The following is a 64,365-nucleotide window of genomic DNA, read 5'->3' on the forward strand; positions in this document are numbered from 1 at the left end:
CCTTGGGATTCGTGTTAACGAGGGTTTACTGTATTAGCAATAGTAAAAAAAATAACTTACCCGTGTATGTCTTTTCTGTGTAAACCTTCCGAACGCGCAAGACATACTCAGCAATAAGCAAGGAAAATTTTTACTTGACGATGTGTATTTTTGTGCAAGAACTCGAAGCGTCAGAGCCACAGTTGATGGTTGTTTTTACCCAGGCCGTTGTGTACTAAGTCAGCAGCGTGACATTGGAATTAAAATAGTATTCCATAACATGCAAGAAACATTATTCAAGATCACGCCTTCTTTCAAATACCGTCTCAACAAGTCGTTGATACAATATGGACTTTAATGTTGAAAGAAGGGACTGACGTAGATAGAATATTCCGTTAGCCTGTCGTGAACAGAGAATTTTCACGTTAACGGAAACACACCGCTAAATATACAACCAGTACAGCAGTATAAACCACTTGCTAACTAATCAGGAAAGAGTTCGGACACGACAGATTTGGACATGACTAGGGGAACTATTCCTTTTTGGGGGGGAAAGATTTTATACCCATTCGATATATCTTCACACAAAAATGAGCGGGGGTCGTTTCTTTGATTGACTTGTTATGGATTTTTAGTTATGGTTATGTAGTTTTTCTACCTGCCTGTAGGTGATCGCAGCGATGGGATTTGAAATGAAACACCACCTCTTATGCCTTTAGAGTCGGTTTGGAAGGGGGAGGGGACGTGCTGTTCGCATTAATACAAGGTTAGTTAAGCAGACAAACTGTTAAGAATAAGGTTCAGTACACTAACAATGGTAGTGGCCTGAGCAGTTTTGTACGTTTTACGTTTGCAAACATGAAAGTGAGCCTTCAGTACCTAAAGTAAACATATATTGCTTAAATATGTCTGTATTATATTATTCCGCAAATTTTGTCTGACCAAAATAATTTTAGTAAATAATTCGGCATAAAGTGGGGGAGGGGAATGTTTTACTTTTGGGGGGAGTGCGTCATAGGCCTTGGGGGGGATGGGCACCCCTGACCAGGACCACCTTCGTAACCAGTGACATTTCGTAAACTCTAGTTGTAACCTACACCCAGCTTAAATTCAAGCTTAATTATGCGCAGAGAGGCTAATCGAGACTGTACCTACAGTTTAAAGTGGGCTCCCCCGCGTGCCTCCACAGGGTATCGAACCCGGTACCCCTTGATTAAAAGACGACGACGATACCAATACCCCATCGGAGAAGCCCGTAAAAGACGTCTGATTTGAAGCAATAAACTAATATACGCCCTACCGTTTTCAATAATGTCGGTTAGTGTTTGTACCTCAAGACAATCCTATTTAGTGATAGAAACAGCTCACCCGCCTCCACAAGAAGTAGTTTTTATTTTTGTATTTATTTATTTACTTAAAGTTTCAGATACAGTACTGAAAGACCATTTTATACTGAAACTGTAGCAACAAGAAAAAATAAAAATAACAACAACAAAACAAGACAATACAAGATGGCAGACGAAAAAAAAAGAAATTGTTACACGTCCATTCTTAGCGATTGTCGGAAACTCTGTTCTGACAAGAAAATATCAATATTTACATGCTGGTTATTATATAAGTGAGGGAGTAAAGAGATAAAGCTAGACAAAGTAAACAATTTTAAATTGAAAGAAGACAAATTTTGGAAAAAATCCATATCTGTTAGAATTTACTACAGGTGTACCTATACAAGAGCCACCTGAGATTTCTGGAAAGACTTCATATAATTCAAATGGTGAGATTGTGGATGTGGATGACGGGGCTCAGCTGGACATGGCATTCGAATGGGCGATTTTTTTCAAAATTTGTCTTCTTTCAATTTAAAATTGTTTACTTTGTCTAGCTTTATCTCTTTACTCCCTCAGAATTAAAGTTACCCAACTCAGAGCCCTCTGTAGCCTGTTAGAGGCATCGTAGAATTCTGAAATTTGGTGAATCCACTATGCAGACCATGGAGAAGAGGATGGCGATAAAAAATAGTTCAATTTTCCGCCACCAGGTTGAAATGTGGCGCTGTACTTCCTTGATGGGTTGTAATAATGTCGTAAACTGCTCCAATTGGTTATGGATTTGCCTTTACCTTACAATCTTGCAATAAACGAGAGATTATTTTCTCGCAACTTCCAGCCACTAACAAATGTATTTCTAATTAATAACTCAACTAAATCACTTAACTTGATTATTTGTACCCCAACTGCAAAATAAATAGTAGACAAATTGTCCATCACCATTTTCATTCAGTCCGTTTTCCACAATATGATGATCATGAATTGAAGTAAAAACGTCATTAGGCAGAGGACAACATCTGCTTTGTATCAACAGAAATTCATTCCTTAAAACAACACAGGGTGTGGAATAAAGAGTAATGAAAATAGTGATGGACAATTTGCCTACTGTTATCTTTGCCGTTGAGTTTACAACCAATCATGGAAGTACAGCGCTACATTTCAACTTGGTGGCGGAAAATTGAACTATTTTGTTTCTTATCGCCATCCTCTTCCCCCAGCATAGTGGATTCACCAAATTTCAGAGTTCTACGATGTCTCAAACAGGCTACAGAATGCTCTGAGTTGGGTAACTTTAATTCTGGCCACCCGGTAGAATGAAATGAGATCCTCTCTATGTACAGGGTGGCCACAAATAAAGTTGCGCCACTCGGAGCTCTCTGGGGGTCCTTTGAAGCAACGGAGTTCGCTGAAACTTAGTATAGAGGCTGTGGAGACCTTCGGGAAGAGAATGCTGACGAAGGAAATGGTTCAAGGTTTCACCGCCAGGTGCGAATGTGGTGTTGAAATCCGGTGCACAGTGAACAACATTCCGGGACACGCATCGTGCGACTATTGATCACACCGCCTTACGCTTCCAAAGAGTCATTTACGTTGACAATGCGCCACATTTCAACCTGGTGGTGAAAATTTGAATATTTTTTCCCCTCAGCTCTCGCTTCCCATTGGTCTCCATAGCCCCCACAACAAATTTCACTGAAATCCGTTGCTTCGCCTGGGCTCCAGAGGGCTCTGAGTATGGGAAATTTAATTCTTCTTCTTCTTCTCACCCCCCTTCTCTTCGTGCTGTTAGGCGACGGAGTCCTTGAGCCATCTGTTAAAACTCTTCCTATCTTGTGCCATTCTCTTAGAACTTCCAATAGTGCCTTCCCTATTTTAGTAACCATCCCTGACAGGTATTGTTCCCATTCTATCCGAAGTCTTCCTCTTCCTCTCCTTCCTTCTGGTCTCGCTTTTGGTCAAGTGGTGACCCAGGGTAAGGTGAAGTGAACATATAACCTCTCCCTTGCCTAGACTGCAGTGCATGTTCGACGAGAGAGAACATCCAGTGGCTTAGCGACCGCCCCCGCAACCCCCGCAATGCGGGGTGGGGGGGCGAGGTGTATGAGCCCGCATGTTCTCACTCTGTACATCTGAAAATTTATGTAATCCCAGAAATTCAACAGATAGTGTCCATAATTTTAAAAAGTGAATTTACAATTCATAAATCTGGTTCCCAGTAACATATCATGTGACGACGTCTGCGATAATAAGCAGTGGCGTATTGTCTCAGCCAGGGTGGCCTGGACAACTTGGCATAGGGGTCTCCTCCGAAGTGCAGAATTGACTTACTTGCTCACAGATGGCAATCGATAGGAAAATTCTCTCATCTCATACCTTTATAGCTACGCAGTTTGTCGTAATCGTAGTGTAGTGTAGTATAGTTATGAATCAGTTGCTCAACCAGTCTATGCCTTATTGTTACCCAATACCTAAACAAACAAACTTGATAATGCATGATCTTTTTTTCACCAGTAATATTAGTTTCACAAGTAATATTTAAAATGTAACTTCCCACAAAATATTTTCAAGGAGGCCCCAAGCCTCAATATGAAATCGAAATAAGATCTGAGATAAATTTCCCACATTGCCCACCCCTGTTATGTTTTACTTCAAAGGGGGCCCAAAAACTCATGAGTGGAGCCCAGGGGCAAATATCTCTTTGCCCTTAGGTCCAGGAGCCTTTATTCCGTCATGTTGGGTATACAGCGTATACAGTGCTCAAAGTGAAAATTCCTAGCTGCGAATTTTCTTGTTCGAGTTAGGGGATAGAAAGAAGGATCCTTATATGGATCAACTTGAAGGCAATGCAGTAGGTGGAGAAGGATGGTCATGCAAATTATTCTAGCTGGAGGAATGCATTATGATTTTTTCTTAGCTGGAATATAGCATTACCCTGAGTCCCTTACACTCCCTCCCCCCCCCCACTCACGCAAGCTCTTCGAGTACTGATGATCTGTTAACAAAATGATCCTTGTTTCATGAAAAGGGCCTTAAGAAATATCAGTGGTATATCGAAAAGAAATGGCATCGTTAAAGTTGTGAATAATAATATTGAGGCCCATACCAACATCAAAATTAAGCACCGTGCCCGTGCGGCAACAAACTTTTTTTTGTAGGGGGAGTCCAAACCAATTCATTTCATTGACTGACAAATTTTCAGTGAATAAAGTCCCATCGCCGCTTTATTATCTATCTCTCAAGACTGGTGTCCGCTGCTATTTCTTCGTAGCAATTGACCTTATGATGTTAGGTCACCATCGACAATCTAGAGGCCCGGTTCAACTCCCATAACTGAAATGATACGTTTACTGAAGAAGCATCCACCTCACAATCCAAAAAAGGAGTGTTTACTATCCTTTAAACAATTTCCCCAAGCAGTATTTTTTAAATATGTGTGTATAAAATGTAACCTATTTTTTTTAAGTTTTGACAAAATATACAAAGGATCACGAAATATTTAGCTGTGTGAAGCCTCCTCCTCCACCAAAAAGGAATCCTGGCAGTTCCGTAGCGTTCAAGTAAGAGAAAATATTTCTAATTTCTTCCAGATATTTATCAGATGTTCAGAGCACCTGATTTAGTTCCAAGAAACTAGTACTACACTGATATATAGGCTAAGTCGATGGCAAAAAATTGGAAGGCAGAGTATTTACGGCAAAGGAGAATTTCTGTTACAACTCGAGGAGGGGAAAAGCTAACAATTGTGCGTCCATTCCACTCTGGCATCATCTCGATGTATTTTCTTTTACCAAAGGGGCCTCCAATATTTTACTTGCAGGGGGGGCCCCAGAGAACTGCGCTATGCCACTGAACACATCCTTCTCGAGGTGACCATGATTTCGTTAAATACTGTGGATCTAGACTGGGAAGTCGATAAAAATCCCTGAATAGAGGCAGCAGTCTCTTCAGTACTGGCCTAGAGTCGAAGAGGACATCAGTCCAAAAAAGTCTAGAACCAAATAGTCACAGGCGGAGTTGGAGCAACAGAATGGCTGTGACACTGCGAGGGAGTAAACCCTCCAAACTGGCAGGCCAGAAAACCATAAGACGGCAGCCCCTTCATTCGGCTAAACTCACCGTAGCCCACGTAGATTCGAAATCCATTGTTATTCAGAGAAGACAAAAGGAAAGTTAATTCTATGCTTCTATGCACCATATTTGCACCTGGTGGTGAATATGTGAATACTTTTTCTCTCACGTCTCGTAGCCTTTATGCCAAGTTTCAAAGCATCGGGGGCTTTGAGTAGCGCATTTTTTAACTGTGGCCAGTTCCCCTTCAATAATAAGATGGTTTAGCCTCTGATGTCTAAGAATGTACCTGAGGAATATCTTTCCGTAAGTCAAATGCTTTTAAAAAAATTAGGTTACATTTTATACACACATATTTAAAAAATACTGCTTGGGGAAATTGTTTAAAGGATAGTAAACACTCCTTTTTTGGATTTTGAGGTGGATGCTTCTTCAGCAAACTTATCATTTCAGTTATGGGAGTTGAACCGGGCCTCTAGATTGTCGATGGTGACCTAACATCATAAGGTCAATTGCAATCTGCTACGAGGAAATAGCAGCGGATTCCAGTCTTGAGAGATAGATAATAAAGCGGCATTGGGACTTTATTCACTGAAAATTTTGTCAAATGAAATGAATTGAATTGGACCCCCCCTCCCTTACAAAAAAAAGTTTGCTGCCGCACGGGCACGGTGCTTAATTTTGATGTTGGTATGGGCCTCAATATTATTATTCACAGCTTTAACGATGCCATTTCTTTATTTTCTTCGATATAGGCCTACCACTGATATTTCTTAAGGCCCCCCTTCATGAAACAAGGACCATGAAGAAATCATATGTCACATTGAAACGTGAGGTTGGCGTGTGCCTTCTACTTCCATCCTGTGCTCCTACGCCCTACAGCGCGGTGGGTGTTAGGCGTCGGCGTCCTTGAGCCATCTGTTAAAACTCCAGACACTTGCAATGCAGAAAACGTAGAGAATTAACACTTTTTAAAAGAGACTGTAAGCACAGAAAGAGAGAGGGAGAAGTGAAAGTGAGAGAGCAACAAATGGATCAACTTGAAGGCAATGTAGATGGCAATCGATAGCAAAATGATCTCATCTCATACCTTTATAGCTACCCTGTGTTCGGAACGGCAAGCGCTCCGTCCCGCCGAATCTACACCAAATTTTACTGAAATCGGTTGCTTCGCCTGGGGGGGGGGTGCGGGGGGGCTGACAACTTGATATATGGGCCTCCTCCGAAGTGCAGTAGGTGGAGAAAGATGGTTATTCTAACAGGGAAAGGCATTATGATACATGGAGAATTTGATGCCGAACGTGCTGCTATTACATTAAATTGCAAGTTTAATATCATTTTGACCTCAGAAATGATGTCTGAACATGATAGTTGAATAATCAGTGCTGTAAGAGTAAGACTTTTGAAAAGACGATCGTCAACAACAGAAAAGATATCGGAACTCAAAGAAGCCTTAAAATTTGCACAGCACTTTTTTACACACTTGCAATTTTCACAATTTAAGTGATCTGTGGGGCGTTACCCCCACATCCCCTATACGCCTTCATGGCGTGGTGCTAAGCACAGGGGAGCACTTTACTTTTTTTTATCTATTGTTAGAATCCGGTCAAGAATAATGCATAATAATTCCGCGTGACTGAAACATTTATTTTTAAAGTTGTTTCTAATAACTTCCCTTTTCTTCACGTGATATCATACTTATCCACGTAGCTAGTAAATGTGGTCCTTTGTTATATATACACACATTTATCGTCAAGAATAGTTATTACAAAAAATATTTTTCTTCTGTTTCATGTCTCGCAACCTCTAGGGCTAGCTTATTTACAGGTATTATAAATCTAAAATTGTTGTTACAAAGAAAAAGAAGGACGAAAATACGAGGGGAGAATATCTGTTTACTACTATGAAAACATACGTTAATATTAAATTATCGGATAGAGCATAATGCCAGTCATAGTGTATAATAATATATATCATGCATTTACGCACTTAATACATTTTTTTTATAATGTTGGGAGTTTCTTCGATTCCTACCCGCCGTTGAATTACACATGCTCGCAACCAGATAAAAAGCAAAGCATAGTGAAAATATCTAAATTTTTGTATTATCGACCCATGGCAGCTAGAGACGACCCAAATGACGTCAGGTTTAGTGTTCTTTGTGCATAAACGTACTATATTTTGCTCGTTTTCGCAACCATTCCGTTGCGCTTTAATATATTAATTCTTAGGTTCAGGAGAATGTAATTTATCTTAAAGCTTTGTTAAACCCATTTTTATTAACGATTTACACGAGAAATTCTTACCTTCATTGAAAATAACGTTTGAATAGCCATCCCATCGAACTCCAATGTAAAGCTTAGGGCAACCAAATGACTAGGGGTGTGCGGAATCCCGAAAGGTTGGGACCGGGATCGGGATATAAATTTCCCATCCCGATCCCGACCTCGGAAAATGACTTCCCGACTTTTCGGGATCCCGAGCAGTTGGAAAATACCGAATGGTCATTTTAAAAGGTTGTTAATTCTCGACGTTTGCTGCATTTCAAGGGTCTGGAACTTATCGGAAATTGTTTGTTTTTATTCCAGAAATGCAAAAACAATCACTTGAGTTGAAAATGACGTGTAGAATTCGAGATTTTCAGAGCTTCGGGAAATTTCGAACATTTCCCGTCCCGAAAATTTCTCGACAAAGTCGGAAAATGGTGATTTTTCCCGTCCCGAATGTCGGATTTAAAAAAATTCCCGTCCGATACCGTCCCGACCAAAAAATTCTGTCCCGCACACCCCTTCAAATGACGAACGAAATCATTTAGTGACGCAACGGGGGTGCCGCCGCCACCAGAAAAGTTTGGCAATGAACAGAGTTGATTTCTCGACACGGGTACCCTTAATCGTCCTGCGGTGTACTATACAGCAAAAGGGAATGTAATAACTTCCTTCTTTGTCGTGAAGAAATTATGTCTAGCTACACAAAATACAAATGAGTATATGACTAAATAATAGAACCCATAAAATTGAATTGTGCATATGTGGGTGTTACATGACTGGGTATAGTGCAGTACGGGAAAAATTGTAACATCCACAGGGAAGCAGAAAGTTTACTTTTTACATCGTCACATGTAATCAGTGTGTATGCAATCAAAGAAGAAACAACAATTAATAGAACAACATGGTATATCATTCGAGATGTGATGAATCCTCGACGGGGAAGCAAAATTCAACTAATACTCCAGCGGCAAGTGATAATGAAGAAAACTGGGGTTACGACTTGTATCCTGAAAGAAAAGGAGGAAAGTATAAACCTGGTTTCTGGAAAACTGCATGGTTTGGTGAAGTTGAGTCCATTGATAAAATAAAGTGCGAGAAGAAGATATATTATTGCATAAAAAACAGTTAAGTAATAACGTTCATTCTTGAATTCTCAAGTAGGTGTTTTGACGTTGGTAGGTATCGAATAATAAATTAAGCCAATTGGCGGACATAACGTATTATCTTCAAAGGCACAACTTCGGGCATGACGACAGATTGCCCTCCCTCGAAAATTAAGTTGAGATTTGTATTCGATAGCTGTCGATGTTAAATTCTCCCAAGTTCTATGTGATTACTTCAAAATAATCAACGTACACAAGCATTGGTAAGAATTTACAATATAGAGAATGTCTCCAATTTCGATTACTACTACGATCTCGTCCCAACACCTCTCACTCGTTTATTTCGTCATTTGTAACATTCGTACTTACCTATTGTGCATTGCGAAACATTCTTTAAGGTGGGATTTCGCTTGGTAACACTTTACTATACCGGAGACGGATTTCTTTAAATTTACAGGAGAAAGTACGGTAACACTTTACTATACCGGAGACGGATTTCTTACGTCGGTGATTGATTTCTTCAAATTTACAGGAGAAAGTACTTACGCAAATCATTTTCTTTAGCGTTGTTGATGTTCGGGAATATAGTTTTGATCCATTTTAATGCGAATGCATGTGGTTTTCTACGAAAATCTATTTCCGACGCGCTATTGCTGCTGCCGCCATTTGCTTTCTGCACGAGAGCACAATACGCGCTATTGCTGCTGCTACAAGATGACATGTAGAGGATGCGTCGTGAAATTGTTGCCGGGTGTGAAGATGCCTTGGAATTTGAAATTCCGATGTTGTCCGTAGGAGTGCTTATGGAACCTAACCTAACCTAGTAGGCATTCCTCGTTCTCCTCGTGATCATTCGTGGGGCTATCGTATGTAAAAATAGACATTATTTTCGTTAGAAATCCATTATTTCACCTAAAGAAATGTTCCGCAATGCAGAATAGTACATTAGCAATGTAAAAAATTGCGAAATAAATCATTGGGAGCAATTTTACAATACCGGGAATTTCTCCATTTACTCACTAAATTAGGGCTCCTAATCACGAATCTGAAGTTAAAATTTGGCGCTCACGTGTCAAACTTGCAAAATAAGAGGGTCAGTCATCGCAACCGACAATGCACAATTGCTCATTATTTATCGCAAGATTTTCTGTTTCGAATACTTAAGGAACGAAATATATATATTCCTGATATTACTATGACCCTAAATTTTTTTTAACTAATATGTTTCCTAACCTAACCACGTGCCAATGGTTCGTGGGGCTAGCACCAATGGTCCGTGGGGCTAGCCATAATTCAGGAATTTCTATACGTGAGCGCCAAATTTTAAGTGCAGATTCGTGATTAGGAGACCCATATTAGTAAGTATCCGAAATTTCAAACAGATTGGAGAAATTCCCTGTATTGTTAAATTATACCAATCATTGATAGGTGTCTCCGGTATAGTAAAGTAGTACCGAAAGGACTTACGCAAATCATTTTCTGTAGCGTTGTTGATATTCGGGAATGTAGTTTTGATCCATTTTAATGCGAATGCATGTGGTTTTCTACGAAAATCTATTTCAGACGCGCTATTGCTGCTGCCGCCATTTGCTTTCTGCACGAGAGCACAATACGCTCTCGTATTGTCCGTATATGCTAAATTGAACGAAAGGAGTGCTAATGGAACCTAACCTAACCTAGTAGGCATACCTCGTCCCCGTGATGGTTCGTGGGGCTATCGTGAATGTTTGTGCTAACGTCAATGGTTTTTGGGGCTACCCGTGGATGGTTTGTTGGAAATAAGGAACAACAGTAAGTACTCGTTAATGTAAGACATAGACATTATTTTCGTTAGAAATTCATTATTTCACCTAAAGAAATGTTCCGCAATGCAGAATAGTACGTTAGCAATGTAAAAAATTGCGAAATAAAACATTGATAGGTGTCTCCGGTATAGTAAAGTAGTACCTTTCGCTTTTCTCATGAAGATAATTTCTATTTTTGACATTACAGGTAATTATTGTTCTTCCTTTTTTCTCTTCCGTAACACACAATATGGCGGGCACAGCTTGAGTTGCTTGTGGATCGTCAGTGGGTATGCAGTGTTTCCAACCTTCTTCACCAAAAAATACCTTAGCCCCATGAACCCTTCTCGGTAAATTTCTCGTATCGCACAAACGGATTTCTTCAAATTTACAGGAGAAATTACTTACCGAATGCAGTTTATTTATACTTTTGGAAGTTCGGGGAAGTGTTTTCTCGCATCGTTCATTGAATTTTGCCAGTAAATCATTTATTTTTCAATATAAATGTGGGTAACATTATAGTATAAGGGAAACAGATTTCTTCAAATTTACAGCAGAAAGTACTTACGGAAATCATTTTCTGTAGCGTTGTGGAAGTTCGTGAATATAGTTTTGATCCATTTTAATGCGAAAACATGTCGTTTTCTGCAAAAATCTCTGTCAGACACGCTGTTTCTGCTGCCGCCATTTGCTTTCTGCATGAGAGTACAATGTTCCATGTGTTAAGATGATGCAACCCCATAGTCAGTGTTTCAGCCTTGCCGTGTTTTCACTAGAACATGACGTGTCTAGTATTTTTAATTTTTTATTTTTAACTATGCTTGCCTAACCTAACCTAACCTTACGTAAAATGGTTTTTCAATTTTTTCTTCAATTTTTCTAATTTTAAAAAAGAATGTTAAGTATGTTTGCCAAACCTAACAGAACCTAACCTTGCCATGCATGGTTCGTGGGGCTATCCGTGCATAGTTCGTGGGGTTTTCGAACCCGAAAAAAAAATCTAATTTTGAAAAAACAATTTTAACAATGTTTGCTTAACCTAACAGAACCTAACCTAACCTTGCCGTGCATGGTTTGTGGGCTATTTATGAATGGTTCGTGGGGTTTTCGAACCCAATAAAAAATATTTTTCTAATTTTAAAAAACAATTTTAACTATGTTTGCTTAACCTAACAGAACCTAACCTTGCCATGCATGGTTCGTGGGGCTTTTTATCAATTGTTCGTGGGGCTATCCGTGCATGGTTCGTGCATTTTTCGAATCTTGAAAGAAATACAAAATCAGTAACACGAAAGTAGGTATTTTTCTATGAAGAAGGTTGCAACACTGCATAACCACTGATCATGGACAATACTATTCAAGATTTCTCCGCCATATCGTGTGTAACGTTTAGTCTAAAATTGAGATTATTTGCGTGGAAAAAACGAAATGCCAACTTCAAGAATCCTTAGGAATGCAGAATACCTAAGTATCAGTGTGAAAAATAAGGGAAATAGAGACGTTTGGTGCTTACTGAAATTTTACCACCATTTCTGGTTAGCTTACGTTAGGCAAGGTTAGTTAAAATTTTGTTCGTAAAACTATGTGGTACACCTCTAAAAAAAATCCATTTATAATTGCTTTTTTCACGCTTTCCACAGATTCATGATTAGAAGGCCACATTTAGTTACTATACGAAATATTAACGAAATTTGATACATTCTCTATATTGTAAATTCACTCCCAAGCATTTTTTACATTGTGTCCAATTTTTATTCATGTTTAAGACACACGTCAGAGTTTTAGTGACCACTTGCTACGTGTTGTCTGAAAAACAATTTTTCTCTTTCATACACTCCTAAATGATTCAATGTTTGTAGTCTTGGCAGCACACTGGTGCTGCCATCTGCTTCATGTGCATAGGGTGCAAAGAGGTATTTGTTTCTTTGTTAGGTTAGGCATGCCAGGTTTGCAGATCTTAGCATTTACATAACATTCGTAGATTCGTCCCAACACCTGATCATGTAAAATCTGGTCTTAAGCATGAAACTCCCTTCGAGATTTGCTTGAAAATTTGTCAAAACTCCATGTCTGATACAATCTAAAATCAAGAGCAGCTGCTTGCTGCAAAGTGCAGACACTTGCGTAAGCTACTTTTCAGATTATAATTTATTCAGTAAATAATGTTTAGTGAAGTTTTTAACTGTACTGATTAGTTCTCCAAACTTCACGCTCACTTCCACAGTTGCAAAAAATAATTTATCATTTGGAGCTATTGCCATGGAAATTATTGTGAGAGTAAATCTGAATCTTTGATAAGTAATTATCTCAAGGTATTTTTATAGGCTTATACAAGCATCCACGTTTTACATTGAGCAGCCATTCTTTGTTTACTGTCGTCTTTGCCACATTTGCTGTATTTTAGTGCTGCCTCATTTTCACGCGAAGCTTTGAAGGGTTGTTGTGATTGAGGCTAGATACAAAAGCATTTAACCTGGCCCACTTAAACTAACAATGGGTCCAAAGTAGAAAATCCCTTCACACCCCACACATGTGTCCTAGATGCCAGTAAACAATGACTGCTTGCAAAGAAAGAATCTAGAAGATTGTATGGAAGAGGCAAGTCAAAACCCCAGAGAATGCAGTAATCACTGAGTCAAGAAAGTATACGAAAATGATTAGAAATTGAAACATGTTAAAATTATGCGACCACAAACAAAAGAACCTTCAGCCAATAGCCTTCACACATCTTCCCTTCCGAGTGTGAGTATAATGCAAAGGACAAGCAGTTGTGCATAAGTTATTTTGCCTGTGGTCCCACTACAGAATGATTAATTTGAAATTAAACAATCTGAGCTTGAACATCTTTCAATCTGCGTAAGGAACACAATTTGACCCATGTACATGAATTACCTCATATTACAGAGTCCTTTCAGTTTTTTCATTAAAAATCATTGTTCCACACCCATATCTAATACTTCTAACAAGGGATGACAGAAGAATTTTGGTGTTGGATGTATTTACTGTTTCATGGCAATTCAAGCCTGTTATCAACACGCTTCACCTAAGAAAATAGGTAATGTGTAAAGAAAATAATCTTAAAATTCACACATAACTTGAAAATATACATTGAAAAATTCACAAACTTCAAAAATGCCAGAGCAATCCAACAACAAGGTAAAGCCTCAATACTCGTCCTAATTCTTCACTACAAGAGGCCACAAAATTTCACCCACGAGTAGAATTCATGGCTTATCAAAACAACACTGCAACGTGTCAGTATGATATCCTTGTAATAATCCTTTTATAATACACACTGAAGAAGAATATAATCACCTACACAATAAAAGAGTAATATAATAAGTAATACATGAGTCCCCACATGAAGTAGGCGATGATGTGATCATGTAAAGATGGGCTAAATAATACTGTGCAAAACCACATATTACTTCACTGTAACACATTTCTGAAAGCTAAAATCAACAGAAAATTTTCACTCGAATTAAAGTCTTCATAAATCATTCAAAGGTTTGCATTTTCTCATGGAGGGTAAGGGTTCAGAGGGATATCAGCAAATGCACATATTTAAAATGTAATAAATATCCTGCACCTTTCTTGAAGAATGTACATTTTCATATGAAGTTCCTATTTGTTGACTGGGATTGTGTAAAGCCTGCCTATTCATGGGTCTCTTTTAGGCAACTCAATGTACCAAATTTCATCAAAATTGGGGTCAGTGAACTTAGGCTTGTGTTGACGTGGTATCATTTTGCATTGATAATGTTTACAGAATTTTTATCTTTACTGTAATAAAATAACTATTACAATTTTTATATCCTTCAAAAGTTAAATGTCTCCCATTCTTAACCCTTCATTGGTTGCTCGAGAAAAGTTATGTTGATGGTCGTGCATGGTCTCGGAGACCGCGTTTTTAAATGTGCCAAATTAATAGTCTAAAATGCCAAATCCTCAATTATTACGATTAGATCTTTTCTTTCAACAATTGATATTCTCTAAAACTACAAAAATTGAAATTCTATAAAATTATAAAAGGTACTTTTTGTTAATCAGGCATGGAATGGCATATCGGATTTTCGGTGAAAACTAGGTACGCTTATAGCCGCACATGGACTCAGGCAACAAGTGGCTTCAACAAACCCTCCCTGGTTGCTTGACTATCTTACAAACACTGAAAACAAAATTGTGGAGAGAAAAATAGAGAAAGGTTAGAAACTCCACTAGACAGAGGGAGGGTGTTGACAAAACAATCATTGATAAATAACTACGTTAGAATCACACACCCAGAACGAGAGACCGTGTGCAACCAATGCAGTGTTAATACATTTATTCTCACGTAGCCAAGTGGTCTCAATACATCTAATTGACATGTTTACAAACAATATCTAACAAAATACAAGTTACATCTTTTGCTTGCTTGTTGTATCTATAATTCTGTAGAAATAAGATACACATTGCAAACCAGATGTAAAGAGGAAAAGGACACCATGTATAGTGCTTAATATCTGCAGGAATAAATGTAATGAGCAGGGCTCAGAAGGTAAATGACTTAATGTTATATAATGGACTTCAAATTATACATTTTAGTCCTTACTGAAAATACTTTAAATGTATACACCAGCCTTCCTCCCTGCAACATACCAAAATTTAGAAAGTTGTTTGGAACTTTCTAGCAGGTGACTTTCACTTTCCAACTTTACTTTCACCTAAAAGGCTAAACACAATTACTTCCATATAGAATGTGGTTGGACTTTTAATCTCACCCTCTTTTCCCATCATTTTTCTTTCTTCTCCTCTCCTCATTCTCTCTTGTCCTTTCCACTCTTTCTAACATCTTCTTCCATTCTTTGTTTAACTTCAATCCCCCATTCCAGTTCATTGTGTCTTCTTCACCTTTCTTCTCTATTTCCTTGGCTTCTTTCCATTTTCTCACTAGCATTCTCTTCTCCCTTCCTATCTGCTTAGCCTCATCCCACTCTATGTCATGTCCTGTTTCTCTCGTGTGTTTAAATATTGCATTTCTGTCTCTCTTAAGTCGTACATCATCCCTATGTTGTTTCAACCTGTCTTTCAGCCTCTTTTTCGTTTCTCCTATGTACACACTCTGACATTCTTTACATTTCACTTCGTAGATAATCCCTTCATCTTCCTCTTCTCTGTTTTCCTTTTTCTTGTTTGCATTCCTCTCTATTCCTAAGATGCTTCTCCCTCCCTTCCTGTAAGTTTTAATTCCCGCTTTCTTAAGCACTTTGCATATCTTTTCTGTGGTCTTCCCCATACTCCTTATTCCAAACCTTCTCTCTTTTTCTTTCTCTTCCAATTCTTCCCTGCCCGTTTTCTTCCTTCTTTTGTTTATGTCCAGTCTATCCTGCTTCTCATAGCCATTCTGTTCCAGCTGTTTCCATAGGCTATTTATTTTGCCTTCTTTTTCACATTCTTTCCTGCATATTTTCTTGATTCTGTCCTCCATATTCTTTATAAAATTTATTTTTGTCACCTCACTTACATCACTTCTTTTGTGGCAGAATACCCCTGCTGCACACTTCTTCTGATGCCAAGCGGTTTCAATTTCTTGTCCTCTCTTCCTTTTCATCAATATATCTAGAAAGCTTAACTTGTCTTCTTCTATTTCAAGTTCCAATAATATCCCTCTTTCTTCATCTTGTATTTCTTTGGCAAAAATATCAAGCTGCCTCTTCGTTCACTTCCATATGCCAAAACAATCGTCCACATATCTGCAAAACAGAATTATTTTGTCACCTCCTTTTTCTATCACTAACTTTTCCCATTCATTCATAACCAATTCAGCCAATGCTGGGCTTAGACTGGAACCTATATTTAGTCCTTCACTCATTAACATTATTTTATCTCCCATTATACTGTAACCGTTATTCCAAATGGTTTCCAGCGCCTTCACTACCCTTTCACTATCCCATTCTCCTATAATTTCTTGTCCCATTCTCTTTTTAATAATGCTAGAAGGTTGAAACGTTACGTTTAGTTTATGTTTTTAATAAAATAAATTACTGCCTTGGTCAGCATATTTAGTTTTCATAATCATGGAAACAAGGCTTAATGGTGTTATAACCAAAAGTAGGCTATTAGAAGGCCTAACATTTTGAACAACAGGAAATATGACTTTAAAAAACAAAAGAAAGAGAAAAATAAAGAGCCCATGTTCCAGCTGCTCTAATTTTGATATCATCATCATTACACAGGTGCATTTTCTACATGAATCAAGTTCTAAACATGCCTGTAAGTATTATTGGACAGACTGTGTGGTTATGTACTGTGCCTTTTGTGCAGTACTATTTTTCCATCATGCTGCATGCTTATGAGAGTATGTTAGGCAGGTAAGCTTTTATGCTCCTGCATGTTTATGGTATGGCTGTTTACATTTTGATTATCATAGTATTTCCATACTTTCCTTCGCCTGCATAAGGAAGCACAAATGAAAAACAAACGGAACGCCACACCACGTAATAGGGATTTAAGAAGTGGGTTTTAAAAAACAAAATTAAATAAAACTTTTCAACTTCCAATCCCTGGTGGTTTGAGATGATTCTCTTTTTTATGTTCCAGGTCCCATTGTGAAGTTAATGATGGCAGCCCTTGAGAGCTCAGGATGGTATGTACTACTCTCTATGCCCAAAGTCACTAAATGTGCTTGCTATGGGGGAAAGTTCATAAATTGTTCACAAATGAGTATAAAAATTATTAAGACTACAATGTTAATTGGACATTATTCATTAATTGGTACTTTTAAGTAGACTTATTCAAACTCTACATTTTGAGATGCCTCTTCTCCCATCTTCAGCTGAACAAATTTATTTTTGCCTGTCATCAGTGGCAAAAGGAAATCAGTTCACTTGAAGATAAGAGAAGAAGTGCTTTCTCCAAACACAGTGTTAGAATATGTATAGTTTAAAGCACTAGACAATGGATAATGCTTTATAAAAATAATGTTGCATGCTAACGTTCAACCTGTCGTGGATATTCTGGAGCAAGGCCACACATTTCAGCAGAGAAGGAGAGGAAATTGAATGAGCAAAGCAAGGCAGTACATGCTGCTGCAAAGGCTGGTAACTGCAGTTGCTCTTTCCCCTCCACGCAAACCTGTTTCCTCTCACCTGTTCATTGGTGGACCCCTCTCGCATCACTACTTGCACAGAGACTTGTTTTTGTTTGCCTGCTCCAGATATAACTGGGACAGGGTACAGAACCATTGTCCCTAACATTCCAAGAATTATTAGTGCAAACTTCCAAGACTTCTTATTTCCAGGATCTAAGGGGAAAGCATGCAAATGTCAATCTCCCTTCCATACAGTACACCCTGCAAACTGTATTCCTGCAGACTCGAGAGACACTGGTGCCTTGACCCACAGCCACTTAGTACAGTCCTTTGGGTCATTTATGTTGTGTCCAATCTGTGTGTGTTTATGCAGAAGCATGGTGCTGATCACATCACCTCCAAAATGGCCAAAATCAAGAATGGATGGAGGCCTACCCCCACATCCCCTAAATGTGCCTTCATGGCACTTTGTGTGGAAAACTTTACCTTTTTACTTTATGCAAAGGGCAGACCAATCAGGCTTAGTCTTGCCAAATCTCCTGGAATTGATCTCCCGCACGAACTTTGTCTTCCGCGATGATGAGATTTTAATAATATTATATTTTTTACTATTTTCTTTTGCTATGTATTTGCCATACGAAGAAATTTATTATTGCAAACCAAAGAAACCTCACAATTCATATTTTGAATACTCCTACACAAGAGGTGCAAAAAATAAAATCAAAGGCATTGTTGTTTGAAAGTCTTGAGACTTTATTTCCCTCTACCCAATTTGCTTCATTATACAGACGTAGTTCATAGTGTGTTACAGTTGGATTAAGTGCTTTTCAGTGTTTGTGCTGTTGTCATAACCAGTTCAGAGTTGCGAGGGATAAAAAAAGAAATCCTTACTTACTTTTTCTGACTTACCATATTTGTTTACAAATTGTGGTTGTTAGGTTGTAGCAAGGTCAGCAGCTGATATTCAGGACATTAGTCTTACAAAACATTTTAATCTAAAGAGTTTGAAAGCAGTAAATAAATCTCTTGAAATTTTATTTTTAAAGTAGGTGTACCTAGACTGCTTATTATACATCACAGGTATCTGTAGCTGTCATCTAGTTTCATATTTGGGCCTCAAAATGTTAATATTTCTTGGTTTCTTCAGTATTCATAGCCTTTCGTCTTGTTCACAGTACTCATGGAATAACCATATCACGTTTGTACCTTTCAAGCTCAATCAGGGAGATGGAAATTAATGCATTACTTAATGAATGACAGTTTGTGTTGGATGTTTAAGATGTTACTTTTTTTATTTTTCAATTTGCATTGAATGTTGTGATTAACACATTGGTTACTCTCCCCTAGTCCTGTAGACATCCGTCGCCATATATCATGCGAGGCCTGTGATATAAAAGTTTCTGGTGGATATGATCCAATGCTGAATCAGGTATGCCTTTTGGTTTATTTTACTTACATTGTTTTGAATAATGTGTTTCCATGTATTTGAAATTTCAGGATTCCCATCGGCATGGGAAATCAAGATTAAATTGATGAAAAACTGATTCGAAGTAAAATGTTCAGTTTTTCTTTTTTTTCTTTTGTGACAATGCGGTACAATGAGTATGAACTATTACAAGTTGTGTGTGACCCTTCGTGAATTTCATCTCATTCCATTCATCATCAGTGTTGTGATTAGCCTACAAAGGAGGCCAAAAAACTGTTAACGTTATGATGGAACCTAAAATTTGTTCCAATGATTTTTCATTCTCAACATGTACATTTCCTAGATCCACAAATTTCTCACCTTTGTAGGAATCTGCCAATTTGGAAACAAACTAGCTCACCACAGAAATTAGCCTCTTGATAATTGTGGAAACTAAATGTTGCAAACAATAAGTCAAAGTTGCAATAGAAAAGTAGGAGTTAGCAAAAATTACACAAAAAGTATTTATAGATAGATCTATCTCAGAGTAAACAAACAAATTTAAAACAGTAAATGAGATAAATAGGCCAAAATCTACCTCTACCTATTAACAATTTTAATATCCTGAACAACTTGAATTTCTTACAGTGTTCAAGCATCTACATAATAAAAATACACAATATTTGCCTTTGTTAACCCTTCGCATGATTGTATTCTTGTTTAACAAGATGCATTTTCAAGCGTGCATATTTCAAACTTGCTGCAAATTAAAAAAAAAAATCATAACTCTAGAACTAATTGTCGTAGACAGATAAAATTGGTGTTGTTTTCTTTCTTAAAGACATGGCTTTTAGCGGAGGTCAAATTTATACTTTGTGCCTCCCATAATTAGTGTGAAGAAAGAAGAGTTATTTTTTTTTTAAGAAATGCTTGTGCCCCCCCCCCCCTCCCTCAATAGACTGAAGTGAAAGGGCAAAAAAAAAAATTATATAGCGGTGATACATACCTACAACCATGCAAAGTTTCGTTGAAACGAGACTGATATGTATTGAGTAAAAAAAAATAATAACATTATGTAAATTGGCAGTGTTGCCAGCTTCAGGACATTGTCTAGAATTTCACTTCTAGCATCCACCCTATGGATGGACCAAATTTGGAGGAAAGCATGACAAAAGACTACTCTATGAGGATACGTAATGCATGCGCTGCACCTTTGAAAGAGAACCTGAAATGCCGAGGTTCGGAAATTTTGCAAAATTACAGACATTTTCGAATTTGGGGCCTTTGCCCCTGCTTCCCTCCTGGCCCCTTAATTGTCGGATGTTACTTAAAATGTTGCTTTTTACTCATTCTTACATTTAGAATTTAAGTTGTTCAAAAAGATGCAGTGGTTGAGAAGTTACAGCCTTTTATCTTCAATTTATCCCCAAGTAACAAATGGGAAAGAAAGGGCTTTTTCAAACATCACTTGTTAATAACAACCCATACAGCACACACATATCCAGGAGATGTCTAATGGGGCATCCTCTGGATATCCATGCTGAAATTCTGGATATCCATAGGATGTCCCCTATATATTTATATGTCTGTCCAAAGGACGTCCACAAGATTTCCAGGGAAAACGTGTTGTTTTATTGGACATTGGATATTCTGTGGATCATTTTTGAACATGTTTTGGCAGTTGGCGTGCATACAAGGTAAGCTACCAAAGCACTGTTTCGGTATTCAATTCGAATTTTTGCATAATTCCCAGGATAATTAGACTCCCCGAAAGAGGCATTTTTGCGGAGCCCGTGAAAGACTAAACTGCCGTAAAGCAGTGGCATGCGGTGTTTTTATCAAGGCAAACCTGCCCCTTGATGTACTATTGTTCATTTAAAAATTATATATTCAGTGCTTCGGCTATCTAAATGGTCACCGCACACTACTGCCACTACTGCATTTTGGGCATCCTGTGGATCATTTTTGGATGTGTTTTGGACATGTTTCGTACATGAGTTCACGTGATTTTCTGGATGTTTTTATTTCATTGTGGATAAGGATATATTCTGGACTAAAATTGTACCTAATCTGGACATTATGCTGATATTTTTCGCACATAGCTACTTTGGATACAAAAAGAACATTCCTGGACTAGATTTACACAAATTGAAGACCTCGAGTACACATTTGCTTATAACAAGCACTCCACTCTCTCTTTCTCTACCTCTCACTCACTCACTCACACACAACACACACACTTACGCACACAAATTCACACAAACATGTATCTACACATCTGAAAAGTACTTTGTATTCACACGCATAAGCATAGTAAGCAGCGCTTATTCTTCACTACCACGCAAGGCAACGTCCTCATGCAAACTGTGTTCGAGACGAGACACAATGAAAACCTTGTTGCAACTTTCACCTGCTTGGCGTGCATGCGCAACTCGCTGAAAAGACAATGGGCGTACGGGCAAAGCAATCCTTGTGGGAGATGTTTTTAATTTACGATTTATTACTGCATAACAGAGTTTGAGTGCTAACATAATTGACACTTGATACTATGGCTGAATTTTTACACGGATATCAAAACATTTGTCAAATTTGTAATAACAAGTGGACGTAATACCACATATCCCATGAATATCCAGAACGGGATGTCCTATGTATATCCATAATGGGAGATTCTCTTGGTGTCCAGGATGGGATATCCCATAGACGTCCCATGGATATCCAGAAAGGGACATCCATAGGACGTCTTATGGAAATCCACAATATCCATGGATCTCAATTGAATATTGTGGACGTCCCTTGGATATGTGTGTTGTATGGGAATTGATATATTGTTTTGTAATTTCAGTATATTATACCCTTAGACGTAAACTAATAAGCAAAAATGACAGAACCGAAATATATAGTTTTCAAGAAATGGTGTGTTAATTGCTGCCATGTGCTAACACGTGGTCGGGGTAAATTTCGACAATTGGGCCTTTGCTTCTGCATCCCCCCTGAATTATTAATTGTCAGATATTACTTAAAGTGTTGCTTTTTACTCATTCGTGCGTGTAGAATTTAAATTTTCAAAAATATGCAACACTTTAGAACTTATAGCCACTTTTATAAATCTATTCCATAATACGTAATATGACTGTAACAAAGGGAAAATAAGGACCTTTTTCAGACTTCACTCATTAATATTAGTTACAATGGATATATTGTTTTGTAATTCAAGTATGTCAAACCTTCATATGTATACTAAAGATCAGAAAAGATAGAACTGAAATATCATGTGTAGTTTTCAAGAAATGGCGCATTAATTGCTGCTGTGTGCTGCTGGTCAAAATATCGACCATCCGTCCTCAACAGGTGTATGAATCTGGCCTCTGATAGTTAAAAGTAATTTACCTGCAGTAATTTCACTAGTATTAATTTCTACATGAAGTTGCATTCATTATTTTAATTGCACATGTATTGTGTTGCTTTTTCAGATTATAGTATGTCAGAATGTGGCGAAGAGTGAGGGAATGGTCCAGGGAGTTATGGCTCATGAAATGATTCACATGTTCGATTACTGCCGGAACAAGCTGGATTTCAAAAACATAGATCATCTCGCCTGCACAGAAATCAGAGCAGCAAACCTCACTCACTGCAGCTTCATGAGTGCCTGGGTCCAAGGGGATGCCTCACCGTTCCGAGTCAGACAGCAGCATCAGGTAAAAAGAATCATGAATTACATTATGAAAAACTAAATATGCTGACCAAGGCAGTAATTTATTTTATTAAAAACATAAACTAAACGTAACGTTTCAACCTTCTAGCAAGGTCTTCTTCAGACTCTGTATCAAGTACAAAACTTATTTAGTTTTTCATAATCATGGAAACAAGGCTTAATGGTGTTATAAATGAATTACATTCTTTATTGGCTACTTGTAAGAGAATTCCGGGAGATGACCCTGCTAACAAAGATGGGCTGTAAAATTTTCAGTCTGATAAAAACATACATTAAGTTACATAAAAAGAGGGGACATTTATTAAATTTTGCTGTTATAAAAACATGCATCTTAAAATATTGTCTTTGAAAGGTAAAAATTAAACACTTTACAATTGGCCATTACTTTACAGGTAAGATGGCCCACCTACTCAGGAATGCTTTACCAATGAATTATATTTAGCTTACATTCCATAAGAAAATAAACATGTTACAAATGCCCAAAAAAAACTTCACTTAAAAGTATTTTCCTATTCTTTGCTCTTCTTTCTTCTTAACTCCTCATTGGAATTACTCTTTTTGCTGACATCATCAGCTAGATGTTGAAGAGATTTTTTTTACATTAGTTTTGTTTGGGCTTATTTCACGTCACTTTCCTCCTACAATTGGCCAATTGTGAGAATGGTAATCAGATGAAATTAATAAAGGGAAACTTAAACTTATGCCCAGGCTGGGATTTGAATCCAGAACCTTCAGCGGTGAAATCGTGAGTTGAGTACCCAACACACATGACCATGGAGGCAGCAGTTTCTCTTGATATGTTCTGCTGTAAACTACCTGGAATGCATTTCTTTTATCAACTACATAATTATGATTTTTTGTTCCATGTTTTTTTTAGAATCAAATAGCTCAGTTTCCAGTTTAGACCCCACCTCAAAATAAACTTTGACACGTTGAAAATTATATTTGTAGGAATGTGTGAAAAGGAAAGCTGTGGAGAGTGTTTTGGCAGTCCGGAAGGTAACCCGGGAGGAAGCAATGGCTGCTGTGGAGAGAGTTTTTGGCAAATGTTACAATGATCTTGAGCCAGTTGGTCGAAGGTTAAGGCGGAACTCCAACGACATGCAGAAAGCTTATCTTGAAAAAGATATCTACGGGTATGGATGATATTTGATAAGATCGTAATTGTTATATTAATGCCAGTGTACAGAATGCATTTCTTAATTTTGTCAATTAGAATCTTATTGTAGAGGCTGTGAATGTGATTTTGTGCAACATCATTTATATGGTATGAATATATTGCTTAGAAATTTTGTACATTTTGTTTTTTATTTACTTCTGTTAAGAATGAAATATGTGCACATATTTAACCAATGATTAGAATGTAGTTAACACTACAAGTTACTTCACTACAGAATTAAAAACAATAAAAGTATACATGATGGATGCGGTAAACATGGTTTAAGAATTGCATGAGATTTCGTATTTCCACGTTGCACAATTTAATGTTTTTTCCCAATTAATTTCGAACCTTAGTGAATGCAATTAATCGGAAATAACTATTAAATTGTGCAACGTGGAAATATGAAATTTTACGTAAGTAATTGACACGTTCTTTAGTCAAAAGAACATGATTTAACTAAAACAACAAATAAAAGGTCACATGAAAGACTCGAAAGCATACACGTGATGCCTCTCAGGGTATGGGGTAATATCTCTCTTCGTTGTTCAAAACAAATAAAAATCAAAGTTAAGTTTGCACTAAGAAAAAGGAAGTCTATTTTACTTCTTTGCAAACTAAATACTTATATTTCTAACATATAATCCATGTCACTCAAACAAATTAATCTTCTTACAATTCAACTTGATCACTCTATTTAAAAAAAACCGAGCCCGAACTCTTAAGTCAAGACAAAAGACACTCGTAATTGCCCTGGTAACAGACCTTACAAGATAAGTATATGCAGGTTAGTCACTATCCTGATATTATCAGTGATAGGTAAATTACAAAAAATATTATTAAAGAACAATAAACATTTGCACAAGAGAAAAGATAATTAATAACAATAAATATTAACAATAAATATTTGTGCAATGGGAAAGGACGTGTCATAATTAAAGTATAGTTGAATTTTCAATGGCTAATAATGATTATAAATTATAATTTATTTCCTCAACATTTGATCATACACATGTGCATCATAAGAGCTAATTTGGAAAGAAGAACTGAACCAGCAAGTTATTAGTTGAGGAGTTTAGAGTACAAGTGTCATAATTCCATTCAAGACAGTTTTGAGAAGAAAAAAAAAAGAACATTTAGATAACGTAGGCCTTGTCCTAAAGGTGCAAGACTGTACTTGAAGCGAGCATCCTCCGAGTATGGCCTTGAAGTCGTGGACTGGAAGTAAAAGTCTTTCGAATTGCACTTCGACTGCAGTGCCAAATATGATCAGTAGATAAAACTGAGGACTCCTTGTTTTTCCCATATTTTAAACACTTTTCACCATAGAAATCACATAGCATTTTCAAATGTTTTTATACATACTTTTCCACACATTAGGAGAACTTCAGCCAACAACTTGCTGGTCTAAACCTGTGTTGCTGGCTTTCTACCTCCTTGATTTCAAACAAATATACAATGAGTGGAAATCACATGACCAAGTCTGCAATGATCCATACTCCAAGCTATGGTCTCGATTGCTTGTGTACTTGGCGCTTTCGAACTGCACTAGGTGACTTCACTTCCATACTTCAAGTCTGTACTCCGTACCTTTCGCACACAGACTTACTACTATGTTTAGCTGTTGGAGCACAAGAATAGTGGTGCCTCTATGAGCAAGAATTTTGAACTTAGGAGATACTTCTAGCACTGAAATGTTGATAGTTCACAGTTCTAAGTTATACATGTAAATCGTTTTGATAGCCTCCATGGCAGAGTGGTTAGCATATCATGCTACAATGCCAGGATTCCCAGGTTTGAATCCCAACCTGGGCATATGTGTCACGAGCCAGAAAAAAATGCTGTATAATCAAAAATGCCAGCAGTCCCTGCGTAGCGAGAGGTTGCCGGGAGAGTCTTGATCGAGCAGCAAAATGTCTTGCGAGTGTTAGTGTTAAGTCAGTCCACGTAAAGGGGTTGGGTGAACCCACTGAGGTCACCTTCGATGGACCAATGCAACACCGCACCAAGACCCAGCCAAGGAACCACGAGACAAAGCAGGTACTGTGGTGACTTTGGGTTTACCATTATCAGTGTTTAGATATTTTACTGGCTCGTGCATGATCATCCTCCTTCGCTTGTATGGATTCTATTAAATATTGGTAAAGGGCAATGGACGTAAATTATTTCATTCCTCATACTCACATCCTCTCGCAGTGAAGCAGTTTAAGCCGACCAACAAATTTGAGTATGATTTGCTACCACACACTCCCTATTTGCCTGACCTGGCACCTTCAAAATTTCATCTCTTCCCAGAGCTTAAAAATTCCTCACTGTAAAGCGATTTTCATCAGATGAAGATGTGGAAGTGCTAGTGGAGGACTATTTTGAAGCCTTGGAGAATCTGCATTTCGTGATAGGTTGTGCTTTTGAAACAATACTGGATGAAGTGTGTTGCTCTCAAGGGAGACTATCTAGAAAAATAAAAATAAATTCAACAAGTAACTGTGTTTTTCCTTTGTCATTCTTAGAACTTTTCAAATTCTCACTTCAAGTTGATGTAATCCTCAAGTGACATGTGTCACTTGTTGTTTCAGTATGAAATCCCCTGTAGACTTGGATTCAAAGATGATGGAACAGTCTCTGCAGAAGAATGCTTGCCAATATGATCAGTGTCTGACTGAATAACTTACCACACTGCCTGTAGGGTATTGTTCTTATTATCTGTTCTAGTAACTGGATATCTTTGAGCCCAAACTCCACATGCTGGCTCCATTAGTGTTGTTTTATATTTTTCCAGAAGATATGTTTTCAGTCAGTGACTTCCAGCTCATGACTTCAGGAGGAAATACCGCTGCTTTCAAATGTATGCTTTACAGTCTTTCTTCGAAGACACACTGAAGAAGTTAAAAAATTAAGCCTTTTCATTGTTGTTTATCTTCCACTGTGAAGTTGATTTGCATCATACGAGGGTCGTTCAAGGAAAAAGTTTCCCTTTTTTGGGGGGAGAAGGTACGAGCCCGATAAATGAAACGAAACTAGCAATGTGTTCTTTCGTCTTTCCTCTACATTTACACACAATGCAATGGTTGTGCGGGCTACCGCGCATGCGCTGCACGTGATTAGCGTGAGTCATGCAGTGAAAAACGTGCCCTGACCATAAGGAGTAGCGAGTCATGGGAGAACATTTTTTTCTTCTTTTTTTGGAGTATTGCTCACAGAGGAAAGCAATTTGCCGCAAACGTCCTGGACGCCTTTCTGCTGGTGTCATTCCTTTGGATGACAATGCTCGTCCCCATTCGGCAGCACTAACACAGGATAAACTTCGATAAATGAAATCGGAAAGGTTTCCCCCCCCCCCCCCTTAGAGCCCTGACTGATTTGGAGGTTCCGACAGCTGTGAAAACTGTTCTTCATTCCCTGGTCCACGAATTTTTTGCAGATGGCTTTCAAAAACTTGTGCAACGATGGGACAAATGCTTGTGCCGCCTGGGAAATTATGTTGAAAAGTGAGAAAGGACCATGCTACTTGGTGCAACTTGATTTTTGTCTGTAACTTAAGAAATACATTTTTTGCAACATAGGGAAACTTTTTCCTTGAACGACCCTCGTAGAACCATTTCCCTTGATCCTAAAATGTGTTTATGAAATGGAAAATAGTCAAAGGGTAAGAACTTACAGTAAAAACAACTGACCAACCAATCCTGGCGATAACTTGGTATTTTAAAAGAAAAACTGGGATTTCATAAGAAATATACAGTTGAACCTGAGTTATATGTATGTCAAGGTGAAGAGAAAATAATATGTACTACTAAGAATTACTTACAAATTAGATGATTCATATCATTATTAAAATTCTGTAATTATATGTATTTTGAGGAACAAGATACAGCATAATACAGGTTATTTCTGTCAAAATGGTAAATTAACTAATCTAAAAGTTTGATTCTAATATACATTAACCATGTAAGAAGTATTTTTTTTCCAAATCTGCATATCTTCCCTCTTGTTGACAGCTTCATTTTTGTTGATTTCCTACCCAATTTTAAAAATTCGTCTAATATAGCATTTATTTTACTAATGACTGCAAAGTGTGGTATCAGCAATCCTAAATCTGTAGCTATTTCAGTTTCAGTTTCATGTGGATTAGCTTCCAATTCCCATATAAATTTTACTTTCTGTTCAAACATTCAACTTTCTTCCTCTTTTCTGGTCTTCAAGGCCGACCAGTAGCAACTGAAAACATTCACTGAAGGAATTGCTGTCCTCTTTTTATTGTGGAACATAGCAAATATCACCTATTGGCATCTTTTTAACATGTGTACGAGGGTCACTATTTATATTTTGAGCCTAACAATGAAAAAAAGGAATTTAGCATTGAAAACTGCTTTATTGTTTTTCGAAGTATTCTCCTTTATGGTCAATACACTTTGGCATTCGTTCGAACCATTTGTCAAAGCAGTTTTTCCAATCTTCTTGAGACACCTCCATAATATGGTTTTTGAACGCATCAACGGCGTCTTCCGCCGACGAAAATCGTTGTCCACGCAATTTATTATTGACATTCGGGAACAAGAAGAAGTCATTGGGTGCCAAATCAGGACTGTATGGCGGATGACCCATCAATTCGATTTTTTGACTGTTCATAAAGTCGGTTGTTAGACGAGATGTGTGACAGCTGGCATTGTCTTGATGAGGAATGATCAGACGGCGTTTGTTTGTTTTCCGTATTTGACCGAAGACCTCTGGCAAACAAATTGTTGTGTACCATTCAGAGTTGACCGTTCTACGTTCCTCTAAAGGCACAGTTGCCACATGACCAGTTTCCCCGAAAAAACAGGCGACCATTTGTTTCGATGTGCTTCGAGCACGAACAACTTTTGTTGGATTGGGTTCATCTTGAAACACCCATACAGTCGACTGCTGTTTACGTTCCGGCTCATATGCATATATCCATGATTCGTCACCTGTTACAATCTTATATACGTCTTTTGAAGCACCACGATTGTATTTATTGAGCATTTGTTTGCACCAATTGACGCTTGACGCGAGCCTCTTTTTGAGTTTTTGTCAAATTGTGTGGGATCCAACGAGAACATACCTTTCTCACAGCTAAATGATCATGTAATATTTTATATATGCTGGTGGAACTAATGCCTATGGTTGCCTCAATCTCACAGTATGTCACATGACGATCTTGCAGTGTTAGGTTTTGCACAGCATCAATGTTTTCTTGAACAACAACTGATTTTGGACGACCTTCGCGAATCTCGTCGGTGAGCAAATGGCGGCCACGATTAAATTCGTTATGCCAGCGTTTCACAGTGTCAAAGGATGGGGCTTCATCGCCAAATGTGGAAGTAAGTTGATCGATGCACTCTTATCTTGATAATGCACGTCGAAAATCGTAAAAAATCATCGCACGAAAATGTTCAAGAGTTAATTCCATTTTATTGTTGTCGCGCAATCTCCAAGGCAACATAAACAACACAAATCAAGCTATTGACAAAACATTTGAAGTACGTTATGGTCAATAATGCCAGACGATTCCATGCAAACGTCAAATCGCGCCTAACTTCAATCAGTGTTGCCAAGGCTCAAAATATAAATAGTGGCCCTCGTACTTTCATATCGTGATTTCATACAAAAGAAAGTGTATTTTTTGTGTGTAATCGTACAAAAAAAAATTACTCATTTCAAGATCAAAAATTGTTTTGGGTAATTTTTGGAAATTTTTAGGTTATCAACTTCTCTCGCAATCAAATCTTGTTTTAAGGGTGATTTAAAAAAAAATAAGGAATGGAAAGTTGAAAATAATTCAGTTACTGGGCAAAAGTGTCACATTCTTCGGAAAAGCTTTTGTGTGTGTGTGTGTGTGACTTGACTGTGAAATATGGGGGGTGGGGTTGCGCGTGCGTGCTACTTCACTTAGTATACCTAGGCATAATGTGAAGGCATCGGAAATATTCTATTTTAGAACAGCATACACGAATTTCCTGTTTTTTAATGCAAAATTTGAAAAAATTGTTTATTTATTTGTTTTTCTTAAAGTTTATAGTTAATTTAAAAACAGATTTAAGACCAGATAACAATTCCGAAACATATAATGCTCTGGACCTTCTTCTGGGCTCATTTTGAATTTAACGGAACGGAAAATCAGGAGTTTGAAATATGAAAATTGCGAACAAAACATCTATTCATTTTAATGCAGGGTGAGATTAAAGGGGGTGAGGAGGAGCCCCCCTAATATCTTGAGCCATCTCAACCAGGAATAATCATCTTCCACCCACTGGATATAGAAACCATATTATTGCACATATCATTCTTGTAAAGTTCCACTTCAGTTCAGTTCATTTTAATTTTAAAGTCTCAATTTATGGCAAATGTGTACCCATCCAATGCCTTTTAGAAGTCATGTATTCGGTATTTTCTCAGACAACTAGAGGGAATTTTATTTAAAAGAATACTGAGTTGAAATTGTTCCCGACCAATTTGTAAAACATTTGACAAAGTATTTATTCAGCGTCGAATAACATGGGTACCTGGGGGAAACCCTGGGGGGTAAAGGCGGTCAGGGGCGTGATGCTGATCACATCACCCCCACTCACGACCGGATCAAGAAAGTGTGGGGCGTTACCCCCTATACGCCTTCATGGCGTGGTGCTAAGCACAGGGGAGCACTTTACTTTTTTTTATTTATGATATAAGTAGCCGTACCTAATGACGCTTTTCAAGCACTGAAAGTACTATCATTCAGTACTTATACAACACCGAAATCCTTCAGATCTCAGAGCAAGCAAAGAAAACCATGCGCTCGAAAGTTTTCTTCAATCTTTTGTGGACAATATGAAGAGCGGGCCAAGGTTTCTTTTCGTATGTAGTGGTATTAAATGTATATTCATGCGTGTCTTTTTGGGTGACATGTCAATTAATTCCTCGTTTATGTGAAAAAGTGAACTTTAATGTAAGCAAAAGCATGTGCGCGTCACAGTTAAAGATTTTCTAAGTATACCCAATACATAGGTAAAAATAAGTCCCCCCTCTAATAAAATCACAAACTGAACCCTGTTTTAATGTCTAGGAAACATTTTATTTCATCTAGGAATGATATCGCCATGAGACGAGTAAAGAATCTTTACATCCTCATCTCTTCTTCCGTGTGGTGAGGTCCTTCTCGTTCTTGTTTGTGCGTACTTTTTTTTCGGTTTCTACTCAGAAGTTATTAAAATTTATTCTAGATTCACTTCATGTTCAGATAGGCTAATCGGGACTGGATCTACAGTTTAAAAGTGGAATCCAAATCACTGTGCACGTGGGACCTCTTAATTACAATGCGAGATATCTCGTCCTGACCCACGTAGCCTACATCGTGTCACCACTCAAACTTTCACAATGTATGTAGGGACGTGAAGTTTTCGTTTTATTTTCTCCTGAATTTAGTTATTTTTTATTGCAATTCGGTGTTATTTTTCGCGGTTCAGCACAAAATTCGGTGTTATCAATTTAAAATCGGTTATTTTTACATGCATTTTTACTGTTCCTTCTATGCTGAAGATTTTCACATTATTTCAGTTCTGGAAAATGGGGACAAATTTTAGTCTTAATGACAAAAATAAATATGGCTAACCTTTGTGAGAAATGACAACAGTTCTTCCATTTGAAAACTATTTAATCTCACCAGCCACTATATATGAAATATTTATTGAATGATTATACCCAAATCTTTGAACATAGTCATACACATATTTCCATGACAATACCAAAAAATCCCTCTGTGACCATTTTGTGTACACACATACCTGCCCTACCCCTCTAAACACAACAGCTGCTTCTCCCTTAAAATATTCCCGTTCCTACGAAATTTCCCTTCTGGGAAGTTCCCCCTGAGCGAATTCTTTCTCAGGACGAGGTAAAACATTGTCAGCCATGTCTGCGCCAAACTGTCATAAATGAAACGTGATAATCTCTTTTCAATGTAACATAGCAGCTACACTACAAATGACAGAATATCGCTTCAGACAGTTCTTTTTTAACAGAAGAAGTATTAGCTATCCCAAGATTTTATTGCATATTTCGTGGCGTTTTTCGCATTAAAGCGTAAAAGTTCTGTGTTATTATGAAAAATGGCATAATTTACGTTATTTCACGATTCCGAAACACCGAAAACGTGCCTCCTTTACCTACCAAATACATTTTAAACACTTTATTTTGCTTTCCACAACTTTTCGGTGTTATCGTTAAAACGAAAACTTTACGTCCATATATATATGTCATTAAAGCAACAACTTGTCTTAAAAACGTTTTTCTGCTTTACATTTTGTTTCGACGCTGCGAACCGGCGAAAGATGGAATTTTATCTTGAATAGATGAAACCGGGCAACACAGGTTCGCAATTGTCACTAACGGATTAACTTTGCAATTAAAGTAAACAAAATATCCGACTTATTTGAAAAAAGAAAATTAATAAGATATACGATTGGTATGTCTAAATAAGACACACAGTATTTATTTTAAGCAATTTCTTCAAATATGATGCAAGAGTTTCAAACGAAATCGTCTCGATTATCAAGTTCCACCTCGCTTCAATTTTGCAGATATTTATTTCAGTCGCGTCTCGAAATTTGAGAGGAAACAAGAGACTTTTCTTATCTCAGTACCATCTGTATTTTAAAAAAAATCTTTTAATATATAGGTTTGAGTATCGTTACCCGAACACCCTCTTACACTGTTATGAAAATAATGGGTGAGGTACAAAAGTACATTGTACCCCCCAAGTTGGTCTGTTGTGTGTCGTCTTGTTTGTGCAAATATTTCCATTTGAAAAATGCAAATGAAAAGATTGACAAGGTCAGTCATATACACTTCTGATGAAGACTTGTATCGACACGACAACTTCTTTAGAAAAGTGTACCCCCCCCCCCCCACGCAAACCAGCATTTGTCTGGAACGTGATTTTCTGAATGTAAACTTTATGATTCCAAAGTTCACGCATATTTTAAACAATTTTTATCTCTTTGAAGAGGTTCCGAAGAGAACCGGACAATGAACTAACTAGTATTATCAAGCACAATGTAGTAGAATAAGTTTACATTGGCTTGAATTTCTGTGGTAAGGATAATGATGCTTATTAAGTTATGAGCAATACGAACGTCTCTTATTGAGCGAAATGAAAATAGGTTCTTTTAACAGTAGCACCTTGCATATGTCAAATTATCCAAGGGGGTACAATTGGATTTGCGGATTTAGGGGGGTACAGTACCCCCCTTCAACCCCCCCCCCCGTTCCTGCGCCACTGATTACCCCACCCCCAACCTTGGTCCGAAATCAATTCTATGGGGGCAAGGGGGCAAACATTGAAGTAAGAAAAAGGAAGGCTACCTGAATCCAAGAGTAGCAGGACAAAATGATACTCAATTAGTTTTCATGTATTTGTTCATTTTTTCCCAGACGGCCAAGGGAACCTCCAGGGAGGGGGGTTGCACAGAGTGGCAATTGCCATCCTCCATTTCAAATTTTATGCAAATAAAAATACATATTACGTCGTTCGTAAAGTAAGTTCCACTGATGAATACCGTTGCGCTGCAAGCGGGGCAGTGTAAATGCGCTTGCGCCTTGTGTAGCCAGAACCTTGATGAAGTGCAGACGTCAGTCTGAGGCAGGTTGGTCAGGATAGTAGTGCGTAGTGCGTTGTTGTTATGTTTCAGACAATCCAAACTCCCGCCACGTGTAAGGTTCGGTCTGTGATCCATTTTCTGGATGCACGTAAAGTTCCAGCTGCGGAGATCCACCGTCAGATTTGTGAGGTGTATGGAGAAGGAATAATGAGTGCTTCAATGGTAAGAAGATGGGTGAGACAGTTTCGTGGTGGACGGGTTAGTGTTCATGATGCAGAACGAAGTGGTCGACCGTCTGTTGTGAATCCCAATTTGGTTCGTTTAGTGGAAGAGCAGATTAGGGAGAACAGACGATTCACTTTGTCTGAGCTGTCATTAGAGTTTCCACAAATCTCCAGAACTGTGCTGTATGAAATTGTGACAGTGAATTTGAAATTTCGCAAATTGTGTAACCGTTGGGTCCCTCACCAGCTCTCCGAAAATGCCAAAAAGGAAAGAATGGGAAGTGCATTAGAGTTTTTGAAACGGTATAGTGAGGAGAGGGAAGAGTTTTTGGATCGGATTGTGACTGGAGACGAGACATGGGTTTTGCATGAAACCCCAGAACAGAAACGAAGCACCATGGAGTGGAGGCACTCCGCGTCACCGCGGAAAACGCAACCAAAACCAAAGCTTACAAACAAAAAAAATCATGTGCACTGTGTTTTGGGATATGCATGGAGTATTGCTTGTGGAATTTATGGAGCGTGGACAGCACATCAATGCCGAAACCTATTGTGTGACACTTCAAAACCTGTGTCGTGCAATCCAAAACAAACGACGTGGCATGCTCAGTCGGGGTGTCATTCTCCTCCACGACAATGCTCGTCCGCACGTGGCAAATGCAACTCAGGAACTCCTGACGACCTTCCATTGGGAAAAACTACCACATCCCCCTTACAGTCCTGATCTTGCCCCATCTGATTTTCATTTGTTCCTCCACCTTAAGACATTCCTTTCTGGAAAACATTATGGTACTGACGAAGAACTGAAACGTGCAGTTTCCCAATGGTTCTCCATTCAGGCGGAAACGTTCTATGATAGGGGTATAACGAACTTGGTATTTCGCTATGATGCGTGCATGAATTCTTATGGCGATTATGTGTGAATGTTGTACCATGTATATATTCTCATCCCTATAAAGGTCGTGATATTACTATTTATATTTTTCATTTTATTGCATGATGGAACTTACTTTCCGAACGACGATATATATTTTGGTAGAGGTTCAATTACTGTTTCGTTTACTTTAAAATTAGAATTGTATGTTATATTCGTAAAAGTTCGGAGCCGCTGTTAGGGGGCGACAAACAATCAAAATTATAACGTTATAAAAGAAAGAATGCGGCGCCCTATTAAATTAATATTGTTTTCAGTTAGCAATAATTTAGATCTAAAAATTTTCTTGCGAGGGAAAAAAGCAATATCATTCTTTTCTGTAATGCATTGTAAATTACCAGAGAGAGAAGTAAGACCAACTATGTACTTCAGACTATTACTGCTAAGCAGTTTGTTCTTAAATGCATGAACAATTGTTTGGATGAAAAGAAGAGCACATATTTGAGAGATTTATATATTTTTTTCTGTAGGTTTATGATGCGGATGAATTGATTATGTAATACATTTACATATATTATATGTTATATATACCAGGTGGTTATAATTAAAGTGACGGTGTTCAGAGTGGTACAGCACGGGCTGTAATGAGAGTAGCAGTCTGAAACTTCGTAGATATGATAATGAAGCAATGCGCTCGCGAATTATGCAAAAAAAAAAAATAGTTCCAATTCTCGCCACCAGGGTAAAAAATGGCGCTGTAAGCAGTCAAAACGTGGAATTTTCCGTAACTCTGACGTCAAAGTCGGTGACATTGCCTAACCATTGTGTGAGCTCCCTGGTTGTTGTTGGTGACGCTTGTTGCTTTTTTTTCCTTTAGTGATGTGAATGTTCGCCGAACATTAAAAGTTTGATTTTTCCCGTGTAAAAAGCAATGGCTATTGCGAAGAAAGACCGTGCACTGCTAGTGAAGTTGTTTTACCAGAATGGGAGCAATAGTAACACTGCACTGCGGAAATATCGCCAACAGAAAGGGCTGAGAAGAGGGCCCATGTCAATTAATGGGCTGAAGAAGATGATGAAGAAATTCGAGGTAAACAGGTGAATTGGGTGTTGCACCAGGGAGAGGAAGGCGGCCCATCCCCGTGGAAGTTGTGGACGAAGTTGCTGTAGCTGTAGCTGACCGTGCAGCACATGCCTCAACTTCTGCAACCAGTGCTAGAGCTGTGGCACGTGAATTGTCACTCCCCTGGTCAACAGTTCGCAAGGTATTGCGGTGCATTTTACACTGGTATCCCTACAAGATTCAAATTGTGCACCAATTGAAACCCCAAGATATTCCACAACGCCGTGAGTTTGCCCATCGGTTTTTGGCACGCATGGAAGTGGATGACATGTGGCCGGGGAATATTCTGTGGACTGACGAGGCGCATTTTACTCTGGTCGGTACAGTGAATACTCAGAACTGTCGCATATGGGGTTCCACTCGTCCACATGTTGTGCAGGAACAACCATTGCACTCAGTTTACGTGACTGCTTGGTGTGGGTTCACTAGCTCCTTCATTCTTGGTCCGTTTTTCTTTGAGGAGATGACACCTCGAGGGCCTGTTAGGTGTACAGTGACATCTGCACGTTATAGGGACCTCCTTGTGCAACACGTGATTCCAGCTTTGCAAGAACGGAACTGTGAACACACCACCATTTTCATGCAAGATGGGGCAACACCACATGTCGCTCGCCACGTGAAAGATTTGCTGCGAGAAACCTTCACTAATGACCGCATCATCTCTAGGCAGTTTCCAGATGATTGGCCTTCCAGATCCCCCGACCTTAATCCATGTGACTTCTGGCTGTGGGGATATTTAAAAGATCGTGTCTATCAGGGACATGTCCGGTCTCTGCCTGATCTGAAAGCTAACATACAACGACATGTCGCTCAGATTTCACCAGACATGCTGCGAGCAACTGTCGATCATGCCGTGTTACGAATGCAGCATGTTGCTGAATTGGGAGGCCATATTGAACAGTTCTTGTAACCATTGTTCCTAATAAACATGCCAGAATCATTGTTCTCGTGTGTTTGATCTTTCCTGCCTATTTCCTGTAACTATACCACGTTTTGACTGCTTACAGCGCCATTTTTTACACTGGTGGCGAGAATTGGAACTATTTTTTTTTTGCATAATTCGCGAGCGCATTGCTTCATTAGCATATCTACGAAGTTTCAGACTGCTACTCTCATTACAGCCCATGCTATACCACTCTGAACACCGTCACTTTAATTATAACCACCTTGTATATATATATATATATATATATATTAAAGAAACTTTGAATACGTACACAATTTAGTGTTTACATGTTGCATATGTATTTTCTTATTTTTTACGTCGCTCGATGTTGTATATGTGTAAAACATATGTTGTACATGAAAGTTATACATGTCATATATACAAAAAGAATTATATTAATCATGCATTTTCTGTCTTTCAAAAATACAGTTTGTGTGCTTGTTTTCAACCATTAGCTAATGTGAAATTGAACGCGTTGAAAAAATATTTCAAATCGTTTGTTCAACATAAATGTTTTAGCACCGACTTCTCCCCTTTTTGTGTGATTTACGAGGAAAATAACGTTGATACTACTATTAATATTACTACTACTGTACTACTGCTACTAATAATAATGTCATTATTTTTATTATTTTTATTTGCACGTTTATCCTGGTACTGGTACTCCCCCCCCCCAAATAATAATCCGTGGTTGCGCCTCTGCTAAAACATGCATGCATATTTCATGCTTTCTTATTTTCAACATCGCACCCCCTAAATTTTATTCCGCACCCCTCAGCACCCCCAGATGATTTATCCTGGTGCCGCCACTGTTTACAGCATAAAGAGTACTCGGTATAGGGTACCTGTATAGAAATGAGTTTGATATTCCATGGATACCAAAATTACAAGGGGGAAATTTGTACAAAGATAGCCAAATTTACGTTAGTAGTAGTTACGTTTTAATAAACTTAATTAGAATTATCGTATTTATTAGTTACATCATGCGATTTGTACAATAAGCCCATTACTAACCATTATGAAAGAAAAGGTGTGTAAGTAAGGATGTTCATTTATTTGTAATTAGACGGAAACTCTTGTTCACTGTTTTGCGGGACTGCAAAGGCCCGCTGTTTATCAAGTTTCATCGAAGAAATGCCGTGATTAAGGTTTCATCGTATGCAGAAGCTTTGATCGAATTTCAAGACATTCACCAGAAGAGGGGGACTAACAACAGGTACTGGGTGAATGTGTTGCACGATAATGCACTACCACACACGCCTCATATTACTGGAGCACGAACTGAAGCTCATGACGAATCTCCTTATTGACAACACCTGTTCTATACCCGTGATTTTTTTCTGCTTTGACATTCGAATTTTTAGTTAAAGGGACATAATTTGAAGACGAGAAAATATCATGCAATATAAAGCTATATATATATTTTTTAGTCTCGAGATGAATCCTACAACAGAGGGATTGCGAACTTGCATCCAAGTGGGATGAGTGTGTTAATAGATGGGGGGAGACTAAATTTATAAAAAAAAACATTCTTTTTACCTATGCCATTTTTTTCTGAATTCGTATTGGACTCTCTTCTTAAACCTAGATGCATTATTACGTTGTACTACGAGGGTAAATCAAAAACTAAAGGCAATTTTGTGTTTTGGGCAGGAATAAACGGAGACTGGGTGTGTCTGACGTCACCACGTGTATACTTGGAAAGACGTGAAAGTAGGAGTATCCATCACTGCCCCATTCATTCGAGTGTCGCGGAACAAAAAGGTCACACGTATGGACGTACCACTCCACGAATGCACCATCGAGGAACAGCGCGCCGTAGTGCACTTTCTGTAGTCGGCACACATGCACCGTCGACTGTTAGTGCAGTTGGTGGATCGCTCTAAAGCTGTGTGGTCTTCGGTTAAGGTCAGACGACGAGGTCCAGCAGGCGGTGCAGACGTGGCTTCGGGAGCAACCAAAATCCTTCTTTGCGGACGGGATACAGAAGCTTATTGCACGATACCAAAAGTACATTGCTGTGCAGGGGGCATATGTGGAAAAGTGATATGTGTACTTCTTCTTCTTGTGTGGAAATAAAGATGTTATGTGAAAATAATATGCTTTTTACGCTTTAAACGAAAAATAGTTCGAGGTATTTTATTCATGTGCAGTAACTTCACATACGTTTTGGATTTACACAGAAATGCATTTTTAAGGAAGAAATACTTCGCTTCAATATATTTTAATATGAGGTGTAAGTCATGACAACTTTTTTCTTTTCCCGAGAATGCGGGATCAGCATAAAAAATTTGAAATATTCAAATGGAAAGTGTATAGTACAGTTATGAAAAAAATACGTCTCACAGAGAGCGTTAATACCAGTAGTTCTTTGGGGGAAGTATTTATTTCCACGACTGTACATTGGAATGTATGAACAATTCAGAATATATATACGGAGTGTAGGAGAAAACAACATCCGTAAACGACAGCGTCGTGCTACACGTGTTTATTAGTTACACATTAGCACGCATAGGAACAAAAGAGTCACACACTTGACACGTCCCTTTTGGCTGGTTCGCGTCTGTTGTAATTAATATTATGCACCATGGTGAATATGCAATGTTTTCTTTTATCATATGTTATCTTTCTGCCATATGGCTAGCTTTGCGAGTGCTTGGGAATTCTCGAGTGGTGAGGATAAAGCCAAGAAGCTGGCTCGAGCACTCCCATATAAACGGAGCAGCAGTGATATACTAAAGAAGAACGAAGCATCTAAACAGATCTAGATGAAAAATCGCTACAGTATTACAAGATGGAAGTTGAAGCATATAGAGCACCAGGGATGCTTCAATGTTATCAATGTTAAAGACTTGGACACTCGCAAAAGCAATGCCAGGGCATGCCAAGGTGCGTAAAATGTGCCCAAAATCACCACACAAGAGACTGCACTAAAAAAAGACAGGACGCGGAGCCAGCCAAATGTGCCAACTGGGGAGAGGGGCATCCTGCGAACTACTGAGGGTGCAAAATCTTCACAACCGTACAGAAGAAGCCAGAGCCAGAACTATGAAAGTATACAGTGCCGAAGCAAAGACCACCACCGCCACCTAAGGAGATTTTGCAGCAAACCACAGAAGAACAGAAGACATCTTATGCCATAACTACATCAGCAACGCAGAATAAACAAGATGACAAGATAGAAGCAGACAACCTTAGCTCACTTCTCCAGTTATTGAAAGGCATAAACACCAAGAAAATCCTAAACCATGTCAAAAGCCGCTAGCAGGAAACTATAAACAGCGAACAACGCCATCGAGGAACTGACGATACTACTAGAGACTGTCCTCAACATGATCGACGATGGCTGTTTCTAAGAGGACAAAGACCTTAAAACAGATAAACATCCACGCATTCAACGCAGATGGCATCTATCCACAGAAACTAGATTTCCAGAACTACTTAGCAGAACACAAAGTGGACGTCACACTGTTATGCGAAACGTTCCTCAAACCAAGAATACAATTTAAAATCCACAATTACCAAATCTTCCAGAAAGATAGAATAGGAGAACTCAAAGGAGGCCTGGCAATATTAGTAAAGAAATCCTTTCCATTTGAAGAAGTAGAGGTAAGGCAACTCACAACAATAGAAGCAATAGCAGTGAAGATACTTATACCGGGTACACCACTCATCATAGTAGCAGCCTACAAGAGACCAGCACTGTCAATATTAGCAACAGACATCCAACTACTAGAAGCAATGGGACCTCGTATAGTTATCGTAGGAGACCTCAATGCCAAAAACACACTCTGGCACTCGAGGGTAGTCAACGAAGCTGGAAAACATCTGGAACGAGCCCTACAGAACACCAGATTCACCATCGCTGCCCCAACAGAACCAACCCACTACCCGAAAGGAAGAGGAGAACCGGACGTACTAGATTTGGTACTTCTAAAAAAACACCATACTAACGATAGGGTAGACACGTCCAGCCCAGCAAGCGCTCACTTCATACCATCTACCAATCCAGTTCGTAGTAACTCACAGATGCATCACACACGAGATACCATGCAGACCAAAAGTCAAGACTAATTGGAATCAATTCACACAAATCATGGCAGCAACCACTGACTTAAAGCAGCAGATAAGAACAGCAGAAGATATAGACCTAGCAACAAGAAAGATCCCCAGTGAGTAGCTTTTCCTATTGAATTTGGTTGTCAGGTGGTCCACTACTCTTGTCAGTTGCGTTGTTCTACTGTGCGCTAACCTGATCCCAAATTGAAAGTTGGGTAGTATGTCTGCTTCTTCCACTTGTTTTTGGATTCCCTTGAGGATGATTCTTTCCATGCTTTGCTCAGATGTGATAGCAAGCTTATGGGTCTGTAGCTTTTTGGCGTTCTGGGGTTCTTTCCAGCTTTCAGGATAGCACATATCTTTGAAGTTTTCCAGAGGTCTGGGAAGTGACCTGTCATCAGTATTGCATTGAAGAGTTTTGTGATAAACACCAGCGTTTTTCTTGGTAGGTCTCTTTAACATTTCTGGTGTTATACCATCTAGTCCGGGTGTTTTGCCATTGGATATTTTCTTGATCACCATGTAGACTTCCCTGGGAGTGGTGAGGGCTTGTAGCTGGTGGGCTGTGTAGTATCAACTTTGCTTCTTCTTCAGTAGTTCTGGTAAAGTTTTAATCCTGGGGCTCTTGGTGTAGTGTAAAATGTCATTCCCAATGTTTTGCCATTATGTTGGCCTTCTCGTGAGGATCGAATGTTAGCTTTTTGTCCTCCTCAAGCACCGTTGTCGTTGATGTAGTAGTCGATATTGTGCATCCTTTTACTATCTTCCAAAACTTTCTATGTGTTTGTGGCTTCTCCTTGAATGCAGTTTCCCACTGGTCCATGCAGAAAAAATACAACACAAGGGAAACCAAAGAATTGGTGGACTCTATGCAATCTTCAGAAACCTGCAACTTTCAGTGGAAGCAAGAATAGCTCTCTACAAGACAATGATCCGATCAGCCATCTTATACGCCATACCAGCATGGCACCATGCAGCCAAGACGCACATAGCCAAACTACAAGTTTTCCAAAATAAAGCAACCTGGATCATTAGTGGCCATGATAGATATTCAACCAACATCCAAATTCAAGAAGACCTAGAAGACCAATTTGAAGAAGTCATACGAAGAGAGACAATTAACTTCTGGAAAAAACTCAGACATCACCCAAATCCCGCAGTCAACCAGATTGGAACGGCGGCCATAATGAAACTCACCCATCGCACCCCTTGACTAGAGTGAATACAACATAAGGAAACAAGAAGAAAAGCCCCTCGAGCGACAGTTGCAGTGGAAAACATAACAAGATAATAACAACGCCAACGAAAAGGGGAGAGATCAAATAGAAGTCAAGGCAACGGCACTTCAAAAGCAGATACACAAGAAATTTCATTCATTCATACTCTTGGCAGTTGATTTTCATACTTAGTAGCGTGCACATCGTTGTCCGCAATGTGGCCGCTCTGTGAGGTCTTGTTTAACCTCAATATGAGGTTGGACCCGAGCTGTTGGTCATTGTTATTGCAGTGGAGAACTGTGTTATGTGCTATTAATATTTTGTCTTTTAAATTATTTTGTTAATTTATTTTTAATTGATATTTCTTTAAAATGTTTTGTGTAGTTCCGCGCAACGTGGCTGTGCTTTGCAGGACTTTGTGTAATCTCGTAGTCCTTGGGTCGAATCCGAGCATTGTTTAGCCATTGACGTTGTAGTGGCGGTAGTTTGTCACTCTGATCATTTTCTAATTTATGACTTTTCTGTCCCTTTTGTAATTGTGATCTTTCGTTTCGCTCAACGGTGCTTACGTTTCACTATTGGGTTTTGCTGAACTCAGTATCCGGATTCGAACACAAACGTATGCATTAATGTTGCAGTGGCGGAGTTATTGGCCTTGTTGGACCCGAGGTTTTACTATGTAAGTAGTTGTCATGAGTCCGGGTAGTCTAGTCATTTTGTAAATAGATGTCTGTTAAGTTTTCCAAATATCAGGGAATATTTTTCATCTCCGCTTTACTCATAACTTACGCCGAACAAGCATCGAACCCACGACCACTGGATTTCCAGCCATGTACACTTACTAAATCATTTGCCGTTCGAGCTTCCTTGAGAAAAGAAATGTCATATTTGTAAAAGAACTTTGAGAAAGCTTGTTTTATCATTTCAAGATAAAGCGATTGTTGAGATTGTGAAGTTTGTCATTATCATTTTGAAAACTCTCATTGTTGTAAACTTGTACTTTTCCTTGAGGATGAAAGATAAAAAACATAAGAGATCTAAATAAATGCTATTTGGATTATCAGTAAAAAAATGTGTTTGCTGTATAATTTTCTCTCACATGATCACTGTTGCCACGTTTGTGTGTAATCTCTTTCTGGTTTTTACTAAGCGCGACGTTGCCAGGTTTCTTTCCCTGTGTATGTTCAGTCACCCGTTCCTGGGATGGCGTCACGGAAGGTTCCATTAGAAAGAGTCGCTACCTGCTCAACCACCAGCTAGATTTTGGGGCCTAAAAGGAAGGTATATTATATGGGAAAATGAGAGTAAATTGAGGCGCATACTGAAGTAAAGGGGAAATGAATAATTAATAGTGACACTTTGAAGAGAATGTTCCCTTTCAGAAATGATGACCTGTTGACGTAATTGGCACTGCCTGCTTTTTCGCATTTGTTTTAGGATGATTCCATGCCTAAGTCGCCTTAGTGAAATAATTGATTAGAGAAGATTCGGCGAAGTGAGGATTTAGTGCCTTCCAGTTGAAACTTGAAACCATGTGAGTAATTGTGCTTTAAGTTATCATACTGATTACCGCCACCCAATCTGGAATCCACCCCTTCCTTCTTTCAGCCTATTTCCTCTCATGTCCTACTCACATGTTCCCATTACCATCATCGACGTTTCAATATTTTTGGCGTCGCAACTTTGAGCCTCGAACTCATTGAATACTAATTTGGCCTCGAACTGATTCAATCAGTGTGATGCTTGAACAATTTGAAACCTGTAGGATGAAAGAAGAACATCTATGTGGCCGAGAAAGTTTAAAAAAAAAAAAGATATGTTAAAAGTGAATGGACTACAAATATACTGAAATTTTGGACTTATACATATCATATCGAAGTTTTATGATAATGGGCATTGCATTATTTCAAGAATGCTTACGTTCATTCTGCACTGATAGCACGGCGTAAGCAGACAACAATGGGAAGAGATCATAGGCGTAGCTAGAACTTTATATTTGGGTGTGCACAAAGAAAAAAATGAGGTCTTGTACCTTTTTAATAGCATATTTTGCAACACAATCACTTGGCTCTTTAACTGCACTGATGTTTGTAAAGGAATATAAATTCACTAAATGACAGTGTTGAAAATTTCTGAATATATGTAGTAGAAAAAAATCAAATTACATAGAAATTACACACACACAAAATGTTCATAAATGTTACGAACAAATACATCAAAATACACGTCATCTATAACGAGAGACGTCTGTCAAAAGGTACAATGTTCTTAAACTCATCAATAACTTCATTTCCATCAATAGACTATAAGCTTTTTCCTGTTCCACAAATAGCAAGAGGAGGTCTTCCAATCTATCCTGCTTCTGAGTTGCTCTTAATTTAGTTTTAACTTGGGTAAGCTTGGAGAAAGCTCTCTCACACGTGCAGCTTGTGACAGGTATAGAAGAAAGACTCTGTAGTACAGAGTAGAATGCAGTAAATATCTTATTTCTCCAATGACATCAAAAAATCGAAAATCTATAGAATCCCGTTTCATCAGCGATAATGCACACGTTTGTACGTACCAAGTATTGACATTTTCAACTTCTTACGAACTGCCACTTATTTTCTCTCTTATTGAAATATCTGTCTTTAATTCTCTTTGATAAAGCAGCCCATTAGGGTGTGCCTAGGCACACCCGGCACACCCCGTAGCTACGCCTATGGAAGAGATAGTGATAAGACAACTCAAGTTCGGTGGTTTGGAGCTAGAAGTGCGACAGCTGCAGTGAGAATTATGAAGCCTTCGGAAAGAAATTCCACATCCCGTTGGTTCCCATCGGCAAAGCAACTTGTGATGCAGCGGAGTGAGGAAAGAGTGAAAGTTTTATTTTTCTGTGTTTGCCACGGCAGTCGGAAAGGACTTTTAGTGAGGATATTAGAGTTATGACTTTTTCCTTTTCAATCAATACGTTTATTTTTATGCTTTCTCATAAGTGAACTTTTAAGTGATTCTTAAGTGATACCCCCGTGGTCGCTCCCCTGGTTACGAGCCTGAGTCACGTCCATTCTGCACTGTGGTTGACTCAACTGAATTACCACAGCCTTCTCTTCAATAATCTTACATCACACTGCCACCTAGTGACATGTCCACATACTAAGGGTGCCACGTTCTCCAAGACACGCGATCATATTGTAATACGACCGTTTAACTTTAAAGGAAATAGTTGGCATGACTTACGCTACAACCCTCGCATATCTAAGTATTGTAGATATTAATAATAATATAATGACTAGGTTTCAGATGGGCTTCTGTTTTAATGTAAGACCAGCGAGTCATATGATACATCAAAATATCATTACATTTAAATACGTATGAATTATTTATATATAGGAACTAAACTGACAATTTCAAGTATCTCTAAAACAACAATTTAGCACAATAAACAAGTACTGCACTGTAGAAAAATGTTACAAATATTTGCTAAAACAATGAATGAATAGGAATGAATAATGTAGCAATTTGACCAAAAAATCTCTGCAAACACAACTACGAGAGGGTGCGGATAAGTCTTATTCTTTATCTAGAAGATGTTAAGATTTTTACTCAACATGTTCTTTGTGGAGGCTAACAAACTTTCTCGGAACTTTCTAAAAAATGACTTTGGTTGCTCCTGAAACCACATATGTAAAGCTTAGATGGCCTCAGCAATGGTATCAAAGAGAGTTCCCTGCAGGTGTTTATTCAAATTTGGGAACAGGTAGTAATCCTAAAAGACTAAGTCTGGGAAATACGGCGGATGTTCAACATGTCGAACCCCATGCATTGTTGCAGTGACCCTGTGTGGTGATGCGATGTCCTGAAGGAAGATGACTTGTCTGGACAACTTTTCGTGGTGTGCTGACGACAATTTCTGCTTCAGCTGACCGAGAAGTAATTTGCATTATTATACCGGCTGATTGGGTCTTACTTTAAACTGTAGGCTCAGTCCCGATTAACCTTACTGTGCATAAAGTGGACTTAATACACCAACTCAACCAACGAACTATACGGGGTGATTCAAAAGTCTCTTGACATTTTCCTTATGTTGCTAATGAATGGTTTTCAGGATTGGAATAAAAGTCACTGTTTCATCCAGCAAGATGGTGCGCCACCCCATTTCGCCAGAATCGTTCGGGACTACCTGACTGATACCCCGTGGTTTACAAACACCTTGGAGCGGTTCGCTTTCTCAGACCTGACTCCCCTAGACATTTTTGCCTGTTTTGAGTACCAAGTACCAAGTAAAGATCAACACCATAGAGCAACTGACACAGCGAATAGCTGCAGCAAGGGGAGATCACGATAGCTATGTTGGAATATTTGTTACGGTCTACGCAAGAGAGGTGGGTGCTATACCTGGAATTACAGGGCTACCACATTCAGATGTCTTCTATTATAGAGTACTTTTCACCAGTACTGTCAATTTTGTCAATAAAATGTTTTTGATTAAAATGTCAAGATACTTTTTAAGCACCCTGTATTATTATTAATATAATAATATTGTGATATGATTGTGTATTATTGTGGTACTGGAGCCCTTCTAGAGATAGTCAAACAACAGCACAACATCCTTGTCACAGAAGATAGTCGCAAGAAGTGGCGTCCGATTTCTGAATGCTGCACCACCTGTGGCTGTTCATTTTATCTCAGGACCATACAAATACACTGGTGTACACAGAGGGAGGTTGAAGAAGCTACAGCCTCCCTCCCGAAATTTTTAGATATTACAAAAATAACATGAAGTTAGTAATGAAGTCGGGTAGGGGGGACTTAAAATTACCCTCGATAGCTACTTTTGGGCTTGAATAACTTTTGAAACAAAGGTTTAAATTGATAATTGCAGCACACATCTCATGAAAATAAAACACCCAACAACGGGGCATTTCCGAAATTGATTTTCGCCTATGCACTCCATGATTCAAGCAAATATTTCATCTCGTTCTGTTCAGTACATATTAGATTCATAGCACTGAACTCGCGTTCACATTCAACTGTAAATATTGATACAATTTCAATTGAATTCCCATAATCCTTGAGTGAAGTCACTGGCGTACGCAGGATTTGTTTCCGGGGGGACTGAACTTGTGAAGTTGGATGGTTCATAAACAATGGCGCAGATGAAAATATTCCTGCGCCAATTTATGCACCATACAATTTTACAAGTTCAGCCCCTCCCCTCCGAAAATAACCTGCGTACGCCAATGTACAAATAGATCCAGGTCTCGTCGATCGTTATTGAAGCGATTCCTATCCCGCTGACACCATTGAAAAACTGCTTTGGAAAAGATGACTCGAGCACGCTTGTAGTTTAAATTGATGTCTCGCGATGTGCTTCGCTTAAAACTTCCTTGTGTCAAGGGTGTTGTGAATAATTACACGAATCTTTCGCAGGAGATGTTCAGGGTTTCAGCAGAGTCCTTCTATTTTTATTTCGCACATAGCATTTTGCTTTTGCACAATCATGACAGGAGACCGCTCCGGACATAACTCATCGTGCTCAAATGATGGACCAAAATTTGCCAACCCAGTTTTCGCGGTGGCAGAGCAAGCGATATAACCTCTAATGTGTGCGACATACTAGATGGGCACAAAGTAGCATTCTCCAAAACAAGTAATTTACATTTATTGGGGAAAGCGACTTTGTGCCCACCCTGTATTCTCATGCATTTGACTTGTGGACTTCCTTTAGAAGAAGATATACTCGATCACTGACCTACTGCCGTTTCTATTTCTTACAACTTACAATTTGTTCACGTTACAATGTAAGAAAGCACCTACGCTAAAGACTTAACAGTACAACCTCGTACATAGCCTGTGTATAAGAAAAATGTGTGTCCCCTCTATTACCATATTCTTCTAACTACATATACATTATATATCATCACTTAAACCAAGAGTATGTTGTGTGTGAAATTATATTATCAAAGTTTAGAGAGGTGAGCAGAGAAATATGGTGAGGTTCATGCCACGATTTGTGTGAAAATATACAGTATAAAGGATCCTATCTACATTCTAAATGCATTACATCTAGTGTCATTGCTGTCATATGTTTAGCGCTTCATAAAGGTATAGCCCAAAAGTATACCTAATTAACTGGAGCCCTCTATGGGAAAATCAAATAGCCTATAGCAATTCACAAATACACTCCACAGATGTAAATATTATTTATGATTTAAAATTAAAATATACTTGGAATTAATATTCAAATGTAAAAAATACAATGGTTTATTCACAATAGTGAAATAAAAACTTACAGACAATAATTTCAGTAAAGAAAGCACATCAATAAATTTTGAAGAATTACAATTGTCAGCAAATTATACAACAAACAAGTGGCATCTCACCTACATTAAGTACCATTTTTGATCCAATTATTTCAGACGAAAATATGCCTAATTGAGGGTTATGTCCTTATTCGTTTCTAATTCCTCATTTTCCTTCCTCTCGGTAGTTTTCATTCACTTCCAATCCGCCTTACAACTTTCTTCTTCCTTTCATCCAAGGCTTCTATCTGGTTGCGGTATTCGATTTCTGTTCTCTATGTACTTTCATTCTCTTCTGTGCAGAATATGATTATTGTGGAGATCACGAACAATTCGATAATAGGGGTTATGTCCTTATTCGTTTCTCTTTCCTCATTTGCCTCCCTTTCGCTAGTTTTCATTCACTTCCGATCCGCCTTACAACTTTCTTCTTCCTTTCATCCAAGGCTTCTATCTGGTTGCGGTATTCGATTTCTGTTCTCTATGTACTTTCATTCTCTTCTGTGCAGAATATGATTATTGTGGAGATCACGAACAATTCGATAATAGGGGTTATGTCCTTATTCGTTTCTAATTCCTCATTTTCCTTCCTCTCGGTAGTTTTCATTCACTTCCAATCCGCCTTACAACTTTCTTCTTCCTTTCATCCAAGGCTTCTATCTGGTTGCGGTATTTGATTTCTGTTCTCTATGTACTTTCATTCTCTTCTGTGCAGAGGATGATTATTGTGGAGATCATTCTCTTTCCTCATTTGCCTCCCTTTCGCTAGTTTTCATTCACTTCCGATCCGCCTTACAACTTTCTTCTTCCTTTCATCCAAGGCTTCTATCTGTTTGCGGTATTCGATTTCTGTTCTCTATGTACTTTCATTCTCTTCTGTGCAGAATATGATTATTGTGGAGATCACGAACAATTCGATAATAGGGGTTATGTCCTTATTCGTTTTTAATTCCTCATTTTCCTTCCTCTCGGTAGTTTTCATTCACTTCCAATCTGCCTTACAACTTTCTTCTTCCTTTCATCCAAGGCTTCTATCTGGTTGCGGTATTCGATTTCTGTTCTCTATGTACTTTCATTCTCTTCTGTGCAGAATATGATTATTGTGGAGATCACGAACAATTCGATAATAGGGGTTACGTCCTTATTCGTTTCTCTTTCCTCATTTGCCTCCCTTTCGCTAGTTTTCATTCACTTCCGATCCGCCTTACAACTTTCTTCTTCCTTTCATCCAAGGCTTCTATCTGGTTGCGGTATTCGATTTCTGTTCTCTATGTACTTTCATTCTCTTCTGTGCAGAATATGATTATTGTGGAGATCACGAACAATTCGATAATAGGGGTTATGTCCTTATTCGTTTCTAATTCCTCATTTTCCTTCCTCTCGGTAGTTTTCATTCACTTCCAATCCGCCTTACAACTTTCTTCTTCCTTTCATCCAAGGCTTCTATCTGGTTGCGGTATTTGATTTCTGTTCTCTATGTACTTTCATTCTCTTCTGTGCAGAGGATGATTATTGTGGAGATCATTCTCTTTCCTCATTTGCCTCCCTTTCGCTAGTTTTCATTCACTTCCGATCCGCCTTACAACTTTCTTCTTCCTTTCATCCAAGGCTTCTATCTGGTTGCGGTATTCGATTTCTGTTCTCTATGTACTTTCATTCTCTTCTGTGCAGAATATGATTATTGTGGAGATCACGAACAATTCGATAATAGGGGTTATGTCCTTATTCGTTTCTCTTTCCTCATTTGCCTCCCTTTCGCTAGTTTTCATTCACTTCCGATCCGCCTTACAACTTTCTTCTTCCTTTCATCCAAGGCTTCTATCTGGTTGCGGTATTCGATTTCTGTTCTCTATGTACTTTCATTCTCTTCTGTGCAGAATATGATTATTGTGGAGATCACGAACAATTCGATAATAGGGGTTATGTCCTTATTCGTTTCTCTTTCCTCATATGCCTCCCTTTCGCTAGTTTTCATTCACTTCCGATCCGCCTTACAACTTTCTTCTTCCTTTCATCCAAGGCTTCTATCTGGTTGCGGTATTCGATTTCTGTTCTCTATGTACTTTCATTCTCTTCTGTGCAGAATATGATTATTGTGGAGATCACGAACAATTCGATAATAGGGGTTATGTCCTTATTCGTTTCTAATTCCTCATTTTCCTTCCTCTCGGTAGTTTTCATTCACTTCCAATCTGCCTTACAACTTTCTTCTTCCTTTCATCCAAGGCTTCTATCTGGTTGCGGTATTCGATTTCTGTTCTCTATGTACTTTCATTCTCTTGTGTGCAGAGGATGATTATTGTGGAGATCACAAACAGTTTCATAATAGGAGATTATGTCCTTATTCGTTTCTAATTCCTCATTTTCCTTCCTCTCGGTAGTTTTCATTCACTTCCAATCCGCCTTACAACTTTCTTCTTCCTTTCATCGAAGACTTCAATCTGGTTGCGGTATTCGATTTCTGTTATCTATGTACTTTCATTCTCTTGTGTGCAGAGGATGATTATTGTGGAGATCACGAACAGTTTCATAATAGGAGATTATGTCCTTATTCGTTTCTAATTCCTCATTTTCCTTCCTCTCGGTAGTTTTCATTCACTTCCGATCCGCCTTACAACTTTCTTCTTCCTTTCATCCAAGGCTTCTATCTGGTTGCGGTATTCGATTTCTGTTCTCTATGTACTTTCATTCTCCTCTGTGCAGAGGATGATTATTGTGGAGATCACGAACAATTCGATAATAGGGGTTATGTCCTTATTCGTTTCTCTTTCCTCATTTGCCTCACTTTTGCTAGTTTTCATTCCCTTCCGATCCGCCTTACAACTTTCTTCTTCCTTTCATCCAAGGCTTCTATCTGGTTGCGGTATTCGATTTCTGTTCTCTATGTACATTCATTCTCTTCTGTGCAGAGGATGATTATTGTGGAGATCACGAACAGTTCCATAATAGGAAATTATGTCCTTATTCGTTTCTAATTCCTCATTTTCCTTCCTCTCGGTAGATTTCATTCACTAGCAATCCTCCTTACAACTTTCTTCTTCCTTTGTTCTTCTCTAATTCCTCATTTTCCTTCCTCTCAGTAGTTTTCATTCACTAGCAATCCTCCTTACTACTTTCTTCTTCCTTTCATCGAAGGTTTCTATCTGGTTGCGGTATTCGATTTCTGTTCTCTATGTACTTTCATTGTCTTCTGTGCAGAGGATGATTATTGTGGAGATCACGAACAGTTCCATAATAGGAAATTATGTCCTTATTCGTTTCTAATTCCTCATTTTCCTTCCTCTTGGTAGATTTCATTCACTAGCAATCCTCCTTACAACTTTCTTCTTCCTTTCATCCAAGGCTTCTATCTGGTTGCGGTATTCGATTTCTTTTCTCTATGTACTTTCATTCTCTTGTGTGCAGAGGATGATTATTGTAGAGATCACGAACAGTTCCATAATAGGAGATTATGTCCTTATTCGTTTCTAATTACTCATTTTCCTTCCTCTCGGTAGTTTTCATTCACTTCCAATCCGCCTTACAACTTTCTTCTTCCTTTCATCCAAGGCTTCTATCTGGTTGCGGTATTCGATTTCTGTTCTCTATGTACTTTCATTCTCTTCTGTGCAGAATATGATTATTGTGGAGATCACGAACAATTCGATAATAGGGGTTATGTCCTTATTCGTTTCTAATTCCTCATTTTCCTTCCTCTCGGTAGTTTTCATTCACTTCCAATCTGCCTTACAACTTTCTTCTTCCTTTCATCCAAGGCTTCTATCTGGTTGCGATATTCGATTTCTGTTCTCTATGTACTTTCATTCTCTTCTGTGCAGAATATGATTATTGTGGAGATCACGAACAATTCGATAATAGGGGTTATGTCCTTATTCGTTTCTCTTTCCTCATTTGCCTCCCTTTCGCTAGTTTTCATTCACTTCCGATCCGCCTTACAACTTTCTTCTTCCTTTCATCCAAGGCTTCTATCTGGTTGCGGTATTCGATTTCTGTTCTCTATGTACTTTCATTCTCTTCTGTGCAGAATATGATTATTGTGGAGATCACGAACAATTCGATAATAGGGGTTATGTCCTTATTCGTTTCTAATTCCTCATTTTCCTTCCTCTCGGTAGTTTTCATTCACTTCCAATCCACCTTACAACTTTCTTCTTCCTTTCATCCAAGGCTTCTATCTGGTTGCGGTATTCGATTTCTGTTCTCTATGTACTTTCATTCTCTTCTGTGCAGAGGATGATTATTGTGGAGATCACGAACAATTCGATAATAGGGGTTATGTCCTTATTCGTTTCTCTTTCCTCATTTGCCTCCCTTTCGCTAGTTTTCATTCACTTCCGATCCGCCTTACAACTTTCTTCTTCCTCTCATCGAAGGCTTCTATCTGGTTGCGGTATTCGATTTCTGTTCTCTATGTACTTTCATTCTCCTCTGTGGAGAGGATGATTATTGTGGAGATCACGAACAGTTCCATAATGGGAGATTATGTCCTTATTCGTCTCTAATTCCTCATTTTCCTTCCTCTCGCTAGTTTTCATTCACTAGCAATCCTCCTTACAACTTTCTTCTTCCTTTCATCCAAGGCTTCTATCTGGTTGCGGTATTCGATTTCTGTTCTCTATGTACTTTCATTCTCCTCTGTGCAGAGGATGATTATTGTGGAGATCACGAACAGTTCCATAATGGGAGATTATGTCCTTATTCGTCTCTAATTCCTCATTTTCCTTCCTCTCGGTAGTTTTCATTCACTTCCAATCCACCTTACAACTTTCTTCTTCCTTTCATCCAAGGCTTCCTTCTGGTTGCGATATTCGACTTCTGTTCTCTATGTACTTTCATTCTCTTTTGTGCAGAGGATGATTATTGTGGAGATCACAAACAATTCGATAATAAGGGTTATGTCCTTATTCGTTTCTAATTCCTCATTTTCCTTCCTCTCGGTAGTTTTCATTCACTAGCAATCCTCCTTACAACTTTCTTCTTCCTTTCATCCAAGGCTTCTATCTGGTTGCGGTATTCGATTTCTGTTCTCTATGTACTTTCATTCTCCTCTGTGCAGAGGATGATTATTGTGGAGATCACGAACAGTTCCATAATGGGAGATTATGTCCTTATTCGTCTCTAATTCCTCATTTTCCTTCCTCTCGGTAGTTTTCATTCACTAGCAATCCTCCTTACAACTTTCTTCTTCCTTTCATCCAAGGCTTCTATCTGGTTGCGATATTCGATTTCTGTTCTCTATGTACTTTCATTCTCTTCTGTGCAGAGGATGATTATTGTGGAGATCACGAACAATTCGATAATAGGGGTTATGTCCTTATTCGTTTCTAATTCCTCATTTTCCTTCCTCTCGGTAGATTTCGTTCACTAGCAATACTCCTTACAACTTTTTTCTTCCTTTCATCCAAGGCTTCTATCTGGTTGCGGTATTCGATTTCTGTTCTTTATGTACTTTCATTCTCTTCTGTGCAGAGGATGATTATTGTGGAGATCAGGAGCAGTTCCATAATGGGAGATTATGTCCTTATTCGTCTCTAATTCCTCATTTTCCTTCCTCTCGGTAGTTTTCATTCACTAGCAATCCTCCTTACAACTTTATTCTTCCTTTCATCCAAGGCTTCTATCTGGTTGCGATATTCGATTTCTGTTCTCTATGTACTTTCATTCTCTTCTGTGCAGAGGATGATTATTGTGGAGATCACGAACAATTCGATAATAGGGGTTATGTCCTTATTCGTTTCTAATTCCTCATTTTCCTTCCTCTCGGTAGTTTTCATTCACTTCCAATCTGCCTTACAACTTTCTTCTTCCTTTCATCCAAGGCTTCTATCTGGTTGCGGTATTCGTTTTCTGTTCTCTATGTACTTTCATTCTCCTCTGTGCAGAGGATGATTATTGTGGAGATCACGAGCAGTTCCATAATGGGAGATTATGTCCTTATTCGTCTCTAATTCCTCATTTTCCTTCCTCTCGGTAGTTTTCATTCACTAGCAATCCTCCTTACAACTTTCTTCTTCCTTTCATCCAAGGCTTCTATCTGGTTGCGATATTCGATTTCTGTTCTCTATGTACTTTCATTCTCTTCTGTGCAGAGGATGATTATTGTGGAGATCACGAACAATTCGATAATAGGGGTTATGTCCTTATTCGTTTCTAATTCCTCATTTTCCTTCCTCTTGTTAGATTTCGTTCACTAGCAATACTCCTTACAACTTTCTTCTTCCTTTCATCCAAGGCTTCTATCTGGTTGCGGTATTCGATTTCTGTTCTTTATGTACTTTCATTCTCTTCTGTGCAGAGGATGATTATTGTGGAGATCACGAGCAGTTCCATAATGGGAGATTATGTCCTTATTCGTCTCTAATTCCTGATTTTCCTTCCTCTCGGTAGTTTTCATTCACTAGCAATCCGCCTTACAACTTTCTTCTTCCTTTCATCCAAGGCTTCTATCTGGTTGCAATATTCGTTTTCTGTTCTCTATGTACTTTCATTCTCCTCTGTGCAGAGGATGATTATTGTGGAGATCACGAACAATTCGATAATAGGGGTTATGTCCTTATTCGTTTCTCTTTCCACATTTTCCTTGCTCTCGGTTGATTTTATTCAGTCGCTATTCACCGTAATTATATCTTCCTTTCTGCTTTATCTTGGTCTCCATCACATTTTCAAATGGTAATTCTCTTGGCTGTAGGAGTCACATCCTGTCACATGTTTCTTCTTGTTTGGTGATTTCTCTGGGTAACAGAATATTTTTTTTAGTACAAATTTCCAAATATTGTATTTTGTTTTCCAGAATATTTTTTAACGTTTCAAAATTATACTGGAATACCTTTACAATTTTTACAAATATTGTGCGTGGATTTTATATAAATCTTTAAGAGACTTTGTGGAATATGAGGACTAACGTAAAATGCTTAATAGATATAAGATGTCATCACTAAATATGAATGAGAAATACATTTAGGATATCATCTGTATCATCATCATCTGCATAAACTAGTCGCCCGTACAGAATTGTAATATTACACTGATTTACACTTGCCGTATATGTCGTAGTTAGCAATTTTGAACTGTGTTTGATTTGTGAAGGTGTTTCCATTGTTTCTTATACGAAATCGATAAGCATAGCACTGCACACTACTTTTATTCAGCTCTAATTATATTTGGTGAAAACATGTGTGATTATGAACTGACCTAACTCCGTCTTGAACTCTTCAAATGGAAGTAGTTGGACAAAACGGGTAATGGTCTAGTCTGATAAAAAAAAATATTTTGTAGAAAAACCTGTTTATTGTCTTTAATAGTAGATTATTTAAGTTATCATTACTTTTTCTCTCTATTGTACAGAGGTTATATTGATCCTCAATGTAGGTCCTTCGAATTATTTAAAATTAATCCTGAACTATTATATAGAACGTCAGGGGTGCAGAGTATCCGTTGTCATATTTGCCAATGGTGGGCTTGATACCGTGAAGGTTGTTCCTCGATACCTCCTTTCACTCTTCGTGCCACACGTCAAAGGAGAAACGAAACACATTCTGCAGGTCCCTGGCTGGCAATCGAATCATCGGTAGAGCATGAATGTGTCTGTTTTTCGTTTCATCAGATCAACCTCGTAGCACCGATTAACCCAAAAGGCAGAAAAGGAACGTAAAATATCGGAAGTAGAAAGACAACTTAACCTATATTCGTTCACACAAAACATGTACTTTTATGGCGCATGGTGACTACATATAATTCTGTTATGGATAGGAAGAATTCGTCCTGTGAGAACTATAGAGACATAACTCCAATTTATCACATTTTCAAGAGAGAGAAAACAATGTATTCCTAGGAATATAAGGGTGAATCAAAAAGTAAGTTACACCCGATCCTTGTTCCTGTACTAAGAGAGATAAAATAATCACGCTTGGTGGCAACACTGTCTGCAATGTTCTCTTCACACACCAGCAGCAGCCGTGCTTCAGCTGGTTTAGTATGCGAGTAGTCACAGTGTGAGTATGGCGCCTCGTATTCAGGTGCGCTCCGTCGTCCGATTCTTGTGGGCACAAAGGCATAATCGGAGTGATCTCCATCACCAAATTGTCGAGGTGTATGGTGAGAATGCGATGTCATGCCCCATGATAGCTAAATGGTGCCAGATGTTCGAAGAGGGAAGATCTAACGTGAAAGACGAACAGTGTGTTGGGCAGCCTGCAACTATGAACACTATCGACAAAACGGAGCGTGTGAATACAATCATCCTTGCCACCCGCCACGTGAAAATTAAAAGAGATTGCAAGTGAACTGAACATATCCTACGATAGTGTGTCTATGCTGATTCATCACCAGTTGGGTGTATCGTAAATTGTGTTCTCACTGGATGCCGTGATTGTTAACCGATGAGCACAAAAGTCAACTCAATTGAAATTGGACGGAATGTTTACACACAAGAAACAATAAAACTGATCACGATTCAAAAAGTGCTTGGAATACTTTGGTGACTATGTCGAAAAAAAGTTAAATGTTCATACATTTTTGTACAATAACACTGGTGAACATGATTTTTTTCACAAGAAAACTAAATGGCAAGTCTGGTGTACTCTTTTGCCCTGAATTCAAATATGTAATTAGAATTTTTCCATCAGGCAAAGTTTTCCTGTGACAGTTACTTTTCAAAATTGATTTGTAGTGTCATGGGATGCTTTAACCTGTATTTAACTTATATGTAGTGTTTCTTTTCAAGATATATTAGGTGTTCTTCAACTAGTTTGTTCATAGATTCTTCCAAAGTTAGTTTGAAGGCTGTGCTGCTGCATAATGGCAATGAATTACCATCAGTACCTGTAGCGCATGCAGCTGGTACGAAAGAGACACACGAAAATATGAAATTGCTGTTGGAAATACTTGACTACAGCAAATATAACTGGAATATCATTGGAGACTTAAAGATGATTGACTTACTGCTTCGTTTCCAACTTGGATACACTAAATGTTGCTACTTCTTGTGCGAATGGGACAGCAGGGACAAGAAGTCTCACTACATTATAAAATTGAAGCCGTGACGTGAATCTCTCATTACTGAGCAGAACAACTGTGTCAAATACTCCCTTGGTGAATCCTGAAAAAGTGCATTTACCTATATTGCATATCAAATTGGGAGTCATGAAAAAATTTGTGAAAGGAATTAATAAAATCTCTGCTGCACTTATGTGGGCTACTTCAAATCTAGATTTTCCAACATCAGTAATGTGAAAATAGTATTTTTATAGAGGTACAAATAAGATTACTAATGGCTGACGAACATTTTGAGGAACTGCGAAATCCACTGAAAAAAGCAGCCTGGCAGCCATTCAAAAATGTATAACTATCGTGACGTAGTGACTGATCTTGTGAATTCATACAAAGCTATGGGATGCAACATGTCTTTAAAAATTCACTTCTTAGACTCCCAACTAGAATTCTTCCCAGAAAATCTTGGGGCTGTCAGCGATGAGCATGGCGAGCATTTCCACCAGCAGATTTATGCAATAGAAAAAGGGTTCCAAGGCAAATGGAGTCCCCTTATGCTAGCTGACTACTGCGTGACCATGAAGAGAGAGATATTCCAAAATGAAAATATACTGGCAAATCATTATCTTCAACGTTTTAGGTAAGCCAGAATGGCATATTTCTTTATTATATAGATGCACGTTAAGTACAGATTTCATAAAACTATATACGTCTGTCACACAAAACCCCTGCCTCATGGAAAAAATCTAATATATATATTCGCATTCAGCATGAAAAATACTTCTAGATTCAGCTAATTTTGTCCTTGTGAAAGATAAAAAGTTCATTTTTGTAGACCAGTGTAATTATTTTCTTTCTAATGTGTTTTGTTCGTTTTATACAGGGGGGGTGTAACTTACGTTTTGATTTACCCACGTATTTGACTCTTAAGAAGAGTCAGTAAACTGGAGATACGTGACTCCACCTTACTAAGAATTAGAAGTGGAGACTCCAGAGCTTTTCAGAGGAGATTATTTGAACAAAAGTGAAAACTGAATTTTTGAAGTTACGTTCCTCTGGTTTTTATACGACGAATTATGTGTAAACCATTCCTCACCCTGTTAGTTTTTTTTCTGCATGACCATGTATATATGTGGGTCAGTCAAAAACCTAGTTCCACTGGCATGGAAGATATATCATATGAGATATTGAGGACAGTTCTTGTATTTACATAAAAGTACACTAGCTGAACTACATTTCTGCATTAATCCAAAAGTCTGTTCAAACATTTGTCGTAGAGTGAGACGAGTTTCTCTGTACATTGTTCGATGAATTCCTGTCCAATTTCGATAACCATTCTTACCCTTTTCGAAATGATATCGACACTTGGCAAGTTTTTCTTTATGTGCCAAAAGGCATTATAAAATCGTAGGGCGCTAGGTCTTGACTTCGAATAATTTCATTACCATGTTCAACATTGTCCCTTGTCGTTCACCCATTCTCCAACATCGCACATCATTCTGTGATCTCGTACTCAGTAGGGCTACACCTTCTTGCCCACAGGAAATGACTCACTGCACGCACTTCCAGTTTGGACGGAAGCTAAGTTCATCAAAATATTATGAGCAACTCCAACTTATTTTTGAGTTACCCTCGTGTGTGTGTATATATATAAATATATGTATAAAAGTGTGTGTGTAACAGATATAACTTTTGCTCTCTTCCAGTGGTCATAGGCTATGATGGTGCGTTGCGCCTTGACCGTCATTTTCTTGCAGCATGGCTGTGAACAAGTTTTGGGAGGTGCAAGGGAGTTCATACTGACACGCAGAGGTCAGGTCTCCACTTATGCTTCTACCGTGCAGAGAAGAAAAAATATGTCTGTTCGGAGCATGCTTACAACTATTAGGCTACTACAAACCTGTGTCAAAATTCGCAGAAATAATATCTGTTGCAAATATTCGATATTCCTCTTCGCAGCTCTCTCCAGTTTCTCACTTACCTTCGTTTTTTTTTCAATATCCATTGGAGTGGAGATCCAACACAAGCTGAATTAGCCTAATGGTTCTCTAACTACCTTATGTAAGCACAGGCGTACATACAAGTAAAACCTCTGATTGTGAGGTTTCCGTTGTGGAAAGAAAAACTACATTCCAAATTCTGTATCAGATAGGTACAGAACATGGGCGTATTTAGGGTGGGTTCGGTCCCCTGAAAATCCCACTCCTGTGTAGTTTCTTATGTAATTTTAACCCGTAATCCTTGGATGTGAGGTAGATTCAATTCCAGTTTTTTTTGTTGTTTTTTTATTTTTTTTATTCTATGTTAATTCCGCTATCTGTCACCCATCAAGGTAATGCTACTGAGTACTTTCCTGCCAGTGGATTATTGACTGTTACACTTGATTGTTTTCTTGGAAGTGAGGAACAACGTTAACCCTGCTGTAATTTCAAACTGGGGTAGACTATGCCCCATGTTCAACGTCACGTTATTGTTTTATTTCGAATTCCATGCACCACTGAGAATTTCACTTGATAATTCATAAGTAATCAGGAAAAGAAAACGACCATTTAATTAAGTCATTGGCAAAGCAGTTAACAGAACCACATATGACAAGAAGTGGGTTAAATAGCCATGTATGTGGATACTTCAGAAATTATGTTTTCCAAAACTGCATAAAATTCAGTCGAAACATTTGGTTTCGTAACAATGGTGTTTGTGCTAATAGAGGCATTATTGTTAATCATTACCTCTTACCTTTCGCCGCGATGAGGATTAATGAGCAACTGATGGCATGGACGGGATGGGACAAACACAATCATGCATCAATGCCGTAACCGTGATTCGAACCTAAGACTTCTGGTTTTCGTAACATGTTGTAACACGTGTTTCTTTTCATCTTCACCCTCACAATTAATCTCAAGTGTTTTGAAGATACTCAAGCAAATTACACACACACACACAAACAACACTTATTCATGTGAGTTGTATGAACATTTAGAAAAGCCAGTTTCATTCGTACCTTGTAACTTTTAGATAAATATATTACATATGTGTGATTTCTTTAACCTATGTGTGAAAAATTATTTCACATAAATGTCCACCATTATTGACTTCGCACGTAAGAGATTTTGCCACTACATTCATCATTTCTGCACGGATGTTCTCCTAGAGCTGCTGGGTGTCTGGGGTTTGTTAGCATGCATTCGTTCTTTGAGAGTGTTGCCCACGAGACGAGACGAGACTTTGGCCTGTCTCGTCCCGTCTCGTGAGAATGATGTCTCGTCTCGTGTCTCGTCTCGAAAAAAAAACGTTCGTCTCGTCCCGTGTCTCGTCTCGTTTTGTCTAGTCTCGTCTCGTAAAATTAATGTAGGATATCATGCCAACAAAAGTTAAGAGTGGGAGAAACATTATTCCCTAAAGTGGGTTAAACCTTTATAACATTTTGTTCACTGTACAGTCAGAAAAAATAAGGTTTGTTAACTACAAGGACTTTAATATTTAGTCTAAAATATTAAATAAATAATTTTTATTGAATAAAAAGGTAATTGATAAAGTGATGGACAATTTGGCTACTATTATCTTTGCCGTTGACTGTACATTTAAAGGAGCAGACAGTCATTTGTTCAATCGTCTGAACTTGAATACAGCTGTTCTTTCGTCCAGCGTCTAGTTGGTTCAACATAATTTCCTTGCACCAGTGTAGGAACCTAGGTTCAAAAAATGCAGCAAACTAGGTGGGGCCAATGCATAGGCGCCGACTCCATGGGGCTTAGGGGGGCTCGAGCCCCCCCCCCAATGTTAATGATGTGGGGTCACAGCCCCCCCCCCAATAATCTTGCTTAAGAGGATCTAATGTATTATTTTCCTTCTCTTGTAAAGTTCTCTGAATTGTGCCACATGAACAACTTTAAATGCACATTTGAAATGTTCTAGACCATCAACTTTGGGGGGGCTCAGACTGTTAAACCATCAACTTTGGGGAGGGGGGCTATGACCGGAGACAGCAAAACATGACTTATTACTAGGGGCATGCATATTTCGTGTTTGACGAAAACACGAAATGTGACATAATACATTCTAATGTTAATTCTTCATCTTTCTGCAAGGTGTGAGGTGCATTTTACTACCCTGTTTTGTCACGAAATGGTGCGAAATGAACTGCAAAATACGAAATAGATTCTTAAACACGAAATTTAGAGTTTATTTACCGACGTGACACTTTCTCAAGTTTGAATTATCCTGTGAGTTATGCAATTCACGGAAAACTGTTTAATTCTGCTGTAAATATTTGAGAACCAAGAATGGACTTCTTTATACAGTAATATACTTAATACTATAGTAACTACACAAAGGTGCTATTAGAAGGGTTATGTTTTATTTTGTAATAAGTGCAGTTTTTAAATCAAATTTTGGATTATGTTCACAATTTTAAAACCAAAATATCATTTTATATACTGCTTTCGATCCGTTTTTTCGCCGCTATAACACCGAACTTTTATTTTATTTACCGCTTTTGAACCAGAAATTGACTCTGTTTTTGTACAAAAATTTTGCTTTTGTATTTACCAAAAATATGTGCCTCTACTTATTACTATATACTACGTATATAATTATTATTTACTATTATACATATATTAATCAGAGACATAATGAATTTAGCGAAGGACTTGTTAAAGACTGTTTGGGAATCCCCTAAAAGAATGCAAATATTTCGGAATATTTTCGATGTGAATAAGAAGGCTGGCCATACAGGACTGCGACCACTTTGCCCTCGTCGGTGGACGTTGAGAGCCTCCAGTATGCAACAGATCTTAAGGAACTATGAAATCCTTCTCAATTTTTTGAGAAATTTTCTGAAGAAGATTCTACTGACACAGCATCAAAATGTGCTGGGTACCTGGAGACAATGCTTCACTTCAAGACATTTTTCTTTCTCTCCATCTACTGCCATGTGATGGGTCAATAGAAGAGGTAAACTGTAAGATTCAGTCTCCACGCATTGGTGCTACAGAAGTGGAATCAAAACTAAAATACTTGATTGACATCTTTCAAGAAAAGCGAATGTGTTTTGAGCAGTTCTGGCTGAAATGCACAGAGGGGAAACCGAGCCTAGTTGATGAGCCAGAATTGCCCTGGCAACGTCACGTCCCTAAGAGACTTGAAAATCGTGATGCTGCCAAACATTACAAGTTCAAGTACACTGACGTGTGTGACACAGCAAAATCATGTGTTAAACAAGGACATGAATCTACAGAACTACAAAAAATAACAGCCGTACAGAATGAATTCATCTCAACTGTGAACAGTTGCACAACAAACTTTCAGCTTACGCGAGAATTCTTTCGCCAAGATTTGGATGCCGATAGGCTCTCCTTACACATGTCCATGCTTGGTGATGTCGCCAAACAGATGAGTTCTTCTAACTACCATGCGTGACATAAGGAAGTTTCTTTTGGAAGACAGCACCCTCCAGGAGCTTCTGCTTGAAGTTGCCAAATTCATAATGGTCCTCACGATAGTGAGGACATCTACAGCCGAAAGGTCATTCAGTGCTATTCGCCGACTAAAGACATATTTGAGATCTACAATGAGGCAGAAGAGACTAAGCAGCTTAGCGGTACTCCCAATACATCAATTATGTAAATTACATTAATTATGTAAATAATTAAATAAAACTGTTAAATATTGTAAATATTCGTTATTTTATGGGTACGTCAACACTAAGGTTATTTGCAACCCATTACATGTCTGTTGAGGACATTAAAACACACCCATGCCCTCTCCGGGACTCGAACCCGAGACCTCTGGATGAAAGCGAGTTGAGTCGACCACCCAACACGCTCGCCTTACCGAGGCCGGCATAAAACTGTTAGGTTGGTCTCTTAATGTAAATACATAATTTTCAATAAGAATGTTAATTGTTATCTAAAAAACAAATGAACAGACACAAAAGACATAAAGAGACTTTGAAACATTTTCTAAACGTTTCTCATGTTACATTTCATTTGCATGAGGAATATAATAGCTGCTTAAAAACTGCTATACGAAGACGTAATTTTTATTTTTAAAAAAGGGAGGGAGTGAGTCATTCATTAATTTATTTCCGTGATCAGAGCCCCCCCAATAATTTTGACAAGTCGGCGCCCCTGGGCCAATGTGATTTTTACAATGTTCCTTGCATTTTATCCCTCTTTGATTCAGCATAAAATGAAGCCAGAGGTGTTGGAAGTGAAGAGGTATCAGTATCAGCATTGCCAGGTCCTAAACCAACAAGATATAAGCTTGAACTACAGATAGTGTTGGTACCACAGAAAAAATATAGGGGAGGGATATTTTCTATAGGCAGACGTATTTAGTATACGCCTCAATAACACACAAAAATGTGTATATTTGTAATGAAGACCATTAGCAACTTTTCCTAGTTTGTTGCAGGACGCTTGCTCCTTCCCCACTCTGGTATCTTCACTGACCACACTATGGCGTTAGTGTCGCTGTCACTATGGAGCCTGGATCTGAGGTACAGTGTTTGTGGACAGTGGCGGAAAGAAGCACTCGCCCCCCCCCCCTCCCCACAAAGAGCTTTAATAAGTTAGAAGCTCTACGGAGGAAGTAGTTCTTTCCACGACTGTCCACTCGTCTGTACAGCGTGATGCGTAGTCAAGTGCTTTGTTCATTCTAAAGGAAAATTTTGAATTTTTAGAATGTTGTCATGTGTTGCGAATCCAATGTGGACTCAGTGAGGTGTAAAGAAGTTGGAAGCATAATTCGTGCAGAGTTTTTACTAACAACTGTGAGCAGAAATACAGGATGGTCCAAAAAGAACTTTACAATTTTGTATGATGAATAAAAAGTAAACATCAAGGGGTGTCAGATCAGATGAACGAGGTGGCCATGCAATTATATTATCCATACACCTGGAAATCAGTTTGGTAGGATATCTCGGACTTCGTTGAGGTAGTGAGGTGCTGCGCTATCTTGTTGGAAGCGGATATGATCAAAACACACATGATCTCGCTCTTGACCTGTGAAAGCAGCCATTTTTAACGGAACTGCCGCTGGCACTTGCAGTGGCGGAATTAGGTACTATTTCACAACGCTAGTCAAACTTTATTTATTTCCTTTCAAAATGACACCAGAACCAGTTTCTTAACGTTTCCGAATATATTTTTTTTATGCACTTACAAAGTTGTAAATT

General features: G+C 38.5%; 1 protein-coding gene across 1 annotated transcript; it reads left to right on the forward strand.

The window, feature by feature from the left end:
* Positions 1-8,495: 8,495 nt before the first annotated feature.
* Positions 8,496-24,017, forward strand: LOC145992636 (mitochondrial inner membrane protease ATP23 homolog). The gene is made up of 5 exons (XM_083129007.1): positions 8,496-8,769; positions 17,112-17,157; positions 18,949-19,030; positions 22,480-22,704; positions 23,673-24,017. The coding sequence occupies exons 1-5, from the start codon at positions 8,547-8,549 to the stop codon at positions 23,865-23,867; spliced, it is 771 nt and encodes a 256-aa protein (XP_082985133.1). The 5' UTR covers positions 8,496-8,546; the 3' UTR covers positions 23,868-24,017.
* The last annotated feature ends 40,348 nt before the right edge of the window (positions 24,018-64,365 follow it).

Source organism: Lepisma saccharinum, chromosome 9 (genome assembly GCF_977018435.1).
Source record: "Lepisma saccharinum chromosome 9, izLepSacc3.1, whole genome shotgun sequence".
NCBI lineage: Eukaryota > Metazoa > Arthropoda > Insecta > Zygentoma > Lepismatidae > Lepisma > Lepisma saccharinum.

What these genes read in the sequence shown, in the direction of transcription:
- LOC145992636 (XM_083129007.1), top strand. Translation starts at nt 8,547, where the DNA reads ATGGTATATCATTCGAGATGTGATGAATCCTCGACGGGGAAGCAAAAT. An exon ending in ATGATCCAATGCTGAATCAG is followed by an intron (nt 19,031 to 22,479) that starts GTATGCCTTTTG and finishes TTGCTTTTTCAG; the next exon opens with ATTATAGTATGTCAGAATGT. An exon ending in GAGTCAGACAGCAGCATCAG is followed by an intron (nt 22,705 to 23,672) that starts GTAAAAAGAATC and finishes TTATATTTGTAG; the next exon opens with GAATGTGTGAAAAGGAAAGC.